At 40.8% G+C, this 72089-nt stretch overlaps 1 protein-coding gene and 1 long non-coding RNA gene across 2 annotated transcripts; both read left to right on the forward strand.

Moving 5' to 3' along the window:
- The first annotated feature begins 2829 nt into the window (after positions 1-2829).
- Positions 2830-45985, forward strand: ZNF326 (zinc finger protein 326). The gene is made up of 10 exons (XM_045027043.1): positions 2830-2977; positions 9097-9226; positions 11354-11759; positions 14515-14710; positions 32811-32925; positions 34481-34628; positions 35812-35911; positions 38633-38763; positions 40196-40291; positions 45245-45985. The coding sequence occupies exons 1-10, from the start codon at positions 2962-2964 to the stop codon at positions 45416-45418; spliced, it is 1512 nt and encodes a 503-aa protein (XP_044882978.1). The 5' UTR covers positions 2830-2961; the 3' UTR covers positions 45419-45985.
- Positions 45986-52395: 6410 nt separating this feature from the next.
- On the forward strand, positions 52396-55227 carry LOC123375865. Its single transcript, XR_006581607.1, has 3 exons — positions 52396-52514; positions 54226-54344; positions 55094-55227. It is a non-coding gene; the product is annotated as an uncharacterized LOC123375865 (long non-coding RNA).
- The last annotated feature ends 16862 nt before the right edge of the window (positions 55228-72089 follow it).

The raw sequence follows: 72089 nt of genomic DNA on the forward strand, positions 1-72089 counted from the left end.
TAGTCAGAACTTTGTGTTTTATATTTAAATTATGCTGGACTTTTAATCTTTTTTTGAATGGACCTCATTCAAAGCTCACTGAAGTCAATGGGAATCTTTCTACTGACTTCAGTGGCCTTTGGATCAGGCTCTATAGGCATATTTTGTATGATGTTGATTGTCTCTGTGGGTTACGTCTATCCTTTTGGAATTGAATTTTCGTATGCTGGATAGGGATCTCATGAATCTCAATAGCAAACAGCAGAGAATTATGTGCTCTTGTCAATGGAGACTAGACTTGAGTGAAGAGGTGCTAGAACAGGGGTAGGCAATCTATGGCACGTGCGCCGAAGGCGGCACGCAAACTGATTTTCAGTGGCACTCACACTGCCCAGGTCCTGCCCACCGGTCTGGTGGGCTCTACATTTTAATTTAAGTTTAAATGAAGCTGCTTAAACATTTTAAAAACCTTATTTACTTTACATACAACAATAGTTTAGTTATATATTATAGACTTATAGAAAGAGACCTTCTAAAAACGTTAATGTATTACTGGCACGCAAAACCTTAAATTGGAGTGAATAAACGAAGACTCGGCACACCACTTCTGAAAGGTTGCCGACCCCTGTGCTAGAAGATAGCAGGGAAATTGGCAGAATAGAACTAGGTGGACATTGCAAATTTAGTTCTATGAATGTTAAGTAGAATTTGCATTTACTGTTTGTGTCCATTTTGTGCTAATTTTCCAGTGTATTCTAGCACATATGTTTGTCAGTGAAATGTTCAGAGACAGTGTCTTTTAAGACAACAATGGAGAATATTTGCAGAAAGTCCATTCGGTCTTGTAGCAAGGCCACTTTACCTCAGGACTGATGAGCCACAGAGGTGCCTTAGTCTCATTTCTGTTCCCTCCAGACTTGTGCAGAACACAGCTCAGCCAGTCCAGAGAATCTGGGCCATTGTCTGGTGTTAAATGGAATACTCCAAACTATAGAATTACGTGGTAAAGGAATGATTGTAATAGGCTGTTGTGTAGTCTGCTTCTACTTCATCAGGTGTTTATGGAGTCCATTTTATGCCCTTCCGATGTGGAAACTAGAAACTTTATTTTAGTTGAATTAGTCCTCAAATACTTTATTCATAGGAAAATGATTTGTGCATCTATTGATTGACAGGAGCTATGCAACCTTTCTGGATTATGCAACCATAAAGCTACCTATACTTAGCAGTTACTTTCTCCTCTTGATGTCTTTTTTGACATTACATAGGCATCTCCGATTGCCCAGTCAGGCTCACTGGAAAAGTGGTGGGGATTCACTGTGTGTGCTCAGTGAATTCTTTAGCATCCTGAAGTGTATGTTGAGTTTCAGGTAGTGATGTTTTAGGTACAAATTTTCAATGAGGTCTTCACATGTGTGTATGATTCTACACATGAAGATCACTGTGCACACAAAAAATATAATGGGTGTGCACAATGTATTTGTGCTTAATTTATCAAAAAGGTTTAATCCTACATATTATTTCTATCCTTTACATACATAAGTAATAGTAATAAGTAATACAAAAATATTTTGCTTGCATAGTTCAAAGGGATATGTGCACAGACTGCATGCTGAATACTTGGCTCTCCCTGAGAATAATGTATCTTTGGCTGAGAACTCTGTGATAGAGCCAAGGTGAAGGTTCCATTTGGAAGAAAATTTTCATCCTCTCTGCACACACCTTTGCAGGGGTGAGAAAGGAGGTTAGATTTTTAGGGGACTGCTCTACAAGAAAAGCTATAGTGTGTGACCTTCTCAGTCCACCATTTCCAAAGATCAAGATCAGGAGTATTCTCAATTGCCTCCATGTAGAGATCAAGGGTAGAAAAGATACTTACAGTTGCTTTAAAACCTAGTTTTTGGTTTAGGACAAAAAAAGGAGCCTGGTCGTGGGTTAGTCTCATCTTCCTCTCTCCTGTAATAGGCTATAGTAACTTGCCGTGGGTTCATAGACAAGTCGGCGTTGAAAAACATTGGGTTCAGTATATGAGATGGAGATATTAGGTAAATAAGCACTCCACTGTCCAAACAGCTCTGCAGTTCTTCAACAGGGGACTGACTTTCTCCCTCCGTTTGAGGGAGTAAGCAAGAGAATCAGTGTATATTGATTTAAATCAGCAAGCAGGAATTTTATTTAAATCAATTTTAATCTTGTTTTGCATTTGTACTGGTTAGTCATTTTCTAAAATGGTTGATCACTGGTTAGTGATCAACTAAATCTAGCCTGTACACTAAATTTGGTACTTCTTTTTGTTAACCAAGAGGATACATTATATATGTATTTATTTAAGGAATTATATAACTTAAGAAATGTAAACATTAAGGATCTGAGGAAATGTAAGTTATGTTAGAAAATGGTGACTGATGCACTTCTTGTTTATTAAATGATTATTTCTATGTGATTAATGTCAAGCTTTATATGGATGGAAATTAAAAGGCACGCACATCCCTATTTTTTTTTATTTTATTAAATACAGCTACCTTCCATGGGCTGGATACCTTAAAAAAACAAAAAGTTAACCACGCCATTGTATTGCATTTAAAAGTGATTTAATAAACAAAGGCCTGCGCTCAGGCTATATGCCAGACTCAAAAATGGCCGCCACCAGAAACCAAGACGGCCGCCGACTAGTCATCCAGTGACCTACATGGCCCTAAAAATCGATGCCCAAAGCAGATATGGCGGCGCCCACTGCTCTTCCCCTCAGCGTTGTCTTTCATTTCTAGGCCCTCTCGGTGGTCTTCACGCCCACAGATCGTCACGTGACGCCACTAACGTGACCAATCGAGGACCGACGTCTGCGTGCGGTCGCTCCCGTGCCCCCCCCCCCACCAGCCTCGTTGTGGTAGAAGGCGCCATTGAGAGACGCTAGAGTCGCGGCTGTCGTGCTCCCGAGGAGGCCTCCGCCGATCCCGGACACAGGGCACCGCCGCCGTTGCCATGGATTACGGGGAAGGTGAGGGCGCCCCCCGGAGCGAGGGGAGAGTCCGGCCGCCGCCTCGGGACCCGCCTCTGTCTCAAAATGGCAGCGTCCGCTTTGTGTCGTACAGCGGGAACGGGCGCCCCCGGCTCCGCCTCCCGGCCTGGGGCAGCGGCGCGGTCTGTGCCCGGGAAGCAGGGAGCGGGCCCCGAGGCGCAGCGGGGTGGGGGGTTCGCGCCGGAGGGGAGTGAGGGGCCCTTGGTGCGAGCTTGTGACTGGAGCAATAGCTGCCTCGTGGCAGCCCAGCACCAGGCATTCACGCTGGCCCACCCGTCCCAGCTGCGGCTCCCCAGACACTCCCTTGCGATGTGGTGTGACTATACACAGCGGCTCAGTTTCAAGTGTGAGCAGCAAATCCAGTCCAAAGCGATCTGCCTGAGAAGCCACTGGTGATAATAACAAGGTTATTCGCTTGAATGGGTATAACGTGCGCTGGCTGTACACATCATCTGGATCTAGATTAATTGTAATCAAAAACCATGGAAAGGAGTTGCGTGTCTGCGTGGACGTATCAATACAAACCTCTGCTCGTTCAGAAAAAAAAGGGGGGATGGGAAATGTTGAGCTATTCAAAGAATGGGATGGAAAATAATGAAAAAAATAGAATGCTATACCTTGGAATACTGTGCTCACTTCTTGTTACTCTATATCACAAATGACATAGTAGAAATAGGGCAGGGTTTGTTGTCATCCCACTTTTACAGGCCTGGAAAAACTTCCATATGAGTAAAGATTGGGATTGTTTAGTTTAGTGATGACTTGAGTAAGAGGGGACTTGAAAGGAATCTGAAATAATAAATGGTTCAGAGAAGGCAAATTATTCTTGTTTTATGAAAAAGGATTTAAAAAATGAGGCCACAGATTTAAGTGTTAAAAGTAATAAATGTTAACATGATGCATAATTAAGGCTTTGTTTAGTCACAGGTATTTTTAGTACAAGTCATGGACAGGTCATGGGCAATAAACAAAATTCATGGCCTGTGACCTGTCCATGACTTGTACTATAAACACCCCTGACTAACTCTTAGGTGGTTCTAGGGGCCTCCTGGGTGCCACGCCTGCTCTGGGGAAAGGGAGGCTGACCTGGAGGGTGCCACGCCTGTTCTGGGGAAAGTGGGGGGGGGGGGGTAGGGGGCGGGGTGGCCCGGGGCACTCTCACTGCTCCTGCTCTGGCATCCCCTGAGGAAAGCAGCTTGGGTCTGCAGGAGCAGCGGCTGGCCCCCGGACTGCTCAAGCAGCTCTGGGATCAGCCACCCTGCAGTTGCAGAAGTCATGGAGGTCCCAGAAAGTCATGGAATCCCTGACTTCCATGACAGACTCGCAGCTTTATGTGTGGAATTCATTTCTACGAGAACTACAAGGATGAGATGATTCAAAAAAGGGTTAGACATCAGTATTCTCATTAATTATATCCACCCTTACATTAGAATGGCTTTAAAAAAAAATGTAGTTCTTCTAAATCCTAATGCTTCAGTACATAAACAATCCACTAAAAGACTGGGAATTTGAAGATGTTCCCCCAATAGGCAGATCGTTTCATAATTGTTCCCTATAGGATTTCTTGTAAGCACCTCTAAATAGCCACTATCTGAAACAGAATACTAGACCCCAGTGTGGCAGTTCCTATGGTATGGTCTTTCAGCCTTTGGCTGAATGTATTCCCAATAAATCCAAAGTTTGATTATCTTTTATAGAAGCCAAAATAACCCGTTTAAAATCTTTCATCTTGATATTAAGTTAAAATGTCCATCTTTAGTAATTTTCAGCTTTCTAGTGGAAAGTGCATTGTCAGTGGAAGAGACTGCAATGAAAAATGCAATTTTTATATGGGCATTTAAAATATTGAAACATTCAGTAAAATCATTAACCAAATGGGATGACTCTAAAACCTGTCTGCTGAAAAACACTGTAAAAGATCTGGTTGGTATTATTTATCATTATTAAAATGAATCCAAAATCAGTTTTCTCTCTGAATGAGGGGTAGTTGTGTATATCATATCATTAAAATGTAAGGTTTCAGAGTAGCAGTCGTGTTAGTCTGTATCCGCAAAAAAAACCAGGAGTACTTGTGGCACCTTAAAGACTAACAAATTTATTTGTTACTAACAAAATAAATTTGTTAGTCTTTAAGGTGCCACAAGTACTCCTGGTTTTTTTTATTAAAATGTAACTTTAAGATGCTTCTAAAATGGCTTCGCTTTGCATTAGTTAAAATAAGAGAACACTTTTTAAAAGTACTAGAAGAAATCAGTTGTGATGCCAGAGACACTGTATAGGATCAGACCTTAATCCTTGCCATGTGCCCTGTAGATTGTTGCATCCAGATTGGTTCAATTCTACCCTACAAGCAATGTGGATTGAAAGTTAAATTGTAAATGTCCAGTAGGTGGCAATAGAGGACACACACTGCATATTAGTACAGTAAATGGACTTTTTCCTTTTCCTCAATTAACTCTGGTTTGAGTTTTTGGCAAATTTCTGTCTGATGGAATTTTTTTAGCCAGTTCTAAGCACTTTTTAAAGGGTGACTGATGACTGCTGTAACTCTTCTAGGACCTATAGCTTGGTCTGAAATTATGAAGGGATAGTAAAAACTTGGAGCGGTTTGTGGAATAAATTACCTAAAACTATAGTAAATTAATGTAAATACATAGACTGCTGTAATCAATTTCATTTTAATCTGGAAAGAAAATGAACTAGGTGCATACATGTTCTAGAACATACCTGAATGTTAACTGTTACACGTTTTAAATATGCTCATGTCTGTACATATAACTCAGTTCCTAAATGTTTTATGTGCACATAAACCCTCATTCCACAAATTCATCTATACGAATGGATGAGGCATTGACTTGAGTGGGGCTCTTTATGCACAGAGGTGTGACTTTCTGGATCTAATTGTGGGACAGGGGCCTTAAAAGGGACATAGTCAACTTTAACACATAATTTTTGCCAGAAAACATTTGACTTATTGTTGCATAACCAAGACTTAAGATTACTATAGGCAATTCTGGTTGTAAAATGGCAAGATATTGAATTTGTCCATCTGAAATGGACAGCAGTTGCTCCAGTAAAAGATTACCTCACCCACCTTGCCTCTCTAATATTCTGGGATCAATACAGCTACAACAACACTGCATACAGGAATTGTCAGTCAAGAGGAGTCCCTTAGCTTAGATTTTTAAACTTTCCTTTTAAAGATAGTTTCTTTAAGGATGGCATTGAAATTATTCACAAAAAGGTTTTTCTTTTGCATTAGCTGTTTCAAATCAGTGTTAGCAAGAACTTTCTTTTTCTGTCCCTGCTTCTTATTCTTTCTTTTGACTTTATTCTTTAGTTATCTGTGCTTGAAAATTATGCTGGTCCTTTTGGTTCTAAATATATTTATAGTACTTCCTAATTTTATGTTGAATGCCTTGAAAGGGCAGGCCCCTGTTAGGGATGACGTTAGTTGGGCACTCACAAACTCTTAAGCTTTTTATTAGCTCAGCAGATTTGTGGGTGTTTATATAAAAAAAATAAATAAAAGGGCCCCAGAAAATAATGCAATAGCAATTTCAAGCTAAAACGTATGTTTAAGTATTTTTTTTAGGTGTTAAGTCAAAAAGGCTAACTTTTCTAAGGAGCTTTAAAGTAAATTAATAATCTGAAAGTAACATCAGCTCAATTTTCAGTGGTATTCTGGAATATTGCTTTATTGCAGGGTTTTCATTAACTTTTAAAAAAAGTTTACTTATAACTTGTGCTGTCCTAGGAGCATTGATTTTTGCCTCAGCTTGGCCCTCCCTCCTTTGTCCCCTATCACATATGTGCATCAGTGTTCCCTCTAATTTTTCCCACCCATGTGCAGAATGGATTTTGTTATGTGCACCAATATGAAGGTGACACATTATCTCCATTTTGGTGCACATAACAAAATTCATGTGGCGGGGTGGGGTCGAGGGGTTCAGAATGTGGGAGGGGGCTCAGGGCTGGGGCAGAGGGTTGGGGTGCGGGGGCAGGTGAGGGATCCGGTTGGGGGTGCGGGCTCTGGGGTGAGGCATCTCTCCCCACTGCAGCACTGAGCGCCTGCACGGTGCTTAATAGGCAGCTGCGGGCCGCACAGCTTAGAGGGCATGTAGTTATGCATTTGCCCCTGTTGTGGTAGGGTTGGGAACAGCCGAAGTGATCTTTATCTGGTCTTGACTCTCCTGAAATCCCCCTCCCCCTCAGCAGGAATGAAAAAGTGCCAACATGAAAAGGTTCAATAAAATGTTGTTTTAATAGTTAAATTACTTCTTGATTTTAAATAAAGTAGGCAAAATGATTTGTGTGTAAATAAAGAACAGGAAATATAAAGTCTGCTGGACAGAAACATTTTAGCAAGCACAGACATACAGACTAGTACTCAAGAATTCAATACCAATAGCTAACAATAGTGGAGGAGCTGCCTTTGAAACTTCTAGCCTTCTAGGAACAGAAAAAGGGACACTAGTGCACCATTCTAGATGCAAGACTAACAATCTCCCCCAAGTAATTCTCTGCGTAACTTCCCATTGCTTTCCCACTACTCATACCTCTCCTGCAGGGGTGAGGGAGGAACTCCATGGATTGTAAAAGGGCATATGCTCCTCCTAGTTGTGGACCACTTCACTGTGCCTCCAACAGGGAGATGCAAGAATAGGAAACCCTTAAAACAGTAACAAAACTGTGCATAAGTAAATTGATGCAGAAGATTTTTATTAAAAGCTTTTTATCTCAAGCTTTTAAGTGCACTCCAGATCCTGAGTTTGGCAGTGGAAATGTATTGACACACAGCTTTCCTTCCAACACCTGTTGTACTTGTGTGTTATCATACCTATCCCACCATTATGGGCACGGTATCCTGGGGCAGTATAATAAATGTTATCACCCAATCAGTGTTAGTGCTTCTGTTGGTGAACCTGCACTAGTGCTAAATCACTGTTGGGAGAATTGCTGAAATATCTGTGTAAACACTGCCTTTGTTTAAATAAACCTTAAAACAGGAAGGAGGGCCTCCTGGGTAGCGCAGGCAGGGAGTGATGGTCAGTCTGTGGGTGATTTGTCAGCTAGCCAGCTGATTATGTTGAAACTGGGACAGAACTTGCATTTCATATCATCAGTTTGGGCACTATGGTAAACATTTTTGTCACCCTACACATTTAATTTTTGAAACCTTATTTGTATGGAATATCCATTTAAAAGAATAGAGTGTTTGACCACACCAGATAAGCACATTAGTTTGATGTTTCTGAAGTTGAAATTGACATTGAATCAGGCAGCAAAATGGGGGAAGTCCACATCACTTTTAGCGCCAATGTTCCAGTCTGTCTGAAGACTCTTCACTGCATCTCTCCACACTTGGAAGATTATGTGACCAAAGGATTAGACATTTCTTAAAGTAAATTTATGTTTTGTGGAAAGCACTGTGAACATAAGAAAAAAAAATATATTTGAGGGAGACTGCAAATGCATGTGTACCCAGGCTGATTAACAATGCCCAGTCATCACAACAAAACTGTCTGCTCACTTCTCTTTGCAGAATCTTTAATGATTATGATGGATGAGAGAACATAGATCACAGAAGTTTTTGGTGATAGCAAGAATTAATTTTGATTTGCAAACAATATGATATGGAGGTCACTCTAACAATCAACATAGAACTTGATCACTTAAAAATTACTCTTATGACAACAGGTTCTTAATCCCAGAGCTGGATAAATTTGTGGTCCACAGGGTTAACATCTTTTTGATTTTGTAAAATGTTTTCCTTAGAATTTTTCAAAGTGGCGGGTGGACCAACCTTTATTGGGTTGTCATTTCCATATTCCAGGTATTTTCTACAGCCAGTAATAATTCCATTTTACCCAGAGTGAACCTAGCTAGTCAAGCTGACTGTCATCCAAGCATTGGTCTTTGACAGGCTGTAGGCAAGCAAGGACACTCTACAATACAATCTTGATCAAAAAGATGAAGAGCTGCATGTCAACTGCATGCTCTACCAAATCTATGGATACCATCATGCAGATCTACTTTACTTGTTTCTCAAAATAAAAGAGAATTTCTAATAAATGCTTCTTTCTTGTTCTTTTAAGAAATGGACCGTGACTATGGACATGGAGCTTATGGTGGCCCAAGATCCATGGACTCTTATCTAAATCAATCTTACGGGATGGAGAGTCATGGAGGAGGTGGTGGTGGAGGAGGAGGAGGAGGTGGTAACAGGTAAAATAATCATTCAGTTGTCTCAAGAGCTTAACAAATCCAGTTAATTTTGAAGTATATCTTTTTCCAACTTAAGTGTTCCTTAGGCATGTTGTGTGATGTATATGGAGTTCCATTCTTCATGTTTAATAAAGACTGTAAAAGTTATGCTATGACATCTTGATAGTCCAAGTCAGTACCTTTGTGGATAATTCTTGCAGTCATAATAACATACTTACTTTTTTTTAACTAAAACCTATGATGCTCTTTTTGTATTTAGTGACTTTCAGCAGTCTGTGGCTGATCAGTAAATTTAGACTGGTTTAATTTAATGTCTCTTAATTTAGCGGTCTATAGGTAAAATGTTTTAATTGGTTCAGTGCTTTAGATTGAATCTAAGAATAGAATCAACATTCCATTTCCAAGGAACATTTAGGATCTATGTTTACCCCTTCAATTCTAATGTAAACTGTGAGAATGTTCACTGGTATTATGATTTAAAGTCATGTCCAGATTATTTCATTGGCAGGTACTAATTACACCAAAATTGCGTATTCTGGGCTATTTTGTAAGATGCATTGGTCTAAAAGTAAAATTTCTGGTGCAGTGTTGCATATTTAATGCTTAAGTGTTCCTGATACTCTTTCAGGCTAAATTTACACATACAGTATATACCAACTGGTTTATTTCAGGTTTTAAAATCCTGTGCAGATTAGTTTCAACTGGGACAAAATAAAGCTGGAAGAAAATGTAATAACTTGTTGGTATCCTCATTTGCACACTTGAATCCTCAACTGGAGGTAGCAGGACTACTGTATAGAAACTGTATGTAGCCATTGCAGTGCCATTGGGCAAGGACAGGTGGGAGAATAGAGAAAATGCCATTGCAGTGTCATTGGGCAAGTAGGGAGAACAGAGAAAAAATACTTTGCAGTTTTGTTAGACTACTAGTTGATCAATATTAGGATTTGCAAATGATAAATGTTATGATCAATTAAAATCTGTGCACAGATCCAGGAATAAGATGTACCTACCATTTAGTAATCTGTATATGATTGAGGTTGACTGGAGACTTGAAACACATTAAAATGTCTGTTGCCATAAAACCTTGCAATTGTGCATGGACTGTTTTTGTAAATAGTGTCATTTTGTGTGTAGTTTTGGGTCTTCTGAGACTAACGTCTTTAAAATGAAGGCGTTCATGTTACCATAGACATGGGAAGCAATTGAGTCCGTTTTATTAGTTTGTATTTCTGTTAGTAAAGGGCTTGCCTTTCCCTATTTCTGTGGAATTGCCCTATTTTAATTCTCTGGGGAGACTAATGAGCTCCCCTTCCCAACATGGTTAGAGATTATAATGATTCCTTGCCCCGCCTCCTCCCTACCCCAAAAAACTAAAAACAAAACAAACCCCAGTGAATAACTAAAGAGTTCTGCTACTTATCACTCTACCTTGAGATTCCCATGGACCATCTCCATGTGTAATGTGTACATATTTGTACAGATTTTCCAAACGCTGAAGTTGCTAGACTTAATGGTCTACAAATAAAAGATGGAGGGGTATTGGTGATCATGATCTCTGTGACTGGAAAATTTTAAAATTTACAAGAATGTCCAAAAATACAAATGAGTACTATATATCACTAGTTTTCTGTTTTTTAAAGTAAAACTATGAGGGGTGTAAAAATCACCTCTGTTGTATGATAAATACTAAATATATTTTGGCCTATTTTCCCAATTGAAAATTAAGCTATTTTAAATGCTGTTTAATTGTTAAAATGTAGGCATGACTTTGAAAAAGAAACAGTTTGAGTACCCTGTGAGCTTCTGCAGGTGATTATTTTCCTGAGACTAGGGCTGGGCTCAAATAATGTTTAGTAAATACTGCTGAGAAATTAAATTGAACAAAGTTCAGACATACTGAACTTTAGAATTGTTTGTACAGAAAATGACTCAGATAACGTTCTATCTGGTCACAGCTTGAATTGCCCAGCCCTAATCAAGATAAAAACAGTAACACAACCGTACAAACCAGTATAGTATACATTGATTTTAGTTGATAAATGTCAACTGATAACTTGTCTTTTGAAATGTATAACACTAGTAAGCTTACTTTTTTTTTTTTTCCCCACTGTGCAACTTTTCCAGGTTTGGACCTTATGAGTCTTACGACTCCGGGTCTTCTCTGGGTGGGCGAGATCTGTACAGATCTGGCTATGGTTATAATGAACCCGAACAAAGCCGCTTCGGAGGTAGTTATGGTGGTCGATTTGACAGCTCCTACCGGAATAGCCTTGACTCTTTCGGAGGTAGAAACCAGGGCGGGTCTAGCTGGGAAGCACCTTACTCACGTTCAAAATTGAGGCCTGGGTTTATGGAGGACAGAGGAAGAGAGAGTTACTCTTCCTACAGCAGTTTTTCTTCACCCCATATGAAGCCTGCACCTGTAGGCTCTCGGGGGAGAGGAACGCCTGCTTATCCTGAAAGTGGATTTGGAAGCAGAAGCTATGATGCTTTTGGAGGACCATCAACAGGCAGAGGCCGAGGCCGAGGAGTAAGTACAGAATCTTTTCAGATTCTTTTCACTAGTCACTCTTTTAAACCCTTTCAAGACCACAGCTTTAAAACTAGTACACTGTTCATCACAGTGTACTTCTGACCAAGCAAACTGTCATGGTCGATCAGCCTGGTAATCCCTTTGAAGTTGATTTATGAAGAAGTACGGAGACCCTCTGTTTTGGAAGTAAAGAGCAATATAAGATTAGTTGAAAAGGTTTTGTTAAATCTCTCCTTTTGTTTGAAAGGTGAAGATAAAAGTACTAGGTTTGGTCTAAAAGGGGTTAAAAGGAGTTGCCTTTTTCCTTGTAAACACTAGCATAATTGCTGGTGAGAAAGTTCTTGGATAATTATAAAAGGTTAACTTGAACCTTTTTGAAGTTTTGAGTAGGTTAAAGGTGCAATGTATATGTAAAAATAAAACGTTAGGCTGTGTATGCCATAAACCAGTTTTTTTTTTCTTCATATGGGCAGGTGAAATTTTAGCTAATTCTTTATTAAACACATGCTTGACCAAACAAGAGGTCTCATTTTTAACTTAGTTCTTACTCTAACTTGTATCTGGGGAAAGGGGCGGAAATGTCAAAGGTAGGTGGCAAGCAGTTCTAGTGGTTTTTCTTAAAGTATTGTTTAAAAGGACGTCATCAGCTTGAAATCTAGTCATCTTAAAAGGAATTAAAATGAGTTTCATATACATCATCTACTTATCCCACTACCTCTGCCAATTTTGTTTTACTTACGCATTTCCCATGTTGCTATGTAAAAGAGCCAGGCAAATAGGAAATAGTGAAACTGACTGCACAAAGTAGAAAAGCTGAAAGATTGGAGAAACATTCTCTACATTTTTCAGTTTGTTTAATCTTAGATGTTATAACAGGGAAAAATATCCAGACAGAATTGATATTTAAGTTGATGGTGTCTCTTTAACGTAATTTTATAATTCCATCTTTGATTTTTTTCATGCAAATAGTTCACCTATTGAACATTTTTTGCCTATACTTTAGAGATAACTTACTATCTTATACAATTTGTAAACATACCATGTTTCTTTATGAAGCAGTTTTGTTATAGTAAACTATATAGCTTATTTGTAGCTTAAAATGTAGATGAGAATAATTTGTATTGAGTCTTTTAAATGACTGTGTGTTTTGGTTTTTTGTTAAAAAGGTTTACTTATCCAGTATTCTTAAGTAATATAGCTGCCATAATCAATTTAGTCCAGAAAACCTACACATAGCTGCTAGCTAATGTCCAACTTAGTAATTGAAAGAGATTCTAATTTTTATATCCCTCTGTTTGTCAAACTGAAAGTGGTGGGGTTTTAAATTCAGATGCCCTCCTTTTAGAACTGTTTCAGAGCTAAAAGTTCTGTCTAAAAATATAGTATAGTACTTTTATCTAAACTTTTTTTCTTAAAAATTAATGTTATCAGTTTTACCCTTCATAAAGGAATTCTTTGAGGACAATATAAAAGCTAAACAACTTACCATATTTAAAATGCATTGCACCTTTAATAGATGATGGAAATATTTGTTTGTAAAAATGTGGATCACCTGGAAAGACTGTTTGTTCAAGTGTGTACTTCACATCAAATTTAAATACATGCAATATGAACACACATGCTAGATACCTTTGTAGTAGTATCTTGATAATTAAATAGATAAATTGGAATTACTTGCGAATTTATGCATGGACTTTTATTTTTTTTAAACTGTAAATATACCTATTTTAAATATGTACTATATTCCAGCCGTGTGTGTTTAAAATGTATTCACTGTTTATGAATATATATTTTTTCATATAGTACGTTACACTAAATGATTCTAAGGTACTCTTAATTTGAGTAATAAAACATTTAGTTTTGTTTTTGTGACAGTACAGGTATTTCTGCTTATCTGATTCATCCATCCAGTCACTTGGACTTTCCTGTCTACCCTCTGTTAATCAAGTAAATGAGCCAATAGGAGATCAGTTTTGTGCTGTTACGCCTTGGTTCCTCCTCTTCAGATTACTCCATTGCCTCCAAAGAGTTGACTGTCACAGATACAACTCTCCAGACTTCTGCACCATTATACAGTCTCTTTCAGAGACAAGACAGAAAGGAATTAAGGGACTTGTCATCTAGCCCAATTCCTTGTCCCTGTTGCTGACCTGTTCAGCTTCTTTTTGCATGGATGTTTTTGCCTCCAAAAGCAATTTTGTAAAGAAGTCCTATATTTACTGGGTTCACTGTCTTAAATTCTCCTGACAGGATAAAGTTGCTAGAGTATGTTGAGTGTTCTCCAGTAGTTAGTCATCTTTTAGGTTGCTATCAAAATAAAAAAATCTTGACGGTCCTCTCTATTTCCTTGTCCCAAACCCACAAAGAAAATTTCTTTTCTGGCTGTCAGCTGAGTTCTAAAGAACTTGGATGGCTTTCTCGCCAGAGAAGAGAACAGAAGTATCAACTAGAGACTCTAAAGAGAAGGAGCTGAGGTGTACTGAGCTATGAATTCTGATAGGCATACTTATAGCCTGGACTAATGGTTCTGAATAAGCAGAAACCCAGTTCATAGGTGCACATTTAATCTATTAGTGAAGCATCAACAAAGACATTAAGCACCTAGTTTTGATGTTTTAATTTAGCAGTGTTTTGTTCTGGAGAGCAGATTTTTATCTGCTTAAATGTATTTATAAATATTTACATGTAGCAATTGTGTTGTTTCTGTTGATTTCATATACTAATACTTTTTCTTGATTTCACAAATTTCCAGCATATGGGAGACTTTGGAGGGATGCATAGACCTGGAATTGTTGTTGACTATCATAACAAACCCAGTTCTGCAGCAGTTGCTGCAAGAGGAATAAAGAGAAAAATTATACAGCAGCCATATAACAAACCTGGTGGGACATTTATCAAGAAACCCAAACTGACAAAACCTATTATGATGAATCAGAATAAACTACCTAGTAAGTAATTAAATGAAAAATATTACTAATGGCATTGTTTAATTTCCTTTTTTTAGACACAGGCATTTATAATGTTTTGCCATTCTTCAGCACTGAAGTTCTCTACTAGGGCTTGATGTTGGCACAAGTCAAAGCTTTATTAACTAGGGGCTTGAAAAACTAGATCAGATCGCCACCTTGGTGTGTAGATATTATGGGCATGTTAGAAATGCATATAGGTAGAAGGTAAATCCATTCAGGTGTATCTTTTTTCCTCCAACAAATTGTTTATTTAAATAAACTTTCTCGCTCTTTTATTGTGAAGATAGCTTATCAAATGAGAATAAGTGTCGTGTTGGTGCAAATATTAAACGTGGGAGTCTGACATTCAGCTTGAACTAGGGCATTCTTTTTAAGTATTGAACCTTACTTTGGGTTTCTTTTTCATGTCTGGCTCTGAGGCTGTAAGAATGGGATTGTGCATATCTTTATCCTTGTTGGGGGGAGGGATAGCTCAGTGGTTTGAGCATTGGCCTGCTAAACCCAGGGTTGTGAGTTCAGCCCCTGAAGAGGCCATTTGGGGATTTAGTTGGGGATTGGTCCTGCATTGAGCAGGGGGTTGGACTAGATGACCTCCTGAGGTCCCTTCTAACCCTGATAGTCTATGATCTATGATTTAAAACATATTCCCAATCCTCTGTGGGGAAAAACTGCAGTGTGATGTGTCAGTGCCTGCTCAGATGCTATGAATTCAGTAAAGATGCATGATAAATGCCATAGTATTTTGTATTGTAGCTGTTGAGACTTGGCAAGTCTTTTTAAAAGTACATTGTTGACTAAGCCAGAGGAATGGAAACTTGATTCCAGTTATAAATTTTTCTACTGTGTTTTAATTCTTGTCAGTTGCCATAACTAATGCTTCAGGGTGCCTTTATTTTATTTTTTATATATATATATATATATATTTTTTTTTTTAATGTACTTGACAAGGATGAAAGCAATTTGCTTCTGCTTCCCTGTAAACCAAGTCCCTCTGGTTCTTTAATACAGTGCTCTATTCCTACCTTGTTAGTAACTCCTGAGCATCCCTTTTGCTCACACCACAAGAAACTTATATACAGTGCAACTGAAAGAGTGGCAGAGGTGATGGATGAGGAGGAAGAGGGAAGGGGGAACAAAGGGAGTGAGGAAGTAATGAAAGTCAGTAAAAGGTAAATGGGAAGGGAGGATGTTTGTGGCTGAGGAAAAAAAGAAATTCATTAATGAAGGAAAAGGCCCCAAACCCCTTCACCCCTTTTCCTGGGGCTTGAGAATAATATGAGTACCAGTCCTTTTGTCTCTAGGACACTGAAAATCAATCAAGTTCTTAAAGGAAGAACTTTATTTAAAGAAAAAGTAAAAGAATCACACCTGCAAAATCAGGATGGAAGGTAACTTTACAGGGTAAAAAAAGATTTAAAACATAAAGGATTCCCCTCTAGACTCAGCTTCAAAGTTACAAAAAATTCCCTCTTAGCATAAGGAAAATTTACACGCTAAAACAAAAGATAATTTTTGTAATCTTAGATGGATCATTTCAGGTATGTTTTCAGGAGATCTTTTATCTGCCTGGTCTCTCTCTCTCCCTCCCTCCCGGGAGGGAACAACAAAGAGAGCCCAAACAGCCCTGGCCCCCAGCCCTCCCTATTTGAAAGTATCTTCTTTCCTTATTGGTCCTTTTGGTCAGGTGCCAACTAGGTTATTTGAGCTTCTTAACCCCTTTACAGGTAAAGTGATTTAGAACAACTTCCCAGGAGGGATTCTATGTTACCCGTATCTCTTTGTTTATGACAAGTAATGACAGAAAGTTGTTACTGGAACTTGAATGAATTGTTTGCTTTCGCAGCACATGAATTTAAGGATCAAAAATCTTAAGTTGTATGCCCAGCAGTCAGTTTTCTTACACCAGAACTTTAAGTCCTAATTGCATATATGTTATTGTATACTTGCTAATTAAGTGTTGTTGATGGATCTGCAATGTTTTCTGTAAATCCTGTTTTCAAACTACACCTGCAAAATAAGTTTAAAAATCGCCTTATAAACTTGAGGTAAAGTTAATATGCACATATTGGAGAAACTTCCGCATGCAAGCCATTGTCTAATATATTGACATTGTAATAATACTGTGAATTGCACAGCTCTAGATGGACAACGGGGTATCACAGATATTTGTCCCCTTGCCTTCCACCTCGGGAGTACTGTAAAACTTTTCCTGGACTAATTGCAGTGAGTGCTTAACCACGATGCATCTTTACCTGGTCCGGACCAATACCATGAGGCGGTATGACAACCCCTCTTGAGGCGGTAAAAACCCCTCAGCACCGGTGCATTCTAATGCATTTACCTATGCATTACCTTATGCATTACCTTGTTGGCCACTCAGCAGTTCCCAATACTGCTATAAACTAACCTTATTGGGGCCTTTCCCCAATACCACTTGCATCTGATCTTGCTGCACAGTCAATAAGTTCAGATGGCGTGAGCCCAACAGAGACAGACGTCCTCACGGACAGTCCTCCTCCGATACCCCAATAGAGATTTCAAAAGGTCTCATATCTCTCAGGTGGCGCCATGGGGTTCGAAGGGGAATGATCCGTAGTAGCCGTCTGTGGGTCCGTGGGCGTTGCCATCCCGGACGAGCCCCCAAATTGTCGGAGAAAAACTCAGTTCTCGCTTTTTGTTTGGGTGCAGCAAAATCAAATACTTTATTATTTCTCCAGTAATTACAATGGAGGGAGAGAGTGCCATAGGACACAGGGTCGCCCCAGTCCTGGACAGGTCTCTCAACTGGTAAACAATTACAGCAAGCCTTTATACCTTTGTTACAGACAATTTCTAGCAATAATACAGACAGTAAAAAGCAACAAATACATTTTGTTTATACATAAGCCTTTCTGCTATCTTATTTGTCTCACCCCTAAAAGACGCCAGCCTGCATATTTGCAAGGTCGTAATAACTTTTTACACAGTTCTTTCTTGCTTCTAGAAGTCTCACGTCATTAGGGTTACAGCTAGGCTAACTCTTGCTAACTGACTGACATGCATTAAAATCCCCTTCAAATCCTTATTACCGTATTTTCCGGCGTATAAAACGACTGGGTGTATAAGATGACCCCCTAATTTTCCAGTTAAAAACATAGGTTTTGGCCTATACTCGCCATATAAGACTACCCCCCCTTCCGAGGCAAATAATTTTAATTAAAATGGTTTTGACTTACCGGTACTTAAAATCCTTCAAAATCCTCCTCATGTTCATCATCTGACATCATAAGTTCATCAATGACATCTTGTGGTATATTTGTAAGACAGTCATCATATGGATCTAATTCCGAATCAGATGGTGTGGCTTCAGCTTCGGCTTCCCCTTCATCTTGCCACAAGAAGTCATCCTCCATACCATCCAAAGAATTTGATATGCCACACTTCTTGAAAGACTTGATTACTGTTTCTGCATCAATATCATTCCAGGCTTTTATGACAAAGTTACACAAAACATCCAATTGTGGCGGACGCATATTTCCTCCTTTTGTGAATGACTTTTCGCCGCTAACCATCCACTCATTCCACTGTTCTCGAATGTGATCTTTAAATGACTTGTTTAGGCACACATCCACTGGCTGTACCAATGATGTCAATCCTGCAGGAATAACTGCCGCATCTGTGTTTATTCTTGCCAGCCTTTTCTTTGTGCTGGTAGTTAAATGAGCCCTGAACATATCCCACACCAGTAGGCTACGTTCTTGACGAAGACCACCTGGTTGCCTACTCCATACATTATCAAGCCATAGCTTTACCCCTTCTTCATCCATCCAGCCTTTTTCATTCACGTGTACAAAAACTCCAACAGGGAACTTGATTTTCGGCATTGTTTTTCTTTTAAAAATAATCATTGGTCTTAGTTTGGCGCCATCAGCTGTACATGCTAGTACCACTGTAAAACTGGACTTCTCATGTCCTGTTGTTTTAATTAACACTGTTTTTGCACCTTTTGGATTAACAGTTTTATTTCCAACCATATCGAAATTCATAGGAGTTTCATCCATATTTCCAATCTGACTTAACGCATAGCCATGTTTCTTGCGCTGTTGTATTACATATCGATGGAAAAGACTTACTTTGCCGTCGAGATCTGCAGGTAATTTTTGTGCAATTCTGGTCTTTTGCCTCAGTACCAGACTATGCCTTTCCAAGAACCTTGTACACCAGGATACAGTGGCCTTAAATCCTTTGCTGTGATCTGGGTTAGATTTGGCCCACTGAAGTGCAAACATACGTATTTTGTTTCGTGTCACTACATAACCATTTTGACGATGCTCATGCACCATGTCTGCTACGTGCTTTTCAAGTTCTGACCAATGTGGGGTGCCTCTTCTTAATGCACACTTACTCCTTGGCATACTCTTTAATGCATCTTCATTTGCTTTCCAGTCTCGGACCATCTTTTCTGTTACTCCATATTGACGTGCAGCAGCACAGTTATTATGTTCCTTGGCAAAGTTTACAACTTTCAGCTTGAAACTGGCTTCAAATTTCCTTCTTCTTGCTGGAGCCATGATGGGGCCGCTGGATGTGCGGTAATACAGTCAGTGATGAGCTGCCAAAATCTTAGGAACCGGTTCCCTACTGGGTCACTGAAACAAACATTGTGGCTGGATTTTTAAATGAACTATGTAATTTTGACCATTAGTAACACTTACAGCTACACAAGCTAACAGATGAGAGTAACCACATTTCATGATTCAAAGCACGGCATGATTTTTTTTTATCACTTGAGAATGTGGGGTTAGGAAGGAATTTCTCATATGCAGAATTGGGGTTGTTGGCATTTAATTTTGGGTTTTTTTGGAGTGGGGGGAAAGAGGGACAGTCACTTTTCTCTTCAGTATCTGATACTGAACACTATTGGAAGAAACTGAATGCTGAATTGCCTGCGCCAATAGATCTGTTCTAAGTTCCTTTGGTATAACTGTCACTGTTTATTTGCAATACAATACACAGTGCCTGAATTCCCTGCATACCAAATATATCTTATTAAGTAATGTTTATTTTGTTTATACAATAACGATGATTTTAGCATGCAGTTTATTTATAAAATGGTTCTGCTGCAACTGCCTTGATTGCAGTGAAAATAGTTAAAACAGTCTCCTCAGCTTTTATGACTGAGGACTCAGGCTTTATTGTAACCCAGGATGCTGAGGTTAGGTCTGCTTATCTAAGTGTGCAGACTCCCCGGGCCGACACCGGGACCGGCGCCACAGGTAAGCCGTCCCTCCCCCTCCCCCACATGCCCGACACTGGAGCCGGCGCCGCAGCCGGCTCCCCGGGCCGACACTGGGACCGGCGCCGCAGGTAAGCCGTCCCGCCCCCTCCCCTTTCCCCTCCCCCTCACGCCCGACACCGGAGCCGGCGCGGCAGCCGGCTCCCCGGGCCGACACCGGGACCGGTGCCGCAGGTAAGCCGTCCCGCCCCCTCACGCCCGACACCGGAGCCGGAGCCTGCGCCGCAGCCGGCTCCCCGGGCCGACACCGGGACCGGCGCCGTAGCTGCGGGGCCGGCTCCCCGGGCCGACACCGGGACCGGCGCCGCAGGTAAGCCGTCCCGCCCCCTCCTCCTCACGCCCGGAGCCGGCGCCGCAGCCGGCTCCCCGGGCCGACACAGGGACCGGCGCAGCAGGTAAGCCGTCCCGCCCCCTCCCCCTCACGCCCGACACTGACACCGGCGCCGCAGCCGGCTCCCCGGGCCGACACCGGGACCGGCGCAGCAGGTAAGCCGTCCCGCCCCCTCCCCCTCACGCCCGACACCGGCGCCGCAGCCGGCTCCCCGGGCCGACACCGGGACCGGCGCAGCAGGTAAGCCGTCCCGCCCCCTCCCCCTCACGCCCGACACCGGCGCCGCAGCCGGCTCCCCGGGCCGACACCGGGACTGGTGCAGCAGGTAAGCCGTCCCGCCCCCTCCCCCTCACGCCCGACACCGACACCGGAGCCGGCTCCCGGGGCCGACACCGGGACCGGCGCAGCAGGTAAGCCGTCCCGCCCCCGCCCCCTCACGCCCGGCTTACCTGCCCCCTCCCCCGCCCCCTCACGCCCGGCTTACCTGCCCACTCCTTTTTTAGGCTTCCCGCGAACATTTGATTCGCGGGAAGCCGGGGAAGGGGAGGAGAAGGAGGACGGAGCGTTCAGGGGAGCGGTGTCATCTATTAAGCCTGCTCGGATTGGCCGAGTCAGAGAGGCGGGCCATTACAACCTTTGCCAATCCGAGCAGGCTTTGTATGCATTAATAGCATACAGCAGTGAGACCCCTCCCAGGATTGGCTCAGCCGAAGCCAATTTATACCCGGCGTATAAGACGACCCCCGATTTTTGGTTTTTTTTTTTAAGTTTAAAAAGTTGTCTTATACGCCGGAAAATACGGTAATTCTTTTCCTGCTTCCACAGTGCTGAGGAAACATTCCTATACGCATTACATAGGAGACAGTGTTGCTTGACTTGTCCAAAGTTGGTGTGACAGAATGGGTCTGTAAAATACACATTCAAGTACCTCAAAGCTGTGCTGTACATTTTAAAGATCTCCTAATTTGCTTTTGGAGCTGCGTAGCCCAGTTGTGCTAAGCTAGCATTTGTGGAGGTGACTTGATTGTAGAAATTTATATTCATCACATTCCTGGATAAGTGGCACTGTAAGAATGATAAAGCTTTTTTTTTTTAAACATACAAAAATCAGTAAGTCTAGTGTTTTGAGAGATACTATATTGACTGCACTAGAAAAGTGAAGTGCACTATTTGAAGAACAGATACAACAGCAACACTGAAAGCTTACACGCGCGTGCACAGACACTGGCCCTGCCATTGTACTTTGACCTTGAAAGACTTTTATCTAGAGGTTGGATAGTCACTCGTTCTCTCTGATCATTCAATTTGTGATCTCCTTTCAGGATCACTAAAAAGTAACAATTGTGATGATAGATATTGTGATGTGAAGACTTATACACCTGGAACTAGTAATCCCCAAATTATACAGGCCACAAAACATCCATCAGGTAACTGGATAGGTTAGTAGTGACAGTCAAGCTATTGACCTTAAGTTATGACCTGTTCATTAACAATTTTCTAAGACCTCCATTTCCCTTAGTTGTTTTATGCCATATTCAAATATTCAGGTATACGTGCCATATTCAAAATGTTGTTATTCCTTTTGTAGGGAAAAGTGTTTTCTTGTTACAAATCCCTATGGGTCTTTCTCCAGCTGAACTGTTTCCAGGGCACAATTTATAAATGTCAGAATGTATTTTAAATTTTAAAATAATTTCCCCCATAGTAGCTTGCTACTTCTTTCCATCCAGATGTTCAGATAGGTTACTGAGCCCACATTTCCTTGTGCCTGTTTGTATTTTTTTCTATTTATTCAGGTTAAAGGCTTGATCCCGGTGATCATATCTGCATAATAAATCTGTCGGTGGTGCTGGCAACAGGATTGCAAAGATAAAGTTGAGCAGCCCTAACCATTTTCACTCTGCTACTGGCATCATTATAGAAGTTCAAGAGAGCAGAGATTCTACTAATTTGAAAGAGATTGAAATGACAGGCAGTCAGGAGATGGAGTTTAAAAAAAACACTGTCATACAAAAATAGGTCTGGAGTATATCTGCCTGAGTCTTTTCTTCCACAGCCCTGTACAGTTACTCTTCTTCCCACCCGCCCCCCCCCATAAAGAGGCTGATTTGATTTTTTTATTAAAGCTAATGTTAAAATTATCTAATACACAAGGAAAGAGTTTCTATACATCTGGGTATAATGCTTAAATTATCCAAAAGTACAAAGTTTGGTTTAAAAGCCATAAAATACATATAGTACATAATCTGCAGTATCCCAAATTAAGGTTAATACATTTAACAGTACAGTTAAAATACTAGCATCCAAATATTCAGGTACATCACTCATAAAAAGTTATACTAAGAGTAGCTTGTGGGAAACAAATATAGCAATGAGTGTAGATTGTCCCTCAATAATTGAGAATTTAGGATAGGTTGTCCCTGAGTAAATATAATCGATCAGAGAAGTATTTCAATTACTTTCCTGACTTCACTTCTCAGCAGCACTCCAGCCCCTCTCTCCTGATGTTGCCGATGTCTGGTGATATGTTCTAAATAGATGTCCCTTGACCACCCGATGGAATCCAACGCCATAAGTTGCCACATCATCCGAAAATAGCGCTGACCGATTCCATATTCTTGCAACACTCGCTCGTTACTGGGGTCCCATGCGCTCGGGGCTCTGACGATCAGAGCGTGTGTTTGAACCTCGTACCCCTAACTCTCGAGACATCGGCCAGAGGGGCATATTTCTCCACCTTTTGAGCTCAGGCATCGCAGAGGGTCGGGATCCTGTTCTCAGAGGGAACTGTGATGTCCACCATGACAGTGTTCTTATGTTCCTCGTTAGTGATGACGATGTCTGGTTGCAGTTGACTGTCCATTCCAGGGATAGCAGAGTTCACGCCAATCTTCCCCACGAGTGGCAGGATGACTTTGACTAGGCGATTTTGGGTGGCATTGTGGCACAGCTGCCAGGCTCTGGAATGGGGCTAGCAGCTACAAAAGTCATGGGATAGCGTCTCATTGGCATAGCTGCACTTTTTGCATTGCTTGTCTTGATTCCTGTGGTGGACAGCTCTGTTCAGCGTGACACAGTTGAGCCGGGCCCTGTGAATGAATCTCCACTCGGCAAATTGGGTGAAACTGCCCCTGGGGAGGAAGTGGTTGCTGGTGTCTCACTTGCATGTCACCTCAAAGGCCTTGCCTGGTCCACCTTCCGTCTCAGGTGTTTCCACATACTGCGAATGGTTGGCATCCTTCAGAGTCATCTCCAGCATTGTTCTAGCTCTCGGAGTGATGATTGTATGCTCCGTATTCTTGACCTGTGGCACCAGGACTCCCAGCTCCTGACGTTCTTCACACCATGTTCTGTGGTAGCTGACTCTTCTCCAGCTGTCACATAACATTGCGAGCATGAGTCCAAAGTGAAACAGTCTTCCCCATCTCGTCCAAATTTGCCTTCCAAGGAGCCGAGTGGCAATGTATTGGTTGGAGGGGGCCCTGGTGATTCGTTTCCAGATGACATCATGCATAACACTCTCCGTGATGTTCCTCGTGTGTCCAGGCATATTAGAAAGTGGAAAGCGTGAGTGATCATTGCAACATCACACAGATCACCCATTTGAGGGATGTTGGCGCCTTCTTGCCTATGCAAGATGTACACCAGTTCATTACTGGCCCTCTGGGGAAGAAACATCCACTTCTTCACTAACTGCCTTATGGTGTTGTCCACCTTGTTGTGAGGTACCTTTGCCTTGGCAGATCCCCTCGGACAAAGCCATGTCCAGAGCATATCTTATTTTTCCCCTGAACTTCGTAGACCAATAGCATATTGAAATGGCGTAATGTACTTCCTAAAGTACTGGAGGACAGTGCTTCTCAGAATGGAGTTTGAGGGCTTGTCTACATTGTGTAGCAATGTGAGCTCTTGGGTATGAATTATGAAGCACACCAATGTGATACACACTAACAGGCCCATGTGGAGCCTATTGGTGCTTTGGGCAGACTTTCAGTATGCACCAACAGGGTCTATATAAGCCAGTTAGTGTGCAGCACATTGGTGCGCTTTAGAATTCACCCTCCCATAGCGCACACTGCTGCACGATATAGACAAGCCGTTCGTCTGCCTGCCCTAAGGTTATGGGGAGGGTGGGAGATACCACTTAATTTTTTGTGTGGCAAAATACAAATAATTGGGACACAATCTAGAGGGTGCTCTAAGCAGGAATTATGAAGTTTTGAAAGTAAAAGGTGTGTAACAACGTAATTGAAAATAAATTACACAGTATGGAGGTTTACTTCAAAATGGTACTTTGCAATTTTCATGACTTTCATTCCAATATTGTGGAATCTGTCTGTTTGGGGTGAAGATAGGAAAAATATTGATGCCTATAAAATGCTGCTTAAATTCAGGGAAATGAATTTTATGTAATACTTTTATACAGTCTGAGTTGGATGTTAATCTTTCCTTTCTTCTGACCACATTTCCTACTTCTCTAATGCTCAAGGCTTTAGACAAAATACTAATAAATGGCAGAGTAGTTTTAGTCAGTGATTTCATTTTCTTTAAATTTCTTCCTCATTTCATGCTTATAGAGCTAAAGACACTTATCAAGGATTCTGCTGCCAAGGTAAATATCCTTAGAATTGGAAAATACAGTTTTGGGACACTCTGGGATGAAGTTTATGAAGTGCACCTTTTAAGAAGAAGAATTTCTTAAATGCTTTTGACTGAAAGACTTTTACCAGTTAAACTGGCTTTATGAAATCAAAATATTTAAAGTAAAAAAAAAAAAATCTGTTTTATGTAAAAATTAAATCTTACATTTTAGCATATTGAAAACTTGTGATTTTGGGCAGTTTGTCCCATTCTGGTTGTAGTACATAGTGTCTGCATATATCCTATTAAAAAACGAGTGTTAATACTAGCTGGCAACTGTACATCTAGTTGGATATGCACAGGCATGCATTTTAAATTTTTTAACAGGTGGCACTTCACAGCAAAAATGAGCATAGTTAAATGAGAAAACAGTCTGGCTGACCTTTAGGATGTGAAATTGTTTGTGCAACATAACTAGCTATTTAACTGAACCTCCAATGTGAGGATGAAACTCTGAAGAATTTACTTGGCTTACTGCCTTGAATAGTATAATTGAAAAGCCAAGTCTGCTGACCCTCAGTCTTGTGACCAGAACACGTTCACTGGAACAAGCTAGCTTTTTAGTAAGCACTAAGTTCTCTGTATGTTAGCAGGTTGAAAAGGTTCCCCCTTGAAAAGTGAGCACATCTGATATGGAAGCCAGCGACTGGAACTTGGAACAAAACGGGGGGGGGGGGGGGTGTTTATATGAACACCCCACGTTTTGTTGTTCCAAGTTTCAGTCGCTGGCTTCCATATCAGATGTGCTCAGTTTACTGGACGCTTTTTCTGCCTACCAGTCTTTTAAATGGATTTGAGGCCTGTTCTACGCTAGAAAATTAGGTCAGCATAACTACGTCGCTCAGGGTTGTGAAAAATGCACAGCCCTGAGTGGCAAAGCTAAGCTGACCTAAGTCCCTGTGTAGACCGTGCTAGGTTGACAGAATAATTCCATCTGCTCCCATCAGCAAAGGTAGTGTCTATGCTGCAGCGGTTCAGCTGTAGCATTTTAAGTGTAGACATAACCCCAGTCAAGTTATGTTCTTTCCATCTTCCATTAGTCAGTAATAAAGGTCTCTTGCCTTGAAATTTGTTCTCAGTGATACTTTTGTAACCAGATTGTTTATGCAGCAAAGAATCCTGTGGCACCTTATAGACTAACAGACGTTTTGGAGCATGAGCTTTCGTGGGTGAATACCCACGAAAGCTCATGCTCCAAAACGTCTGTTAGTGCCACAGGATTCTTTGCTGCTTTTACAGATCCAGACTAACATGGCTACCCCTCTGATACCAGATTGTTTACGGTTAGGTTGTAAAGGTCTAATTGCTTGGAGTTCTATTCTGTTGATTTACAAGATATGATAGAATCCTCTTTGCTTTTTCTTGGCTGTATTTGATCTGCAGGCCTAAAAGGAGTAAAAAGAAGTAAAATAAGCAGATCTGACTTATACATACGTGGAACAGCTCTGAGTAAGGTGGTGCTTTTGCATAGTCACTTCAGTGTCAGAAGCCATGTAACCACGTGTAAATCATACTCAGTAACTAATAGTAAATATCCTTATACACCTTTGATCCACTAGTATATTCAGCATATATATTCTTAATCTGACAGTTTTTCAATTTTGTATTCCCTTGTCAGAAGACGTTTGAAAAGGATGCTTAATTGTCCTAGATCAGGGGTTCTCAGACCTTTTCATACTGAGGATCACGTCTTAAAATAGTGACTTGTGGACACATTTCCCCGCCCCCAGTCCCCTACTCATGAACTTGCATACCAGCTGATAAGGGAATAATATCCCTGTAACAACTATAGCAAATGCTTAAGATGTATAAAAGTAATATTAGGAATAGTATTTAATGCATTGTTAGCTGCTCGAATATGATTTAGCAGCTGGAAATGAGAAGAGAGAACACCACATTGTCATGGCCTGGAAACCACTGGTCCTTGTGAATTCCAGTGATATGTTACCATGTGATGGAAATAATTGTGTTTATTGATTTTTATTTTTAATTTACCCAACTTGGTCACCTGTAAAATTAGGTAGAACCACCAACCAAAGCAATAGTTATATTGCTGATGGAATTTCCCAGATGGGAAAGGGCTGTCACTTTCTTACTGAAAAGATTGAAAGATTGAAAAAGTTTAGATTTGCCATCTTAAATTATGAATATTGGGATTCTAGAGAAGATTAAATTCTAGATTTAAGCATGCTTTACCACTATCGTGAAATTAAGATATTGTATGTAAAATGTGTATACATAATTTTTGTATATAAAATTTAGTTTCCTAATTAGATTAAATTATTTTTTCCAAGAGCTCAGAACTCTTAACAAGCTAGTTTTTAAAGCAGGCAAAATATTCTTGGACCAGTTTGTATTCTCTGTTGCTCTAGTTTGGATAGGGAGCTACCACAGGAACATTGCACATATGGATCCCATGCATACAACCTACTTTCATAAATTTATGCTATCCCTGAAGTACATGGGTAGATTGAGGAGTTAAGTGTCAAATAGTGCAGCATAATGTGTGGTGAGGAGTACAGAATGGAACAAAGAGTAAAAGATGACAGAGAAACTAGAGGATAGAGCAGGCCTGCACAACATGCGGCCCGCGGAGCCTCACTGTGCGGCCCCCGAGGGGATTCTAAATCCCCCGCACACGGCGCTCTGCGGGCAGCCCAGAGCCCTTTGAATCCCGGCCCGCAGCAGGGCCTGGGCTGCCTGCAGGGGCAGGGAGCCCAGAGCCCTTTAAATCCCAGCCGCAGCCAGGAGTCAGAGGGCTCTGCGCTGCCTGCAGGGACAGGGAGCCCAGAGCCCATTAAATCTCAGCCGCGGCCGGGAGTCAGAGGGCTCTGGGCTGCCGGCAGCCGCGGGGAGCCCAGAGCCCTTTAAATCCCAGCCGCGGCCGGGAATCAGATGGCTCTGGGCTGCCGGCAGCCATGGGGAGCCCAGAGCCCTTTAAATCCCAGCCTCAGCCGGGAATCAGAGGGCTCTGGGCTGCCAGCAGCCACGGGGAGCTCAGAGCCCTTTGAATCCCAGCCCGCGGCCGCTGATTGCACCCTCCCCGGACCCCTGCCCCAACTGCCCCCCAGGACCCCCACCCCCTATCTAAGCACCGCTGGTCCTTGTCCCCTGATACCCCTCTCCTGGGACCCCTGCCCCTAACTGCCCCCCCAGGACCCCACCCCCTATCTAAATGCCGCTGCTCCTTGTCCCCCGATTTCCCCCTCCCGAGACCCCTGCCCCTAACTGCCCCTTGGGACCCCAGCCCCTATCTAAGCCTCCCTTCTCCTTGTCCCCAACTGCCCCCTCCTGAGACCCTTCCAACTTCCCCCCAGGACCCCACCCCCTACCTGTCCCCTGATAAACCTCTGGGACTCCCATGCCTATCCTACTGCTGCCTGTCCCCTGACTGCCCCCCTGAACCTCTGCCCCATCCAACCACCCCTGCTCCCTGTCCCTTGACTGCCCCCTGGAAACCCCTACCCCTTCTCCAACCCCCAGCCCCCTTATCGTGCCACTCAGACCAGCGTGTCTGGCTCCGTGCAGCTCCAGACAGTTGCTGTCATGGTCCACCGTGGAGCACCCCCTCTCCCCCCAGCACCAGCCTTCCAGATTTGAACACCTCAAAATTCAGGAGTGCTCAAGCTCAGTTGGGCAGCTTTTACTTCATTTCTCCCAAATCAAATATACTGATCCACTGTAACTTGCTGTAGAAAAAGTAGGATAAAATTGAGCAAGAAATGCTTATTAGGACTGGAATTGCTATTTTCAACAGCCATTGCCTTTTTGTTTGTTTGAAAGGAAGACAGTGATATTGCATTGGCAAATTCTCCATAGAAAGAAAGAGTGGAACAAAATAATAAAGGCACCTCAACTTCTCCTCATTTATGGAGGACAGTCTTATAATATGCATCCAGATATCCTCCAATCACACAAGCTGAAAATTGTTCCACTTTACTGCAGCTCTGTAACCATATGGGAACCAATCCTGTCTGTGTTTTGTGCACATCCAAAATTCCTGCTGAATGACCCGCCCTGGGAGCGAGTTACCAGTGACCCAGGGCTGGGGCGGCAGGAGGTGGGGGGGGGGGGCACTGGTGGGGGGGAGCCCAGGTCTGGGGCAGCAGCAGGGTAGAGGGAGGGCACTGGTGGGGAGGAAAGGGGGAAGCCCAGTGCTGGGGTGGCAGGGTGTGTGTGTGGGTGGGGGGAGAGCCCAGGACTGGGTCAGCAGGAGGGTACAGGGCGGAGCCCAGGGCTGGGAAGGGGAGCAGCCAAATTTTTTTTTGCTTGGGGCAGCAAAAAACCTAGAGCCGGCCCTGCCGGGTTCCCCCAGCCACCGGAGCCCCGGGCCCTTTAATTTGACCCTGAGGGCTCCCAGCCACCTCTTTAGCTGGGAGCCCCTGGTTGATTTAAAATAAAGTATCACCTCCCCACCCCCAACCTTCCTTTTTGGCCCACAGCTGTTTTGTTGGGGCAGCGCTGGGGAAGGAGGGTTTGTTTCCGCAGGGCTAGGCGGCTCTGGGGCGGGGTGTTTCTGCGGGGCCGGGAGGTTTCGGCCCTCAGCTGTTTTCTTTGGAGGAATGTGGCCCTCGCCGCTTTACGAGTTGTGCAGGCCTGGGATACAGCAAGGATGACCAAAAAATAAGAGCAGAGGAGCTGAAACATAAGAGGCGTCAAGGAAGGGAGGCAGGGGAAGTGAAAGGATAGGCATGGATGCAGGGGGAGTGAAAGAAAAGGCAATCCAGCCTTGAAGGAGATACCAGCTGCAAGTCAATGGATGAACTTGGCTATTGAGATAGGTACGAAAATCTTAGTTCCATATTGGAACAGTCATGTCTTAGTGTTTCTCTTGTTGAACTGGCAAATGGGAACTCTTTCTCAAACAATTTTATTTAAATCATAATCTGGATCCCTCAAAGTCTCAGAAAGGTATCTCTCAAACAGTTAAATACAGGGCAGTTTAAATCTCATTCCTGATTATGAAACTGTAATTCACAATGGTTTGAATACTTGTGATATACATTTGTTTGATTTGATTACACATGAAATAATGTTTGATAAATTGGGTTTTAACTAATTCCCCTTAATTCAAGTTAATCACTGTAGTTAATCGCAGATGTTGAGAATAAATTTATTGGACATTTTTACTGGGTTTAACATGATACTTTAAGCTCTTAATTTTTTTTTACATGAGAAATTTGTGGATTTGACTTTATTATGATAATGACACTGAAGCAGGTAATACGGATATGGACGAAGATTTTACAACAGATGCCTGTGATGTTGAGTATAAGGCCTTTGGAGGCAAGTTTGCCTTGTCCGGTAAGACAGAGTACATGTGCCCCTGCACTTGCTTTTGTGTGATTACAGGTTTGACAGGATCAATGTACTTGAATATGTGTTCTGTAATAACACTTGCATAGTGCATTTCATCTTCCAAGTGCTTTACAAACATTGAGGAGAAAATGATTTGAGTATCTCACATGGTGCTAAATATTAGACCTTTCATTAAAGGTTGGAGTGGGGAGCATGGTTGTCTAACTGGAAATCATTCACAATTTTTGATGTTTATATGCTTGTCATCTCATTATGTTTTGATCATATTTGTATGTTATGCTTGTTTTGATTCTTTTGGTATCTTAGACTTAGTGGTCACTTACATTTTATTTGTCTTACCAGTAGGTTATCCTTATATTTTTACTTATTGAATATTGCATTGAATCTTAGGTGGGTTAATTATAAAAATGATGATTAGTTAACTGACAGCTGCCCTTATTAATAAATATTTTTATATAATCTTCTTCCCGAAACAGGTAAATAATTGATTTCTGTTAAACAAATTTTAGCTTATATGTTAACCACAATATTTTCAAACACACAAAGAAGGGATTTCAATGTTGAGGCTGAAACTCTGTCCTAAATCCCCTTTTCTGATATGTCTTGCTATTGTATATATGGTTTGTCTGATAACAAGGAATGCTGAAAAATTGCTTCAAATTGTACAAAGTTTGTTTTCTTGGAATGCTATGGGCATACTTTTCATACTATGTAATGGACTTTTCATTAAACTATAATACACCTTTTGTTTGTGTGGTTACTCTGCTTACAAGACCAACTGAAATCTGCAGAACAGTTTCTGAGACTTTCACTCAATAATTGCATAATACTGCAGATCATTAACTTTAAATAGTAAATTGTAAAGACTGGACTGCTAGTTAACCTATTTTGCAGGTGTGCTTTTCCAATGAGGTCCTATATGAAACATTGCAAATCTCTGGGCCCATCAATAATGCCACTTTAGCAAATGCATGTGAAAATTTATGCAGCTTTTAAATGAATGCAATGTCATGCAGGAAAATGGGAGACTCAAGTTCATATCTGGACTCAGGCTTCCATTCTCCTGGCCTGGAGAGGCTGGGCATGTTAAAGGTATCTACTGATCTTGAGGGTAAGATGCTCAGGCCATTTCACTCCACAAAACTCCATACCAGATGATTTATGCAGCAGTTAAACAAGAAATCCTTTGCTCATCTTCTGGGTTGAAGGTAAGGTGCTGCACTGAAAATTTTAACCCTGGAGCGCGTTATTGGGAAATGTAAAAAAGAATGATACAGGTCGGGGATATTCTCTTTCCTGCTGGAGCAGAGTAGTGTTCAGGTCCTACATGGAAGGTGAAGAGCCTGTTCCACAAAATAAAATACAAAATGTCTTTGGAGGCCAATAGGGAAGCACAACTCTTCTAAAGTAATTGTGAATGTTTTGAACACTTAATACTACTTCTGGTCCCAGCTAGCTTTTTGAAATTCTCTTCACTGAGATGAGTTTGTCATGGGGTTGTGTACACATTTTCTGCTATTGTTTGGTTGGACACACGTTTCAGGGGAAATGACCTTTCTTTAAAGTTGACCTGCAAAAGGAAAAACAAATTATACCTTCTTACTTCTTGTGAACAGTGGCCTGAATGTTTTTTTGTTTTTGTTTTTTGTTAAACACATGTTCATAGGAGTCGTAGAGCAGAAATATAGAACTATTGTGATTGGCAAAAGACTGAAAACTGAGCAGTTAAGAAAGGAAGGGATTTTTAGTCAGACATTTAAAAACTTAGTTACTTGGCAACATATTCTTCCTCAAATGCCTGAGAAACACTTTACAGAATTTCTTTGCTTACGATTCTACTATCCCTGCTAAGAAAATTCATCCTGGTTTTTGCTAGAGGGCTAGAGTAGTGGAGGAAGATTTATTATTTATCTTTAAGCTGTAAGCCAGAAGTTTGTGGGAGAGGATTTAAAAATTGATATTCAGTGCCTATACATCATAATCAAAAAGAGACATTAACAATTATGTTTTTTCCTTGTAGATAATCTTTGTATTTGTTTTCATTGTATAAGCTATCTTCACAACAAAAAGAGTGGCTAGAGACTGATTTCTTTTTAATGATAAATTATGTTTTATGCAACAGCAAATATTGCCATGAAACACTAAAATTGTGGAGTGTTTGAATAATTGCAATTTTCCAGTGTCCCTTCTGGTCACTTACTTGGAAATGCCTTTAGTATCTAAGCAAAATGGGGTTGGGTTGGCTTTAACTCTGAATTTCCTCACTTTGTGAGTTTAATTCAGGCCCTTAACCATTAAACTTGCATTGAAATATTAATGTTTACTGATTTTTTTTTAATTAAATTAAAAATACCCCAAACTTATGCCATTGAATCACTATGACTTGAATTTATTTCACATTTTGGGACTAGAAAAGATGGTTGTTAAAGAGGCAGGGGAAGTCAAGCATTCCACTTTCTACTCTCTGGATTTTGGAGATAAAAAGTGTTTAACTCAATTCACTGTGTGTTAAGGTACCAAACCAGAGGTCAAAAGTGAAGAGGAGGAAAAACGCCGAATTGAGGCAAGAAGAGAGAAACAGAGGCGTAGAAGAGAGAAAAACAGTGAAAAATATGGTGATGGATACAGGTTTGTGCTGTTGGTGTTGTTTTCTATTTAACATATATCATCATTCCCAGTACAGGGATCGGCAACCTTTGGCATGCGGCCGGGATGGTTTGTTTACCTTCAGCGTCCGCAGGTTTGGCCGATTGTGGCTCCCACTGGCCGCGGTTCACCGTCCCAGGCCAATGAGGGCTGCAGGAAGCGATGCGGGCCGAGGGATAGGCTGGTCACTGCTTCCCGCAGTCCCCATTGGCCTGGAGCGGTGAACCACAGCCAGTGGGAGCTGCGATTGGCCAAACGTGTGGATGCTACAGGTAAACTGTCCCGGCCCGCCAGGGGTTTACCCTGATGGGCTGCGTGCCAAAGGTTGTCTATCCCTGCCCTTGTAGCACCTTTTGCTGGGTGCTCTCTATAGAGGAATACATCAAAGGGTGCTAGGTATACAAGTGTTTTTAAAAAAACAATCTCTCTTGTTAGAGAGGAGATTGCTCAAGTAGAGTACTTGAAACATTTTGGAGGTATAATACCATTAATTTTTCTGAAAGTATATTATTGCACACCACTATGATCATGAGATGTTCAAATAATCATCTTTTACAGTGGTACCATCTTCCAGTACTATGCCATATGTTTCTAGTACAATTAGATGAATCTACATGCTGAAAGGGTATTCCTGCTATCCTTCTTAAGCTCCTCAGGATAGGAATTGATCTTATTCTGTGTTTCATTTGTCTCCATTTTAAGCATTACAAAAGCGCCAAATTATCAAGGAGGCCTGGTTTTCACACAAAAATGGAATACTTTAGTAAATAAGAGGAGTATTCAGTTTCAAGTATATTCCACTAAACTGTGCCCCAGGAAAATGGATTCATTAAGATTATACCGGGATCTCAAACTCTCCAGAGTGCAAGGGGAATTTTGATGTAAGATTTCAGCTTTGTAGTAAAAATAAATTGAGATCTCCCTGATGTGATTTTATTCTGAAGTGTGGGTTTTTTTTGGTAGTTTTGTGATTATATAGGATTACGTGTTATATGGGTAGAAGGAAAGAAAAGCTCCCTGACTACATCTGTTCCTCAAACTGTCTCCATTTTCTTGGGTCCTCTTTCCATTCCCTGCTGTTTGTACCTTTCCCCACCAATATGAGATTGACACACCTGATAGTTTCGCTATTGCTAAACACTGACAGAATTTTTGAATATCAGCAATAAAATTAACCAACCTATTTCATGCTACAGTTAAAAAAATGTTGAGTAACAGTTCAGTACATACCTGTTTGAAAATTCAAATAGACATCACTGGCTGCGTTTGCATTCAGCTCACTTTTGGCCCTTACCTTCAGAACCGTAGCACTGCAAATTTAGCTTTCTCTTATGTAAATGTCATTAATAAAAATTATAGAAAAAGTTGGCTTAATTTTCTACACTTAACTAGGGAAAACTTTCCTACTTGTCACAGGTGACTGAATTTATGTCCCCACATAAGCCATGTAGGTAATTCTTGAAAAACACTTTAAAAAAAAAAAAACCACACAAACTTACTGAACAGTAACACCTTTAACATACGTTTCTCCTCCTAGAATGGCATTCACTTGCTCATTTTGTAAATTTCGAACCTTTGAAGAGAAAGACATTGAAGCTCATTTGGAAAGTGCTGCTCACCAGGAAACATTGGATCATATTCAGAAGCAAACCAAATTTGACAAAGTAGTGATGGAGTTTCTGCACGTAAGTCATTACGTTCATAGAAATGTAGGGCTGGAATGGACCCCAAGAGATCATCTAGTACAGCCTCCTGTGCTGAGACATGACCAAGTAAACCCAGACCATCCCTGACAGGTGTTAGTCCAACCTTTTCTTGAAAGCCTCCAGTGACTCTTCTACAACCTAAGGATATTCCAGAATTTAACTACCCTTACAGTTAGAACATTTTTCTTAACATCTAACCTAAATCTCTCTGCTTGCTTTAGAGTAAGCCCATTACTTCTTGTCCTACCTTCAGTGGACATGGAGGACAATTAATTATGGTCCTCTTTATATGTGCACTGACAGTGGTATATAGAGTTCAGTCACAGCATGCAAAGGTAGCACCAGTAAAAATACAGTGTATACAGTGAGGCCTGGCTTAGGTAGAATAGAGTAAGTGCCCTGAACCCCTAGGGTATATACCCTACATGGCTCTCTACATGCCTATGCCGTGCCTCCCATGTCTACACTTCAAGTTTTAGTAGTGTAGTGTCCAGCTGCCTCCCCACTGCCAAAGCCGTTTCCCATGGTGGAGGAGAGGAGGCAGTGGGGAAAGGCTATGACGGGGGGGCAGGGAAAGGTTCTGGTGGGGGGGAGGAAGGGAGCAGAGGAAGCAGTGGTGGTGGGACGGGGAGGGAGCAGGGGAAATAATGGGGAAGGGCTCTGTCCTCTATGATTTCTTGAAGGTAATTGTTAATGGTTCTGAGATTGAATACCCTTGGATGAATTTTGTCAGACCTTACCAACTTGAATACATCTAAATTATCTTGATTTGTAGATTTTGGAGTTTAAATTAAATTGTACCGTTTATTGTCTTCAAAACTTATTTAATTTTTCATTAGATCATTTAACTTAGGAAAAGGGTTGTCCACAGTAAACACTACTGAACAGAAAGGCAAGTTCAGAATTTTTGAAAAGTAGCATCGCTTCACAGCTAGGTAACAAAATAAGCCATTATTGAAGCTAATAGTTTTGAATGTCTTTGTTAGTCACTATGACAGAACATTCCCTTGGAACTAATAATAGTTGATATATACACATCTAATAATCAGGAGTAGAAAGAGCCAAGTAACTTTCAAAATTTAGTACGTTTCTGGTTTGGGGTGTTGTGTAGGTGGAAAAATGTCAGTCATTTAAAATTGATGTTCTGTTTCCTGCATTCTAGGAGTGTATGGTGAATAAATTCAAAAAGACAGCTATGCGCAAACAGCAGACCAACAACCAAACTGAAAATGTCCAAGTTGTTGAAAAAGATGTAATGGAAGGCAAGTAACAGACTCCATATGAAAGTGCATGTTTTGGGAATACCCAGGTCTTTTTTCTTTTCTTTTAATTTAATTTTATTCTCATTTGAACATGCTGATCTGATGTTTGGATTAAAATCAGTTCCTGTGCTCTTTATAAAATCTGCTGGACTCTCTTTAAAAGCTGTTTACTCCAAAGGCAAGTCTCCTCTTAGTTCTACAATTCTGGTCTCCAGTGCATCTGTAGTGTTAAAGGTCTCAAAACCTTCCAAAACTAGGTACTATTACTAAGATTTTGAGTCACATTACATATCACTTATTCCACACCCTTCCTCTTTTGGGATGAGATTCTGTTCTGGGCCTTTAAGAAGTGCAGCACTAAACTCGCAACTCGAGGAGGTGTTGGGGCTAAAATGACTTCTAAGCCACTGTTGTAGCCATTCTGGGGCTGTCCTTGGGGCTAGAGAAGCCCTTGGTGTAACTTAGCCCTAGAGACTGTTCTGAATTACAGTGACCTCCCTGCCTTATGAGCTGCGGTACTGTGTAAGCAGCCCTGCCCCAACACCCCTCTCTGTCCAGGTGGAGCTTCTATGCTGGGTTTTACAAGGGGTCTTCTGGAGGCAGCATTGTGGCTGTTTTCCAGAGTGTGTGCACTGAGAAGAATCCTCCCTCATGCTACTCTGGCCTTTTGTAGAGCATATAGTGGCCAGGATTTTACCCTTGATCTTTGTCTTGTCTTAATTAGCACAGCACTTATCAGATAAGACATCCACTGGATCAAAGATCCACACGCTTCATGTGTAGGGAAGCCCTTAGACCTTTGTTCCAGTGGATGTCATATCTGCTAAATGCGGTATAAATTACAGTGTACTATAACATTTACAATAGTTTAAATTCAACTATTTACAGCAGTTCTAAAAAGTCACCCCCCCTTAAATTCTGTGTGTGTGTGTATGTATGTATGTATGTGTGTATGTGTGTGTGTATGTGTATATATATATATATATATATATATATATATATATATATATATATATATTATATATATATATATATATATGAAAACCTTTTCATGTTAGCTTGTTAACAGAAAACCTTGAATGCAAATATTGTAAGTTTTTAAGTAGAATTTGAGTCCTGCAAGTTTTCCTGTCGGGGGGGGAGAGGGGGGAGAAATTCGTATATCCTTATGTAGGGCAGAGTGGCAATTCATACATCTACTGTAATAGGATCAGTCCTATAGAAAATTCTTTTTTTTTCTTTTCTTTTGTTAACTTCAAAAATATCTAAGTACCCTAAATAAAACTAGATTCTTCTTTGAGTGGTGGTCCCTATGTGTTTTCCACACATGGGTACCTATGCATGCCGTGTACCCGAGTCCAGAAATCCTTAGTAAGCAGTGTCTGGTGGCCTTCACATGCAAAGTTGCTATCCTTGTGCTGCAGACAGAAAGCATAAGAGTCAGTGCAGGCTGACATCTCTCCTGTTCCATCTTACTGCTACATCACCTGACTCAGCCCTGGTCTACAGTGGGGGGGTCATCCTAAGATATGCAGCTTCAGCTACGTGAATAGTGTAGCTGAAGTCGGCGTATCTTAGGTCCATTTACCTGGCCGTGAGGAGCGATTTACGCTGCCGCTCCCCGGTCGACTCCGCTTCTGCCTCTCGCGAGCTGGAGTTCCGGAGTCAACAGAGAGTGTGTTCAGGGATCAATTTATCCACAGTAGATGAGATGTGATAAATTGATCCCCGATAGATTGATCCCTACCCGCCGATCTGGCGGGTAGTGAAGACCTGCCCTCAGAATCCTCTGGGTCCACAGTTTTCCCCAGCTTGTTTCATAGCAGCTTGTAAATATATATTGTAAATAGTTTTAATATTTAGTATAGTTAAAGTTTTGTGATAATATAGCTAGTTTGTCTTAGCTTTTCCCATTTTGGTGTCCCAGGGTTCAAGAATTGCATATCTTGCCCTTGCTCCTTCTCCATGAGCAGTTAGCACCAGTGCTGCCACTGCTGTCTGGGGATGGTGCATATCTCAGCAAAGTGCAGTATTTGAAACTTGTTTCCCCCATGAATATGTGATGCTCATGATGTTCAGCTTGGGAAACACCTCATGGAGAAGGCCATGAGATCTCACTTGTATTCAGGCAAGGGAGACTCCCCTGTATATTGACTTTGACTGATGAGCAGCAATCCTCTGAGGATGAGCTTGAGAGTGGAGCCTAGAGCTGCTAAGCCCAAGGAATTGTCACCAAGGGCTTTGCACAAGAGGGGTACTCTCATAGATACAAGGACAGATCCCCATCCAGGTCTACTCCTAAAAGAAGAGACCTCTCCCTGACTCTGTCTAGGTCAGGTGAGCCTTCGCTCACAATTCTGAAGGGCTCAGGATCACTTAAGACCCCTGGGCAGGTGGTTAAAATGCATAAGAAAAAGGATCTGTCAGGACTGCCTTTGGTTCCGATTTCTAAACATAAAGACTGTCATCCACCAGCTCCATTTAAGAGTGCTAGACCTGAGTCTTTGGTATTTTTGTTTTTTAAATAAAGCAGATCTTTGAAATATTAAAGTGAGTTTGATTTATTTGCCCAGGAGCATCTTTGACTTTCAGTTATGCAACTGTGTCTTACTTTGGCAAATTTAATTAGCATGAACTGAGCTTTGTAAATGTTTGCTTGTGTATAATTGATATAGACAATAGAGCCTCATAATTGTGGTAATGCCTTGTTTTCTTTGCTAGGCGTTACTGCTGATGACCACATGATGAAAGTTGAGACTGTTCACTGCAGTGCTTGCAGTGTGTATGTTCCTGCACTACACAGTTCTGTTCAACAGCACTTAAAATCTCCTGATCACACAAAGGGAAAACAAGTAAGATTTAGTATTTTAGAAATGTGTAATGCTCAGTTCATAATTACTTGTTCTGTGAACTGCTGAAGGTACAGTCTAATCTGAAGAGAAACTAGAACGCAGGTTTCCTTTTTAACTTTAGAATCTTTTGTTTTGATACTGGGTATCTAATGAGGAGCTGTAACGTAAGTTGTCTATTTGACAAGAGGGCTGAGTTTGTGATCTGTAGCTACGGGGTTTTTAGTTGTGATTCAGTGTAAGATTTAGATTTATATTCTGACTAATAAGTATACACTCTGATATGCTAGTTTTTTTTAGTGAAAGTAATGGTTTACAAAGGTTCAACTTTCCAGTACAGTGTATACATTAATAATAAAGTGCTTATGGCTGCCAATAAGGATCAAAAGAAAATCAGTGGTGACATACTTCTCTATTAAATTCCTCTATTAGAAATTGAAACTAGTAAGAAAACTTACTGCACTAAATATTCAGGCGTACTGTTCTTGGTTGAATGCATGAGATAACTGAAAGGAATTGTTGGAACAATAGTTATTTAAATTTATAAATAGGAGTTTAGAACATTGATTTAGGAAATTATTTATAGTGATATTGCATTAATAGTTCATTGGCCTTTCCTGTCTGTAGCAGACTTTAATGTATACCTAGTGCAAGGACTACATTCATATATTTTTGGGTGTTGCTGCTCCCATCATTTCCTCTGCAGGTTTCCTATAGACATATGCATGCCACCTCGCTGTTGTTTAAAGCCAAGGTGTTTCTTCTCATTGTTAAGCACTTTTTTAATCAGAAGGAAAAGTCTGATATAGAAAGAATTAGAACAGTTGAGAAGTAGTAGTGATCCACAGAAACAAAATTTCCATTGCAACTTAAAATGCTGCATTTTTTATTTAACTAATCTAGTAAGGTGAATGGTTGAAAGAGGAACATGATTGGAAAAATGGTGGTAGCTGGTGAGTGGGGCTTGGAGAATAATATAAATCTGCAGTAGTTTGGACATTCCTTGTCCATTATACAGTTACTGAGATTGTGTATTTTTAATAATTATAATAATAAATTACAGAAAATGATTAGCGGCCAATGTAAGTATAAATGTGCATTAAATTCATTCAGAGAAACCAGTTACATGGTTGCAGTTTGTAATGTAGATGAGGGCTTAACTGTCCCTAAACAAGGCTAAAGCCATGGGCCAGTCCACTCACCAACATCCAAATACAGCTGTGTTGTACCCAGTTCCTCTGATTTCATTTATTGTGTAGGTTGGACCTTTGATGCCAAGAGTTAGTGTTTCCTGCTTTGACAAGAAATGTGTAACAGCTCTAATGTAGCAGCTAATGTAGCAGCCCCTAACCAATATATCATGAATTAAATTTGTATCACATGACTGTTTAAATAGATCAGGTTTGTAATAGTTACAATTAAATCCATTTCATAGGCCTACAGAGAACAAATAAAAAGGGAGAGTGTACTGACTGCTACCAGCATCTTGAATAACCCAATAGTGAAGGCACGATATGAGCTGTATGTCAAGGTAAGATATGAATGGAAAAATGATACTGTCATCTCTGATCTTGTTTATGGAGTTACCCTGTTCTCTCTACATCCCCCATTGATGCTAATCTTAGTGCATGTTTTTCTCCTCTGTCTTCTTACAGACACCCCAATCCCTGGAATACCCTCCCATCTTGATTCACTGAGCCACCTCTCTACCCTCTTTTAAGTACCTCACAAAAATTTTGTGATGCCAATAAGTCAGCTATTAACACTTTAAAAAAAATATTCCTATTGTATTCCCATTTTGGGGTGACCTAGTTTGTCCAGTCTTGTCTCCTTTTTAGTTTTTAAGCAGAGACTCATGTTGAGTTTGTAAATTAGGTGCAGTGTGATGCTCTATTAGTAAATAACAGTATGTATGACACCAACTCTTGTAGAGGTTTCAGATTCTGTGACTTTGTATTAAAGCTGCACTAATCCTTTTGCCCAAATATCCTACTTCGTCAGTAACATAAATTCAAATATTCCATTGCACATCTCATAACTGTCATACTAAATTGCTAATATGTCCAGAGACCACTTGATTATTCCACTTCTGTTTGCTGCAGAAGAAAATGACTAGTCTGATATAATTTATTTCAGTGTCCACATAAATCAGCCTTACCGATAGAAGTCGGTGCCACCATAAATTTAGAATTAAAGTACCTTTGCAACCCTTGAGCAGGACATCTGTTGGGGTGCCTGTCAATGCAGTTTCATATATAATGCCTAATTTTCTGGATCAACTAAATATACTCTCCTTTGATATTTAAACTCTAGTGAGAGTAACTATAAGTAGGTGTCAAAATAGCCATCATTTTGTCCCTACAAAGGTGTCAAAATAATACAGATTTTTCAATCTATACTGACAAGAGTAAAGTCTTCAGGAAAAATTACAAGATTGCAATCAATATGCCAAATAACCAACATTTAAAATGTCAAACTGTTCTGATGCTGTGAGATTTAGAATGGATGCATCAGTTGAAACCACGAGCTCCAGCCTCTTGAGTCTTTAATTAAATTCTGCAAATACACAGAACTTGGACTTATAGTTCAATATCCTTAGCAAAACATTTCTAGCATGCCAGCTAAGTCGGGGGGGGGGGTGTGGGGGGGAAATAGAAGTAAATTTGTTTAGGTGACTTGAAAGTATAGAATGCACTTTTAAACTTGGAATTTCTGGTTTTCTTGCACATAAATCTGAAATCTTTTAGCCATAAGTGTCGCTTTGGGCTGCATGTGCAACCGGTGTACTTTTGCACCTCTCACAGGAAGGGTATAAAAGGCAGAGAAGCACCAACTGCCACTCAGTTCCTTCTAACTGCCTGTGGTAGTGAGTTCTTCTCAGGCTCAGGTTGGCCATCCCTGAGCTACATGGCATTGTAAGCAATCTCATCATACCATCCCCTCCATAAGCTTATTGAGCTCAGTCTTGAAGTAAGTTAGGTTTTTTGCCCCTACTGCTCCCCTTGGAAGGCTGTTCCAGAACTTCATTTCTCTGATGGTTAGAAACTTTCATCTAATTTCAAGCTTAAACTTGTTCACGGTCAGTTTATATCCATTTGTTCTTGTGTCCACATTGGACCTTAACTTAAATAACATCTCTCCCTCCCTGGTATATTTATCTCTCTGATGTATTCATAGAGAGCAATCATATCTCACCCACAGCCTTCTTTTCATTAAACGTAACCTGATTTCTGTGGTGGTATTCTGCAAAGATTCAGCTACTAGTTGGTACTCTGTCTCCTCATTGATGTCTAAACATGATCAAGACCAAAATAAATAAAAGAATTTTATAATACATTATTTTGAATTTGTAATTAATTATGTTATGAAATACTTACTGTCTTTGAAGCACTCAGGGCTTTTAGTTAGCTCTGTTAGGGTCCATCTGGCTGCAGATCAGCATATAATCCTTATGTTGACGGTCATTTGATTTTCCCATCACCCTATGTTTTTAAAAGGCCTAATTCATATATTTCCACCAATATTAAGGAACCATTTGCTACTTGGGACTTGAGCGTGGTTCCTATGTCTGATGGACCCTCCATTTGAACTTGTCATCTTCTTTGTATTGCCTCTCTATTTAAAGTGATGTTTTTGGTAGCCATCACCTCAGCACACAAGGTGAGCAAAATTCAGGTTTTGATGGCTGACTCTCCGTATGCTGTTTCATAAGGACAGTTACATTCAGGCTACATCCAAGATTTTTACCAAAAGTAGTTTTGGACTTTCATCTAAATCAGTTTCTTCCCTTACTGGTATTTTTTCTTAAGCCTCATGACTCTCTTCTGTGGAGACTAAACTCCACACATTTAGACATTCTTAGGGATATGCCCTTTTCTCTTTTCACAATGAAGGCTTTTTGTAAATCATCTAGACTTTTTTTGTAGCGTTGGTAATAAGTCTGAGGGGCAGGCTGTATCCTCTCAGACTCTGTAAATAGGTTAGACTGCATTAAAATTTCCTATTCTTTTGAATAAACCACCTGTTTCCCCCTCAAGTTAGGATACACTCTTCTAGGTTACAGTTGATATCTGTGGCTTCTTTCAGAAATTTCTTATTTCTGGAATTTGTAGAACAGCTACTTGAAGTTCTGTTCATACATTTACCAATCATTGCTTCATTGTGACAGGTTCTAGATCAGATGCCAATTTAGGTAGGGCTGTTCTACAGTTGTCATTTAGATAAGACTCTGTCACCCACCTCCTTGAAGGATAACTGCTAGTTCTACAGTCAGATCCATGTGGATAAATGCCTGAAGAAGAGAGGTTACTTATGTTACAGTAACCGGAGTTCTTCAAGATGTTTTTGTTCACATGGATCCCAGGACCCACCTGCCTTCCCCACTGATACAGAGTTCTTACCTGGATTTCTGTATTAGTGAAAGAACTGACTGGAAGTTTGGGCTGCTTTATACGTTTCCTATAAGAACCATCCATGAAGGTACACAGAGTGCATTCACAACCCCAGTGGACACTTCCACGTCTTAGGTGCACGTGTCTGCATTGGGATCCATGCAGACAAAAGCATCTTGAACTCCAGTTACTGTAAGGTAAGTAAACTCTGTTTTCAGGCTCTGTGTGTGTGTATATATCAAAAAAGGGCATAAATCCAGATTCAAGTGTTGCTTTTTTAACCTTAGTGTAACGCGCTCTCACTCACCCCAGAGGAGGGAGGTTCCTAGAGGGCCGCGTTAGCCTGTCTCCAGGCCTGTCTCTGTTTATCTGAGTACTGGGCTTGCCGGGGCTCAGGCGGCCAGCACACAACACACTCTTAAGGGGGCTCAGGCAGCCAGCAAACTACAGTCTTATAGGTAGACTGAGGTCACTTCTCTTCAGGGTGAGACGGCCAGGGGGACACGGGCCCTCCTTACTCCACTGCGTCCCAGCCCAGGGCCCTGGCAGGGCAGAGTTAGCTGCCCCGGGGTCGGCGGGGATCCAGCCGCAACACGCCGACGCTGGGGGTCTGGGCCTTGCAGCCAGCCCTACAGCAGCTGCCCCCGGGCCACTTCCTGCCTCCCCTGGGGTGGGTACCTCCTGCGTCCAGGCGTTGTCCAGCTCCTCGGGGTAAACAGCAGCGGGCACTCCAGGCCAGTCGTTGTCCGTGTCTGGGGCATGGACCGGGCTAGGCGGGGGATCTGCCTCTAGCTGCTCCAGACCCAGCGGGACGACCTTCCCCTCTGCAGGTTTCCCCTTGAATGGGCTGCGGGTCTGGTCTTTTATGCTTCTGGCCCCGCCCTTCTCCTTCCGGCGAGGGGGGCGGGTAACACTCCCTCACTCACCCCAGAGGAGGGAGGCCCGTCCGCCTCACTACACTTAAAAATATTGATGTTATCAAGTTCCAGTCATGTCTGTTGTTGTCCTCCTACGTTGACCTTGAACAACACTGTGGTGCTTGAAAAACATCTTAAAAAATAAACTCCAAACATATATGGCTTTCTTTACACATCATAAGCAAAAAAGGCAGAAGCCCATTATTTTTTTCCTTTTCAGATCACCTTTAAGTAATACTCTTGGAAAACTAGTTGTGCTTTAATTAGTAGCTTGTGCAAAACAGCTGTCTACATTTCATGTAATTCCATTGTTTTTACTGCTTACTGTTAATACATAGTTCTTAAAGGTGTACAGCAAAACAGAAATGTTCTGTATTGAATGTCATTACTAAACAGGGAGAGCATTCAGGAAAAAATTAAGTTTTGACTAATCTATTTAAAATAAACTTCGGTCTTTGAAATCTGCTTGCTACTTCCTGGTTCACTGAGGATAACCAAGAATATGAATTTCAGATCAGACAATTTCAGTGACCATTAAAAGGTTTATAATTCTGGGTTTCACTTGGTTTTAATTTGGCCTTACAGTTCACCTTTTTGAATAGAATAGAATTGTCTTCTTGAGAATGAATAGACTGACTTAGTGTGAATAAGAGAAGGTAGAAGGAAACCAGTTTTTTCAAATTCACCCTTCAATCCTGGGAGCAAAGCTGCTGGAGCTATATGAAGATTTGCTTCTTTGTGACTTTTAAGCATGCTGTTTTATCTATTGAGTTGTTAATGCTGAAGTGATACTGAGGTTTTATTTGCATATCTAACACTTGAGTGCTTTCAGTCTGCAGCAGCTCAAACTAAGTGCCAGTTCTGATTTCATTAGAGCCAAGTATTGAGATCATGATTTCTAACATCTAGAGATTTGTGCTTCCGTTTCTCACTTTATACTCATGTGCTGTCTGTTTAAAATATAAAAATTAGATGTAGTCCATCATGAACCTCGAAAATCCATTTTTTGATCTCCGTGTGTTGCCCCAGAAATAGTGTAACAAATTTTGGCATTATTTCAACAGTTTTTTCTCTTACATGACTTGACGGCGCATGTTTTTGCTAAATAAAATTAAGGTTTCATTTTTAATGTCTTAGATTTCAAAATATTTAAACAGTTTAATTTCTCTATTTTAGGGTGAAAATCCTTTTGAAATTACTGACCAATCTCAGGATCAGCAGGCAGGGGAAGAAGAAGAAGAAGACAAGGCTGATGAGCCTGCTGAAGAGGAAGAGGAGGAAGAGGAGGAGGAGGAGGAAGAAACAGAAGAACAAACTGACTTCACCCTTGACCAAACTGAAGATAACTAAATGCATGAAAATGAAAAAATTCAAATTGAAAAACGCCTTTTTATTTCTGTTCTGAAGTGGCTAAATGTAAGACTTTGTAATAGTTTCACAGATGAGACTTGTGTAACATCCCCACCCTATGCATGCATTCCATTATGCGGAGAACTTGTTTATATAACGTCTGTGTTTCCCATTTGTTTAAAATGACATTAAGATGATTTTAGTTGAGCTTTTATAGCAACCAAACTGTTAGAGCTGATTAAAACATTTTGTGTTGTATATTTTTTTAAGCTTTCTTTTTCCTTTTTTGGTGTTGAAAATTGGCTATATTATTAGTGTTTGTTCTAATCACTTGAGGAAGGTAGTTTGAGGGTAAATATTCCAAGTGCTGTGTGACACAATACATTATGCAGCTCATAATATTTACCCCTTAGGGCTACGATGCATAAACTTAAAAATTGTGCTGTGAGTGTGGCTATTTTTTGGACTGTATTGCACACTGTATAGTAGTGTACATGTTATAAACATGCCTTGCAGCTTTTTGTGATAAAATGTACCAGTTTATAGCAATAAAATGTTTTAGAAACATGGGTGTTCTTATTTTGTGTAGTTAAATACAAACAAAAAATAATTTTCTCAGTAGTTGTGGGGAAATGTCTGTAAGTAAAAATTCAAATATAAATCCCACTAACTCAATTTGCAAACCTACTATTCCATTTGCAGTTCAATGATTGACATGGCACCCTTTATTTGATGCTTCACAGTTTCAGTCCCCACCTATCAATATGCATTCCAGGCTTCCATCTGGTTTGTATGTATACGTGGGGAGCGTGTGCGTGTTTGTGCACACTCTGCATACAGTTCTATCCAGTTGAGGTGAAAGTCCTGTGCTAGCCTGCTGTGGAATATCTGTCCTTGTGGACCTTTGTGACATGCATTAACATTTAATATGCTTTGATCTAGTCCTCTTTTGAACTGGATTAATCAAAACACATTAACAAACTGTTAATTTGTAGCTATTTCACTGCCATTTTTATATTGCAGACAGGGTTGAGAATAAAGGAGTTTAGGGGGAAGAGGGAGGAAACTAGTGGTGGTGGAAACTAAGAGATAATTTATGTGATATAGACCAGGTTGGAGTTTCTAGACCACTGATATAATCTGGAGTGAAAAGATGAGCAGGGGTTGGCTGAAAGAGAATGTTACTTCTTGCGAAATATAAGGTAGGTGGTCTATGAAACTAAAACATATTTAAGACGTGATCATTGACACTGTGACGCTGTGCTCCATATTCTTTTTGAAAATTTGCTTATATAGATATGACATAACATACTTTATCCAAGACGGGTCTTGTAAGGTATCATTGGACATGGTACGCTGCCTTCGACTTGAAGGACGTGTACTTTCACGTGTCCATAATTCTGTGCCACAGATGGATCCTCCAATTCGTGGTCAGCAACATGGCCCTCCCCTTCAGCCTCTCGGCAGCCCCTCGGGTGTTTGCCAAGTGCATGGCTGTTGTGGCAGCCTTCCTGTGGAAGCAGCAGGTGCAAGTATTTCCATACCTAGACAACTAGCTAATCAAGGGCTGCTCCCAGGCCCAAGTGGAGGACCAAATGAGCCTGTGGACAACGTTCCACAGGCTTGGCCTCATTCTGAATGTAGCAAAGTCAACCATAACCCCCACTCAAAGAATAGAGTTCATCTGAGCCCTCCTGGATTCCAGTCAGGCCAGAACATTCCTCCCGGAATCTAGCTTCCTCGCCATGAACTCCATCATAGAGGATCTCAGAAGATTTCTTACCTCTACAGCACGGAATTGCCCGAGACTACTCAGGAATATGGCTGCTTGCACGTATGTGGTATAGCATGCCAGGCTGTGGATCAGGCCTCTGCAGACTTGGCTAGCCCGGGTGTACAGGCCGAACCAGGACCACCTAGACAGGTCACACTCACTCCTCAGGTCCTCGAGTCCCTCCGGTGGTGGCTCGACTTGCAAGCAGTATGTGCGAGAATACCCTTTTCCAGACCTCAGCCATTGCTGTCCCTAGTCACAGATGCATTGTTAATGGGATGGGGGGCGCATCTAGGAAAACTCAGGACTCGAGGTCTTTGGTCCCAGGGAGAACTTTCGCTGCACATCAATGTCAGGGAGCTGTCTGCGGTGCGCCTCGTTTGCCAGACCCTCCAAACCCATCTACAGGGGAGATGTGTATTGGTATTGACAGACAATACCACAGCAATGTTCTATATAAACAGACAGGGTGGTGCTCTCTCCTCTCCCATGGGTCAGGAAGCCCTCAAGCTGTGGGACTTCTGCATCACCCACTCAATATATTTGAACATATTGTATCTTCCGGGCTTGCAGAACAAATTGGCCGATCACCTCAGCAAGTCTTTTCATGGCCATGAGTGGTATCTCTGCCCTGATGTCGCGATCAACATTTTCCAAAGATGGGGATTTCCCCAGATAGACTTGTTCAGGACACATGGCAACAAGAAGTGTCAGCAATTCTGCTCCTTCCTGAATCATAACCCAGGCTTGCGCACGGATGCCTTTCTCCTTCCTTGGAAGGGGTGCCTGCTGTATGCATTTCTGCCTTTCCCGCTCATCCTCAAGGTCCAACGAGAGGACGCATCAATAATCTTGATAGCACCAGCGTGGCCACATCAGCTGCTAGACCTGTCAGTCTGCTAGATGCCTATAACTCTGCCCATAGTTCCAGACTTGATCACACAGGACCACGGTCGCTTCCAGCATCCCAATCTAGAGTCTCTTCGCCTCCATGGCATGGAAACTCCATGGCTAAACCCATTAGAGCTTGCATGCTCAGACTGGGTTAGGGAGGTTCTCCTTGGCAGCAGAAAGCCATCTACTTGGGCCACTTATCTGGCTAAGTGGAAAAGGTTTTCAGTTTGGTTTCTGCTGAAGGGCACTCCTCCGTTGCAGTCATTGATTCCCTTCACCCTGAACTATTTACTTCAACTGGATGGTCAGTATTCGCTAACCCCATGGTTGGCTGCTTCCTCAAAGAGCTAGATAGACTGTACCCGCAAGTAAGGCAGCCGATTCCTCCATGGAATCTCAAGGCTGATGGGCCCGCCCTTTGAGCCCCTAGCAACATGCCCTCTCTTTGACCTTCCTTGGAAGGTGGCATTCCTAGTGGCTATAACGTCAGTGAGGAGGGTGTCTGAGCTCAAGGCCTTGATGTACGAGGCCCCTTACACTGGGTTTTATAAAGACAAGGTGCAGTTGTGGCCGCACTCAGCTTTCCTCCCGTAGGTGCTCTTGCAGTTTTGAGTGAACCAGGACGTTTTTCTTCCAGTCTTCTTTCCTAAGCCACATGCTAATAACCGGGAATGGATGCTCCATTTCCTAGACATCAGATGAGCATTAGCTTTGACGATTGAACAGATAAAGCTGTTTCGGAAATCAACACAGCTTTTTATTGCAATTACTGAGCAGATGAAGGAGCTCTTGGTGTCCTCCCAAAGGATCTCTTCATGGATCACAGCATGTATCAGAGTGTGCGGTGACCTAGCAAAGATACCAGCCCCAGTATTAATGGCACACTCCACAAGAGCGCAAGCTTTGTCTGCAGCATTCCTGGCGTAGGTTCCTATTCAAGACATCTGCAGATGTGGTCGTCTATTCACACCTTTACGTCGCACTACACCATTACACAGCAGGCTAGAGATGATGTCGCATTTGTCAGAGCAGTGCTACAGTCTGCGACTTAGTAAATTCTGATCCCCTCCTAGGGACTGCTTGGGAATCACCTACTTGGAATCAACATGAGCAATCACTTGAAGAAAAAACAGCTATCTACCATGTGTTGCTCATGTCCATTCCAAGACCGACCCGCCTCCCCTTTGTCAAAGTATCCAGCAAGAAGGAACTGAAGAGGTGGTGGATTGTCAGGGAGTTATGTACACCGTCATTAAGGCACGACTTCAGGGGGTTCCACAGCTGAACCGGCAGGTACCGCAAGGGGAAAAAACCTTCCAGCAACTGTGCCTGCAGCGCGCACACACCTACTTGTAACAAATATGAGCAACACATCTCAAAGAACAGCAGTTACGAAAGGTAGGTAACCGTTTTGGGGGGGTTTTTTGCTTGCAAGCCATTGGCCCTGCTTAAGTGGGATCAACAGGCAATCAAAGAATAATTTGGCCCCTGGTAAAAGGCTCCAACAATCATCTTTAGCAGCAGTGGTGGAAACTAACAGGAACTGTGGCAGCATGTCAAAACCTATTCCTCAGATAGTTGACGAGAAAACTGAGGAATTGTGCTGCTGATAGATTTCTGTAAGTATCTTCTGCCATATACTTTGCACATGTATTCTTGGCCTGCTTCAGAAAGGTCAAGAAGCTGCTCCTGTTATAGGGCAAGGATTCATAAGCCCTTCTAAACAAACTCTAAATATCTTTCTCCTTAGTTGCCACTTCCACTACAGACTCTAAGAATCTCTTTGCATCTTTGAACTTAGTGGCAATCAATGAAGTACCTGGGCGACAAGTGGGGGGCAGTATATGTAAAACATCTACGAGGCACATTACGTGGCAGCCTCAATCCAACTTCAGAAAGCTCAACAATGTCATTGCAGATGTAATGCAAAGAAAGAAAAGTAGGCTCTGCCACATGCCCTTCCATGAAAAACAGGATTCCTTTTTGTATCTGTTTCATCTGATTCAATCAAATGGGTCTTCCATCATCCTGAGAAAAAGTACGGCGGTAGGAACCTCAGAGACAGAATGTGACTTCAGGCTCCCCTACTCCAGACAATGCAAATTGTTGGTACGATTACACACTTACCCAAGAGTGCCAATCTGAAATTGGCTTACTTTAGTCCTAGAATCTCAACAAAAATAAACCCGACTCCTCTAGGGAGTTTGGGATGGAGATGCTGACACCACCCTAGAATATACCACAAGTACTTACAAAGCTATCAGGAAGGCATGTATGCATTTCACTATCAGAAAGCCACAGGAAGCTCTTCAGATTTACTTTCATGTTCTCTGTCAAAGCTCAGCCATTCACAACTGTCCTGGTCACAGTCAGACCAAGGAGTATACCAGCCCCTTGGAGTCATTTCTAAATGACATATCTGAGATGTCAACTATCGGGAGACGCCAGCCAAAGAACTATGAGCACTTCTGAAACACGGCTTTACCATCAGTTCCCAAAAGGGCAATTGTACTGCCTCAAACAGTTCACATGGTGGGAGTTAAATCAGTTAAGAAAGAGAAATAAATCAACTGAGTTTTGTCAAATTGGTCTAGCAAAAGTCAATCATCACTATGATGATATCCCAGAACCAACATCAAGGATCGTGGGAGTCTTCTGGTGATGAGGGAAAGCTGCATCATGTACTACTATGGACAGTGGGTACATCAGGACATTTTAAAGGGTCATTCACAGCAAGTTGCTTGGGGAACGATACATGTAAGACAGAATTAGTTTACAGATAGACAGTTCTCTACCCTATTTGTGGTAGTGGTCATCCTGATGGCTCCTGAGAGAGGCTTCAGAGGCTTCAGATCCTGTTTTCAGAGAGACCCTATCACAATGCCTGCCTCAGTAAACAGGGACAATGTTCACAAACTGCTTAAAAAGAACAGCAGCATCAGCCTCTTGGAGGTAAGAGGCTGACGTCTGGCAAAGAGATACAACCATGCCTGTAGAGGTGACCACTACTGTGTGATGCACCATAATAACCTACCTCCCACTGGACAAGGAGGCACAAAGGGAACTAGGAACCAAGCTACACCAGAACTTACAACTTAGTTCCCTTTGTGCCTCCTTGCCTCAGCTGAAAGACAAAATACCCAGGACAGTGGTCATCAGGCCACTTGGGTCTTCCAATTGACAGTATCTAAGACTGGAAAACTACAGGCTGATTAGTTTGCATTAGAAACAATGGCAAGACAGATTTGCAGCTTTAGAGGGACAAGAGAAGCAGGCAGGGTGGACATGTTGCAGTGTGAATTAAGATGCTTTCTTTATTTTCTCCAATACTTTCCTGGTTTAGGGCAATTTACAAGATTGTGTTGGGAGTGGGCAAGAATTATTAGTTTAAATGTGACCCTATGCGCATCCCCATATGCACACACCTAGTCCAAGCAATTCAACTTCCTATTAGACACAAGCCTAAGAAACTGATCTCTCACAGTATAGCACCTGAATAGCAAGAGACGACTGCCCTGGGTACAGGGAGATACGTGAAGGATAGCTGGTGCTCACTGAATGTGTAGCTATTCAATATTTTTATCTTCATTAATTGTGTGGCCCAATGCTTTATTTACTGTTCTCCATCAACACATTGTGCTAAATGCAGCATTGTTAATTTCCTAATCAGCTTTTCTATGGCACTCATCACTAATGTATCTGAGTGCTTCCCAAACATTCATGAATTTATTTTTACACCACCACTGTCCCATGAGGTGTTGGCATTATCGCCATTTACAGATGGAACCTGATTTTTCAAAGTACTTGCCATTTTGATAGCAAACGTTCAGAACAGTTCCCACTGACTCCAGTTGCAGTTGAGTGCTCAGCACTTCTATGAATCAGACCCTAGGGTCTCAAATTGGGCACCCAAAAAAATGAACACACAGTGACCACCCATGAAAAGTTTGGTTTAAGTGACTTGTGAAGCATCACCCAGGGACTCTGACAAAGATAGGGGTGGAAACCAGTTTTCCAAGGTAGCATTCAGCTGCCTAAACCATGAGACCACCCTGTCTTTTTCTGCAATTCCTTGTCTCATTCACCACACACCGAACGTCTGCAACAAATGAAGCAAGAGGGTCCTTGTGATGGGGGTGTCCACCCCAGATAAGGCATGAAGGGGTTAAGGTGGCTAGGTGGGCCAACTAACTGCCAAGACTGCAGCTGGAGGAAGAGCCAGGGAGTCAATTAGACGAGGCTCAGCTGAACAGGACTATGAGAGGCTCTATAAAGCCCAGGAGGAGCTGAGAGCAGCTGAGGCTTCATGGTTTAGTAGTGGGAGAAGGGAGGTGTGTTGGGGGCTACAAAGGCAAGTAGCCTACAGTTACTCCCTGTGAGGTGGGAGTGTGGGGCTGGCAAACCCAGGGAAGTGGGGAGAGCCAGAAGGTAAGGAAGGGCTCAGGAAGATTCAATTCTGCTTCAAATATCAGTCTATTCTTCCAATATTTTTGAGAAGCCAATATGCAAAAATTTGCTGAGCAAGCCTTAGAAATTGTCTTATTACTGCATATTCTTTGTAAGTGACCCTGGGATATGAGTAACACAGCCTCTCTTCAGATAGGTTTGCTCCACCTAAATGTAGTCTTGCACACTGCAGTTGTTAAAACTCTAGGGAAAACCTTTTGTCAGAAAAGATTCCATACCAGTCAGAAGCAGAGTCTCTTTTCCTCCCTGTGTCCTCTGTAGTGAGTAGGGTCTAAAATCTGCAACAGCCTTTGAATTTTTGTGGCATGCTGGTGTAACAGACTTGAAATTCTGCAGCAGATTCATTTAAATAAAAATGGAGATTTGTCATGAATTAAATATGAAAATGAATGAATAATTTATATTATACATAGTGGTATAGTAGCTCCTGTTTATTCTGATAATTCATTTTTTTTGTCATTTTCAGTTTTCAGTGTTGTACAGGCTTTTCTTCTGACCATGCATAATTGTATTGTAGAAGATGGAGGGGAAATTGGAGATTTTGGAAGCTGACTTGGACAGTCTGGGATTTTTTTATGTGGGGTTGTAGGATAACCACATTAGGTGAATGTTTCTCTTGAAACAGAAATAAAATGTTTCATATTAATGTTTTAATTGTCATTAGACTTGAGATTATGGAGATTGATGGGACTGTTCATACCTCTGAGCATTTGTTTCAGACTGTCTGCAGACTTGGGAAGACAACACAGTGTTGGTTTGCATTATTGTTTTCAAGGTTACCTTCACAACCCTGTAGACCGTAAACTTTTTAAAATAAAAGCTTAGCTTGGTACTGGAGCACAATTCTTTGGCAACAGGTAGATTCTATGACCGAAAAGGATTGTTTTTTGCTTGGTCATTGTTGGTCAGGGGAGTTAGGTAAAGCAGATGGACTCTTAAGTTATAAGAATTGTAATAAATTTCGGCCTCGAGTGCCTAAAATTCTAGGCATCTCAAGTCATATGCAGTAACATAAATAAAAGTAGTTCTATTTTTAGAAGAGCTGAGCACCTACACCTCAAGATGGTCCAGTTTAAATAAGATTTTGAATGTTTTAGTCAAGTGCATATAGAGCATGGGGTACATTTCTTCATATATAAATAATAAAAATATAACAAATTGGTCTAATGCCTAAAACCAAAAAGAGTCTTATCTCCCTCCACACAAGCACTCTCCCCTCTCACTCTCCTGTCTATTCAACTTACCCCCACAAAAAGCCTGAGCAAACTGATAAATGTCTGTAGTGGGACTTGTAGGTCAGGTCACCAAATCGGCTTGGTAGAAAAAGGAAAAAAATCATTCTACAGTCGAAGTCCTCTTCCCTGTGAACAGCCTGCCCCCAGTTCTTTCTGGTTTAAGCCAGAGGACTGTTTGCTTGGGCACCTCAGCTGGTCACAGTAACCCTTCAAGGGGCTTTTACAGTATACAAGTACACTAAAATTCTGGGATAGTTTCCCCACTTCAGTTCACAGTCCCTTAGTATTAAGATTTTCATTGCACTGCAACTTGATTTTTCATGCCAAGCACATCTCTCTCATTCTGGGGGCTCTTCGTTCCAACGCCAGGAAAGAACGATTTGTCCTCCTTGGTCATGTAACTTCTCATACCTTTTGATTTCTTTTTTTATTCATAGTCTTCTCTGTGGTGTTAATCAAGACCGGAAAAGATTCTGCGGAACTTTAGAGGCACTTGACAAAGCTAGGGGGATGGAGAATACAATGACAGATAAAATTCAGGGTGGATACATGCAAGGTAATGTGCATTAGAATGAATAATTTGAGCTACTTGTACAGCTTCCTGGGTTCTAAATGAACTAAAACAACTTAGGAAAAGATTTGGGTATCGCTGTGGGCAGATGAATGAAACATCTGCTCAATGTGCAGCGATGGCCAATAAAGTAAACAAGGTTATGATGCAGTAAGCAATGGGATGAAAAATTACACTGAAAATACGGTACCATTATGTATATAATGGTAAGCCCTCACTTGGATTTGTAGGCTGGAGACCTGATCAATCCCCCCACCCCGCCCCCCAGACCAGCCTTATGTGAAACTCAGGGAGTTCATCACCAAAACTGAAAAAAGAATGTTCTGCTGTGGATAAAGCACCCCCCTTCCTCCCCCACACCCCTCAGGAATGTCTCTAATGAGAGTTATAACCACCAAGGTTGTAAAGTAGACACACCCAGATGCTGGGACATTAGGGAGGATACAGCGAGAGAGACTCAATAAATGGTAAAATAAGCTCTACCCAGTGTTTTTATGCTGACCATCAGCATAAACAGACAAGGTCATAACTAAGTTACAATTTGGGCATGAATGGTAAAATGAAAAAAAACGAGTAGGAAGGAGGACACATCAGTGCCAGTGTGTAATTGGCTAACATTTTTGTTGTTTAGGAGTGTGGGATAATGTGATAGGTTTAGTAAATTTGAAGGAGGGAAGATTGTTTTTCATTTACATTATATAGGTAAAACAATGCTCTTTGGGAACCATTTCCAGACTGCAGTTCAACATCAAGCTGCTGGAACTCTGACCCTCTGCATGACCGTGATGTCCAGAGGCATCGCCGGGAACCTCCAGATGAGTGGATCGTGACTGGCCATTGAGTGAAATTTGTCTGTATATTGGGAGTGGTGAGCATAAGAGATTTGCTTGGTATATATATTCTGTGTGTGTTGCTAATAAGTAGAAGTTTAGAGCACAACTGTGTAAGGCTCTTTCACTGGGAAAAGGTTCCACAGACCCATAGTGCCCTATGCTCCGAGGGAAAGGGTGGGTACTTAAATTGACTAGGTTTCTTCCTGAGCCCTGGGGGTAAGGATAGGTGCTTTACTCCCTGAGCCCTCAGCTGGGATATCAGTTGGTGGCTCCTCCATGGAGCTATGAGCACAGGCATGTACGTGGCGCAGTTCAGCCCTGGTCCTGACGCCAGCCCCTTTTGTGGCGTGAGGGAGATCCTGGTGCACATATACCAGGAGTGTGCCAGGTTTCAGCTCCTATTCCGGATCCTCCTGGATATCCTTTAACATTTTTGGCTGCACTTCCCCCCCGAACTTCTTCTATGTGCACACCCTATCTGTGGCCCCACAAAGTTACGGGACCTCCTCGTCAACCTCCTCCTAGCACTGGCGTCCGCTGGCTCCCTTGACACCTTTGAGGAGCAGTAGGTGCTGTCCAGGGTTCTGTAGGGGATAAAGAGCAGAGGTTTCCTACTTTTGATCCTTTGACCTTCACACTTGTCCCTGTTTTTTCTGTTGTCCCAAGTAATTATTTGAGTTCCAGGTCCAATGGATCCTCCCCATAGGCTGTGGGAGGGACCTTTACCAGACAAGCCTGCCCACTTTCTGGAACCCCACGTGAAGGGAAAGGGTTGGGGGTGCCTAAATTGATTAGGTCACGCCTTCAGCCGTTAGTAGGGTATAAACAGGCTGCCCTAGATTTTAGCAGGTGACAGATTACTCTAAATTCATAGATTCTTAAATCCAGAAGGAACCACTATGATTATGTAGTCTGACCTCCTGCATGACACAGCTATAGAATTTCATGTAGTGATTCCTGTGTTCTATTCCTGACTCAACCATAGGCTCCTAGGGGTGTTATGAAGTTAACTCAATGTTTATGAAGTGCATTAAAATCCCTGGAAGGAAAGCACTATACAATTGCACATTATTAAGTTTTACAACAGAATTCACTATGGGGAAAATGTAGTCCCCTCTTTGGCTGTGGACACCCCTTTGGTTGTAGAAGTGGCATGATTCTGCTGCCTAAAAAGGGGGAGGGGTTGGATTTGAGGATGCATCTCTTTCAAGGTGTCCTGGTCTATGCTAGCTCCCTGTGTGATAGTGCACAGAGAGTGGGCCTGGGGAGGGCAGGGCTGGAGGTTCCATCTCTGCTCAGATCCTCTTGCCCTTCCCTCCAAAGGCTTACTGAGGCTACTTGAGTCATTGGGTTAGGGTAGCCTCCATGGCCTGTGAAAGGATTCCTTCCTGGCACATCCATCAAGTGTGTGGTACTTCTGAGCAGACTTCCATGCCTGTGTGGAGCCCCATTGATTTCAGTGGGACTCTGCATGAGTGTAAGGGTTAGTTTGTGCTGATCAGGCTTCAGCACTGGATCTTAGCCTTTACCAATGAAAAAAACTGTGCAGCTGTCCATCAGGATCTATAGAGCATCCCCATACTGCATCTGATTGGCTGAATTCCAGATTAGTGTAACAAATTATTGTCTTTTATTTTTGAACTGCTAACTTTAATGTAGGAGTTCAATCCCTTAATGTGCATGTCCAGGTTCTTTAGTAGCACGTTTATAAAATTTTTTGAATGAGGAACCTAATGTTGCCCATCAAATCCTAATGCCCCTTTATCAGGCTGTCCATTTTGTATAAGTGAAGTTAAATTAATATGTGAATAATCTTTTGTGTGCAGCAATTTTAATTAAACTATATTCTAACACTCTTTATTATTATTTTACTTATTATTTTATTATTATTCTGAGGCTAAAAGCCTCAGTAGAATGTGCTGTAGTAACATGCAGCAGCCCTAATGCTAGAGGTCTCAACTCACCCTTTACCAAAGGGTTAATGTGTTTCCATCACTGGGGATTTGAATTGCTTGTCAGTGCTGAGGTCACTGTCACTGTTAAATGACAGATGTCTTCCTGAAAATCCCTTGCATCTTTCCTTGTGATGTAAAGTTCAGTGACTGCAATAACAGGGTGTTGTTCTTTAATAACTGTTAAATTTATTCTTTAGAGATTTTACAAAAATGTCCTATTGCTTCTGGAGAGCTCCCTTGACACCAAACTCTGCATTTTCTTTTTGCATAATGCCTACAGATTTAGAGTCACTGTACTCCCTGTTGTATAGCTTCTCTATCCCTGGTTCAGTGCTGCTGAAATACTCGTAAATCTCCTTTCTTCTAGTGTCTTTGTGCAGCAGCTGGGGTATGACAATAAGGTCCCTGATCTATAATTCCAGACAGCCCCTGAGGGTGAACAGGTTGACCAATCCTGAGCCTCTACGTCAGTTAAAGTGATGAAGCCTGGAGAACTCTGTATCCCCAGGAGGTAGTCATCTAATGCTTCCTATTTGTATTCTACATGAAACTCTTCTTCATGCTGGACTGTTGTTCACTCAGAGAATTGTCCAGTGTGCAAGGTATAAACTCCCACTAGCGATTGAATACATCTAAATAAAAGCATGCCTAAAGTGTGACATAATGTAACTCTAAGTGAAAAGGAATGCACTAAATCTAAACACCATTTAAGCCTGCATACACTGTTCAAACTGTAGAATGGTTAATAAACTCAGTATCTGCATTTAGATATGGCATTAGTACATTCAAAGAGAGTATCTCTGAAATTTCTACCTATAGGAATTTCTTTTTATTGAATTTGATTCAAAAATACAAAATTGGCTGTTCAAACTAACTGAGCTGTTTTCAAAGTACTAATGTGAAATATCACCATGTAGCTCCTTATGGAATGTGGTAAAGAGCCCAATTTGAAAAACTAGCTTTTATTTTATTATTTTTGGATTTGTTTCATGGAAATATGATTATATAGGTGTTTATTTCACAACACCCAAAAGCATGCCAAATGCTTCAGAGTGCAGATAGAAAAGCAAGGATCCTGCCCCAAAGACTGTGCAATCATTGTAATCTCTAACTGTATTAATGCTCATGGGGGGGGGGGGAATGGGAGGAGTGGTGGTGTGACTTTCATAGCTGTATAATGTGTCTTAAGTGTCTTGTGTACTTTAATTAAAGTATATTTTAAAAGGTTCGTGGAGACAAATGGACATATCTAGAGACAAACATTCAGCTTTTCATAAATGTTACACATCTACTGTAAACTTTAGGATGAAACAACATGTAAAGAGTGCGATATATTCTTAAATGTTAAAAATATAGTGTTTATGTATTTGCCTTTTAAAAAAAAATCAAGGGGGTACTCTTATGTTACTAACCTGTAACTGCACTTGGCTCAACTATGCAGAGTTAGTGCAGATTCATTTCTTGGAGTTTTGGGAGTCACGTTAGATGTTAGCTTAATTTTATTGCAGATGGCAATTTAAAAACAATTAAAAATGTTCAGTTCTAGGGATTTAATATTTGCCAGAAAAATGTTGTAATATATTTTTAGTTAAATGAAGAGCAAAACATTTGTACAAGAAGAATGGCATGAGTGAAATCCTGGCTGCAATGAAGTCAATGGCAAAATGCCTATGGATTTCTGTGGGGCTGGGATTTCACCCTGTGTGTTTAAAATACCGATAAGGTGCCTAGCAACTTTCACCACAAAAAGTCTACAAAAAGTAAGAATAGAATGACCGATACTTTAGGAATTCATTTACACACATACTGTAAGAAGGCTAATCCACAATTATCAAGGCATTATCAGATTCCGCCTTAAAATTGTTTACTACTTCATGTCATTTCATTTTACTAGGCTACATATTTTTAAAAATTAGTTATTAACTTTTACATTTTATACACTACTATGTATGAGACAGATCCAACTCTTCCTTAAAGTCACTGGGCGGCCTGGCTGTCAGAACAAACAGGCACAGTTAAATCCAGGCTCCAGAGAACAAAGAAAAGGAAATCCAAATAGGCATCTTTGCCTTGTATTTCAGTCTCCCATATTAAAGATGGCTATGTTCATAACCATCAGTCTGTCCTCTTTCACAAAGAGTGTTGAGGTGGGGGAGGAGAGAAAATCCTGTATAAAAGTTAGAAAAGGAATCCATGTCCCCTGCAACCTGTGTTATTATTTTAAACAGAACATTATATTGCTCACATTTAATTTGGAAAGTGCATAAAATCCATCCCTAGTAAAATAAATATTGTACTGCAGCAAACTGAAACAATGTATAATATTTATTAAGAAAAAGGATATAGTGAGTCATAGAATTCAGCATGTTCTGAAAGAAAAGCAAGAGCTACATAGTTACTATCCTACAGTAACTGATATCATACAGTTACTATCATAGTACCACAAGTTACCTATTTTTAAGCTTTTTTTAGTTTTGTTCACTGTGTGCTCTTGTGCAAAGCAGAAAACAACTGTTCTACTCTTTCTACTAGAAAAATAGTAACCTTCATGCACTTGTGTAAGGAAAGAAGAAAGCACGGTGGATAAAAATCAATAATTTAAAAAAATCAGATTTTTAAACTTCGGATTTTTTAAATTTAAATTTAATACAGGTTTATTTTTAAAAAAATCTATTTACAAGTAAATTTGAAATTGACAACCCATGTTAAAGCCTAAACATAATCTATTAAAATCATTTAAACTAAACACAAAAATATTAAATGGTATATATTTGCTAGCAAGCTTTAAAGAAAGTCAAACCACTGAATTAGTTAAAAACAGTGGCTAAGCACCTAGGACCAGAGTGTATTGATGCTGAATCAGCTTTAGACAGCAGCAGCCTCTTCTGCAGGTACAAAGAGAATATTTTTTTCACTTCAGTTTATTCAACTAGTTCAGTTCAATTACTAGTTCATTCAAAGTTAAGAAACCATTTGAGAGATGGAAAAACTGGAAAGCTTGTTTTTGCTCCACCAAACGATGAATTAAAACTAGTCATGAAAGGATGAGCTCTACTAGTTCTAAAATCTTGAAGGACATTGTGACCAGAGATAATCAATTTAATTTATTAGCTGCAGATAATACTTCCTTTGTTTAATTAATCAGTTTTAAATGCAAAACATGTTTTGATAAACTATGTTAAACTTTTTTTCTGTTTCCAGCACATTTAAGGTAGCTTTATTTATAAAATAAATACATACATAAAATGCTGTTTTTGTTCATTTTTAATGGAATTTGAATTTCTATCCAAATTGAGCTTGACACTAATCACAAGTAAATTAATCATCAACTAGTAAAGCATGATTCACTATTTCTGAACTTAATACAAAATATAAAAATTGAGACTCTCAATAAATGTAAGTTAAGCTATATAATTGTTTAAATACACGTATATAAATACAGTGTATTCTCCTGGTTTCCAAAAAGAAGCATAGCATTTGTGTAAAGGCTATATTTAGTTGTAAATCAATGTTTTAATAGTTATCAATCACTGAGAACTGATTGATTAGATTCTGATAAGTTTATTTTCACTGACTGAGGCTATATTTTTTACATTGGAAAGTTCTTTCAGGCAGGGTCCATGAGTTTGTGTTTCTTGCACAGCACCAAGCACAGTAGTGGTGCTTAAATAATAAATTACCTAACTGCAGCATCTTGTCATGAAATTATTTGCCTACCATTCTTTTATATAAAATGTCTGAAATTCACTGGGATTTGGTAAGCACAAATGATGACTGCAATCAGCCAAGACTTTAAAAAGACAATAATAAGTATCTTGGTTGCTTCCCCACCCCAGATCAACATCTCATTTAGACTATCTGATGCCAAAAAGGCAACTGAGATATTATACATGCCTCCACCCCAAACAATGATGGTAGTTTAATATTCCACAAATACTCCTTTATATCTGGTTACTTTCCTTCTGTAATCTCTTGTTTTTCTGTTTCTTTCTTCCAGGGCAGATTGATTTAAATCAAAATGATTTAAAACATGGATTTTAATCATGATTTAAACCTTAATTTAAATAATTGATTTTAATTGCATCTTGCATTTGTACTTTAGTCATTTTCCTAAAGAAATATTAATTATTTATTCCATCATGCTCTCTAGAGATTCTTTTTAGCACCACATCCATGGCTATTTGATCCCAGAATATTAGACCTGGCTGAAAAATGCAAAAAAAAAAACCAAAAAAAAAACAAAACGATTTTGCCAATAACATTAAACTGTTTCTATTTTGCATTGTTTTAAATGCACCAATTTTCATCTGTTTTGTAAAAATTTCTGTAATATTTTTACCAGAGTTTGTAAACCAAACTTGAAGTAATTTTAAAATGTTTAATTTTTTTTCATTTACCAAGAACCTGGTTTTTAATAAGAAAATGTGGTTTACAGTAAACAAAATTCAACAATGACTTTGAAAACTATTTCAATATAAAACATTGATTAAAGATATTGTAGAAAATGTCAAGGTGTGTGTGTGTGTGTGTGTGTGTGTTTTCCAGATTTAAAATTGTGCCTAGTGTTTATTTGGGTACTGAGTATCATACACTTAATTCCACTACCTGTGCCATGAAAAGGTCACTTCATTTCTCTAGGATTCTTTCTTCTTGCCCAGGTAGCACAAGTAGAATTGGTGAAGGCTGGATTCCTTCCCTTTCATAGGATTTATTTTCCTCCTTTTTCTGCTGCATCCAGGGCTCTTTACATGTCTTAAGTGCATGAAAAGTGCTATAATGGTACCTCCAAGTTATTGCTTTCATTCTGCTTCCTCACAGGTATTCAGTTGCTTTTTTCCACATGTTTTCAAGTTAAGCAATTTGGGCAGCAGCTTTTCCATAAATGCTGTGGGGTCCAGATTTTCCTTCTCTGCTGGAGTGCCCAGAATGCATACGTTCTGGGAACACACCTGGCTTTCTAATCATTCTTCCTGTCTCTCAAGTAAAGCATTACTTTTAACCAGAGGTTAATACTTTGAGTTTGATGATATTATACTCAGTTAAGATTGGTTTGCTTTGTTTTTTCCTTTATTTTTCCATTATGTTCTGTTTTGGTTTTTTTTCTATTTTTTTCCACTGTGGTCAATCTACCATCCGTAGCCTCTGATTTCCCCTCTAATGAAGTCATAGGGTATGTATACACCAATGGTGCAAGTAGATTTTTAACTCTTATCAGTACGGTACTGTCGCCCCCCCTCCCAACCCCTTCCAATAAATGTTCCGTGACTAGAGCCCTGTGCGGATACAAACTTATACCTATGGATGTGGATATCTGCGGATAGAAATTGGTATCCCCTGAATCACAGGGCTCTCCCAGGAACCACAGTGGTGAAAGGAGCAGAACTTGCAGGCACCATGCGCCGGCAGCTCCTCTGGCATGGCTGTACTGCCCCTCCCCCACCCCCAGCCCTTCCATGCAGCTGTGTCTCCTGGCTGGGGTCTGTACAGCCCCGCCAGAGGACAGGGCTGGGGTTGGTACAGCCCCGCCAGAGGACAGGGCTGGGGTTGGTACAGCCGTGCCAGAGGAGCTGCCGGTGCAGGATTCTGGCTCCTGGGAGCAGTGGCCCCAAGTTCTGTTCCTTTCGCTGCTGTGGTTCCTGGGAGAGCCCTGTGGTTCAACGGATACCGATTTCTATCCACAGATATCCACATCCATGGGTATACATTTCTATACATGCAGGGCTCTACAATTCATTCTTGAAAATGTGTCTTTCCGGTACAGCGTCTTAATGGTACGGCGTACCTGACCGTACTGGCTTACGTGCACCACTAGTATTCACTGCAATGTAAGCCTGGGCTCAGACTCAGGCTCACTCCCCTCTTCCATCTACACACAATTCTCTCTGACTTGGGCCCAGGCCCTGCAGGAGGGAGAGGGATTGAGCTGGGTCCTGTGGGGGCTTGGGATCAAACATCATCGTTTTGCAAAGGGGGCCTGATTGGGCCCTGGGCCCCCATACTTGGGCCCTGAGAGTCCACCAACACTATCCCACAATCCCATGGGCCAGTATTCTTTTGTTACTCTTGGGATAAAGAGGACAATCAACCCCAAGGAAGCAGAAGGAACCCTGACTGACTGCTGAGCTACAAACAGAGTGAACCATGTCTTGCATTAGCTATGGCCACCAACAAAAAGTAGTCCTTTGCCAAGTGTGCCACTTCCTTGTTAGGGGAGCACAGCCAGATTTTGGTGAATCTGTGGGATGAGGCGAGCAAGAAATTTGATTTTAGCAAGAAGTCTAGGAATGACCATGCGTACCAGGAAATAGAAAAGAAGCTGGTAGCATTGGGGATTCACCAGGCTGCTGCCTGGTGCAGAGAGAGGATTAAGTGGCTCAAGACCGACTACTGGAAAGCCAGGGAAAAGAACCACACCTCTGGGAACTTGCTGTCACACTGCACTTTTTATGAGAAGTTGGACCGAGTACTGGGTACTGTCCCAAGCACTGAGCCACCAGCACTTCATGACAGCCTGGCCAGCCGGGGGCCTAACCTTCTCATCCACAAATCCAGTATAGGAGTAGAGGGAGCCAGCAGGTGCTTGATGAGGCTACTGAAATGACTCTACTACTGAAACCAGTCCCTGAGGAAGCTTTGCTGCTGGAGCAGCTGCAGCACATCATGGGTCCCTACTCGGAGGAGCTTTCTGATGCAGTTAGAAACGGAAGAGGCAGAAGTTGCCATGGAGCCTGGCAAGTTTTTGGCTCCTTGTTTGTTGTTAATTTAATAATGGGAGGGATTTCCAGTTTATGAACCAATGCAAAAGTTATTACCAGCTGTGTGTAACAGCACGTATCCATTAATGGTGAATTACATGCCAGGGGCTTAGTGTCCCGCTGCTGACCCACCACCAGCATTACATGGAATTTTAATAGAAACCTCACACATTCTTGCTACCATATACTGGGGTGTTAAAAATATGACCCTTATGTTAACTTCTCTGTTACTATTCTGCTTTGTACGAGCTTGTAAACAGTGAACTGTACTGGGGTGGGGGTCAGGGTGGAATGTAGTCCTTTTACAAATGTAGTTCACTGAAGCTAAATGTAGTCAATGGGTGATGAAATCACTTGCCGGAAACACAGCCAAGAGTTTGAATGCAATCCAGAAATCTGCCTGGATGGGAATAGTGGCTAAGGAGTTATTTGCAAAAGTCTATATTAGAGTGTGTGTGGGTGTGTGTGCATGCATAACAGGTTGTATTAGAAGCCAGGGGAGCCAGTAATCCATGCGGATGCTAACACAGCATTCTACTGATTGCCCTGTGAATTTTGACCCAGTCCTGGGTGCTGATGTCTGCAAACTTTTCCCGAAACCGGAGTTCCAGATAGGTAGACACATTTTGGGGAAGGGTGTATTTTTGGGGGCCACTTCAGTATGCGACGAGCCCACTCCACTCATAGATGTGCTATTCAGTCACCATAAATCTGAAAACTTCTGTGGCATACCTGGCTGACTTGGCACTGGCAGCTTGGGATAAAATATCCATTTTCTATTCTGGAATCCCAAGGATTATGTCCTCCAAAAAGTGGAATGCCTGAAATGCTAGAGAGGGTTTATGTAGTAAACCATGGTTCACACCCTCCCACAAGAGCTTATGTGGTCTGCAATTTCTAAACAAAACCGACTGTGGTTTTTAACTTGCCATTTCTGTGCACTTTTTTCACTGTAATTTAACCCAGTTGTATCCTTGGAGCTTTTATGATCTGAAACATTCCTCTCTCAATATATTGAAATTCAGTTTTACAAAGTATTCTTTTCTGGCCTTGAGATTCCACAAGGGCTCATGCACTGAACCATCTGTGAATTATTGAGACAATAACACACTGTTTGCAGGTTCCTCAACCTCAACTGGCCATTGTACCTTAGCAGCTTGGGCACACTTCAGCAGAAACATGGGCCTCTGTACTGTCGTGGATTGGTTGAAAAGGAAATGTTTCCATGGTGAATTTATGGTTGACATTTTGAACAGGACCAACAAGCAAGGTCCTCTTATCTGATGGCCATGGGCAACTGAACGGTAACTTGCAGAAGAGAGAAAATGAGTTTGACATTTTTGCTTGTTTAATGGGTTTGCTTAACAAAAGATTTGTTTCTTCTTGTTTTTAACCTTAGTAATACTATGAATGTTGTTTGGGCTTCTCTGATTTTGATGGACTCATTGGGGATCTAGGAGTTGTATATTAGAATCTTCCAGAGCTTTTGTTTGAAGCGATGGTGTAGATGCGCTGCTGAAGAGTCAAAGACATCTTTTCTCCTATGCTTTTTAATTAAATATGCATTATAAAAAACCAGCCAACAAACCATAGTTTTAATGAGGCAGAGTAAAACTCAGTTCCCATCTAATTAAAAAGGTTTGTCTTGTTCAGGTTACATGTAATAACATAATGATCATACCAGTTCTTCAGGTAGGATGACCAGATGTCCCTATTTTATAGAGACAATACTGATATTTGGGGCTTTTTTATATATAGGTGTCTATTATCTCCCACCCCCGTCCCGATTATTCACACTTGCTGTCTGGTTACTCTATCTCCAGGCATAGACTAGACTTGAATTTCTAATGGAAAAATAAAGAAAACCACCATATCTTATTGGTAGGTGGACGTTAGAGACTTTCAGGCCTTCTTTATCATATCAAAAAGAAACAGGAAGGGGCTTGGGCCTAATTCTTTTTTTTTATTATTATCTGCAGTTCATCTTTTAACAAACAAACAAAAACACTATGATCTACAATAAAAAGGGCAACATGCCTAAAGAAATCTATCCTGTCCTCCCAGCATACAGCAAGCACAAAGCTAAATAGATATTGGACAGGAAATAGCTTTTCCCTGAAGGAAGTCATATTGTTGGCTCGTTGGCTTAACCAACTGAAGTTACTGTCCAGGGCAATGACTACCACATGAACGCAAGCAGATGGACTGTTTCCTCTGACTAGGGTGACAGATAGTAACTATGAAAAATCAGGACAGAGTGTGGGGGTAATAGGCGCCTATATAAGAAAAAGCCCCAAATATCAGGACTGTCCCTATAAAATTGGGACACCCTACCTCTGACTAGATGTGAACAGTCACACTGCGCATTATAGCTCGTTGAAGTCAGTCTGTGTATGCTGGACAAGGAGACCCCAAGCTTAAGTGGGAATAGAATGAATATAATTTTATTGGAGCTCCACATGAAGACAAACCATGTAATCTGCAGCTAAATCTTGCCTCCTTCAGCATTCTTTTTAATGTTTGATGGAAGTCCAGTGACTCAGTGAGCACTTTCAATTCTTTATCTGCTGTCTAAGTAGTCTGAAAATTGACAGGTAGAGGGCAGCAAAGCCACATTTTTAAATAAAGTTTAAACCCTTTATCCATCAAAGGGGATTTTGTTTCTTATTAAACTAATGAAGCCTCTGTCAGTTTGATGAATGGCTGGCTCACTTTTTTACTGATTAAAAATTAACAAAATAAAAACTTCAATCAGGAAAACATCATCTTCATAAAAACACAAGAAACTTAAAACACCAATCTCATGGTGTGATTAAACTGGTTGTCAAGTAGCAGTGACACACACACACAAATCCATTCACAAAGCCAATTAGAGGGCAGCCTTTCAACTTCAATGGTGAGAAACTTGTACTGTTCTACACCATTATCTATAATTGCTACATACTGAATGCTATATAATGGAAATAAAGTTATGAAATCATATTTGCTGCGTAAATATCTCCCACTTTGTTTAAAAAAGAAAGAAGGAAAGAAAGCATTGCCTGCGGGTAGAGTTTTATTTTTGGATAAATGCCCTATTTTTGCTTTATTTATCTAGTAGTGTGAAATTATTCAGATTGTTCAGTGAGGACATTCTATTCCCCAGTCATCTCTTAAGTGTAGTTATGAAATAGTGGCACCAAGTTTAAAAACAGTTACTCTTCCAGCATCTGTGCCTAAATTGTAAACATTCCGCAAGAGGAACTGAAAAAGTGTTAAAGCAAAGCACAAGTGTAAGTGGAAGCTAATTCTTATGATTTTATCCAAAAGGGAATATTCCTTGCAGTATTATAGCCATTAATAATGAATGTTAATCATTAATGCAGAGAGTAGAATTTGCTTCATTAAATACATTAGAACATTTATTTTTCTAACAGAGTGATTGTAATGCTTTATTATTTAACTGGTTGTGCTTGCTTGTACTAGTACCAGAGTATTGTATACAACTAATACCTAGAAAACTTGAATGCATATCCCAGTATAGCTAGTGAAGAACAACATTGTAATTTGGAGATATCAGTGTGTTAATGTGGGTTTGAATTCTTGCACAAATATGGTTAAAGATTATTACTCTGCTTAAACATATGGTCCAAATCCTGTGCCAACTTTTGCATCATGCAGATCCACTGAAAACAATAAGATTGCCTTGGGTGATAGTGCATATAACTGTAAAACTTCATATTATATATTATGAAGATCTGAGATTAGGAGTGAATGTTCAGCTACATCATCTGCATGCTGTACGTGCTCAAAAAACAAACCTCAGTACTGTATGAACATTTCCCCCAAGTATTCTTTATGTAGTTATTTGCTTTTTTTGGTTCATGATGATTTAATTAAATGCAGAAAAAAGCTTAAATAATGTAAAAGTTCAGTGTCAAACTGACAAAGCCCAGAAATTCAAACTTAAGGATGACAGTTTGTTTTCAAGAGGTGATGAAATATAATGTACCAGTTAGAATTAGGGAGAAACTTTAAGCCCCACTTTCATTTCTTTGGTTTTTGTTGGCTTGTGTCACAAGATTAAAAGTATTTAAAACATATTGAGCCACATTTGGCCTCAGATACTTGCTGGTGGCTTCCCCTACAACCAATAGCAGTCCCCTGTGAGTGCAGTTGAGAGCAGGCTTCAGCCCCACATTTTTTTGTTAATCTTCGTGGTGTTTTTTTATTAATCCATTTACTCATGAGACATGAATGACTCTTGGGTAAATACATTCTGTATTTAAACTTGCTGCAATACCCCAGAGCTTCCCTGTCCCCCATTATTGATCTGAAAAACCTCACTTATTCTGGGTAAGGCTGTAACCCCAACATGCATCAAATACATTGAAAAATCTCCAATTTGTCCAAAACCATGTTTATCCTTGTTACTTTAATCTCCATCTCATTTGGATAAATGAGGTTTAAACTGTATTTGACCAATTTTTTAAAGCTCATCATACATGGGAACAGTTTGAAATGAGTGCTCCTACTTTTATCAAATAAATGCACATTTATAAAAGGTATATTATACCCAATGATCTCAGCTGGCTGTGAGCTAAGTATTAGCATATTTATTTTAAAAGGAATATTAATTTTATATTTAGATGAGAAGATATTTGGAAAACACACATTAGTTGTACAAAAATTTGTAGGAAATGTAGTTACCCTGTACAAATTGAAGCCATTTAAAAAAATTTAAAGTCTTGAGTATCTGAAAAATATCCATTGAAACTGGATTATATTGCAGTATGAAATAATGAGTTTCCCAAACAGAAATCTTAAAACTCATAATAGCATGAAACAGCACCCAAATCAGGTAGCCTATTTTAATTTATGGTTGGTTGCCATTTGGGGGAAATGGCCAACTTATTTATATAGATTTGTAAATAAAAATAAAATTAAACTAACCTAAACGATATATAAGTAGGGAGGGAAAACAGGCTTTTGAGCTTCAATTCTTTAAATGAAGGCTTGTCCTGAGATAAAATTCTTATGATCAGTTTACATTGCCTAAAATATGTTAATCTGAAACACCGATACAACCTTAACTTTTGTGTCACAAAGGCATGGCTACCATAACGGGTAAAATCTTGCATTTTTCATTGGTAGGCTAAGTCTATAGTGCTGCTGGTGAAAAACAGATTGACATTTGGTCATTATTTCTTATCAAGGGTGTTTTACTTGTAATGCTATTTGACAGCTATATTCTAGGTCTGACAGCATTGAACCATCTTAATTCCCACTGAACTACTCTAAATACGTGGTATTGCAATCAGTTTAACAACCCCTGGAGGCAATAAAATCTCTCCTTTGAACACACTCAAGGGGAAGAAATCTAAGATTTATAAAGGGCAGCAAGTATTCAAGAAAGGGGCAAAGTTTATGTGTGAGCCTATAATTGATGTTTTCTTTGTTGGAAAAGAAAGCTTGAGGATGCTTTAAGAATTAATCTTTAACAAGTTCTAATCTACGCTAACAAGATCTGTTTGAGATGAGTGAAAGAGATATGTGATACTGAGAATTTTGTCAGTTCCAGCCTACTAAGAAACTTCAAAAGTACCATAGTTTAGGAACACACAAATTAGATAAGGAAACTTCACAATTAGAAACAAAATCTGCAGCATCTCCCTGCTGCAGGTAGGTGAATACAAAAACTGCTGTCAAAGTTAGGGTGACCAGATGTCCCGATTTTATAGGGACAGTCCTGATTTTTGGGTCTTTTTCTTATACAGGCTCCAATTACTCCCCACCCCCATCCTGATTTTTCACACTGGCTGTCTGGTCACCCTAGTCAAAGTTGTCTGCTCTGTTATTTATCCAGGTGACCATTCCCATTGCTTCCCGCTATATGTATGTAAGCAAACAGATAGGAACAGGTTTGTAGGCTGGTCTTCCTCTGCTCTTGCAATATGTAATTTGGTACATAAGGCAATAGCAGAACGAGGAAGCATGGTGATAAATTTATATTCCAAAGGAGTCCAAGTTCTTTAAAACATAATATATTAGACTTCCCCAATCTGTGAAATAGGATTAAAGATAGTAACTTTTTAACAGCAAACATGAACATGCATGGTTTAGAGGTGGCAAAGAAAGATGTCTTGTGTAATTGAAACTGGGAAGGATTCTTAACATCCTTTTACTCAGTTTTATGTCCAAAAAAACACCTTCAGGAGCACGATGAATCCCTTAAAACTAGGGTTGTCGATTAATTGCAGTTAACTCATGCGATTAACTAAAAAAAAAATCACGATTAAAAAAAATCAATTGTGATTAATCATACTGTTAAACAATAGAATACCAATTGAAATTTATTAAATATTTTTGGATGTTTTTCTACATTTTCAAATATATAGATTTCAATTTACAACATAGAATACAAAGTGTACAGTTCTCACTTTATATGATTGTTGTTACAAATATTTGCACTGTAAAAATGCTAAAATAAGGAGAGAGTATTTTTCAATTCACCTCAGACAAGTACTGTAGTTCAATCTCTTTATCATGAAAATGCAACTTACAAATGTAGGGTTTTTTTGGTTACATAACTGAACTCAAAAGCAAAACAATGTAAAACTTTAGAGCCTACAAGTCCACTCAGTCCTATTTCTTGTTCAGACAATCACTAAGTGAAACAGGTTTGTTTACATTTATGGGAGATAATGCTGCCCACTTCTTAATTAGAATGTCACCTGAAAGTGAGAACAGGCATTCGCATGGAATTGTTGTAGCTGGCATTGCAAGATATTTATGTGCCAGATATGCTAAAGATTCATATGCCTCTTCATGGTTCGGCCATCATTGCAGAGGACATGCTTCCATGATGCTCGTTAAAAAAATATGTTAATTAAATTTGCGACTGAACTCCTTGGGGGACAGTTGTATGTCTCTTATTCTGTTTCCCCCTCATTCTGCCATATATTTCATGTTATAGCAGTTTCGGATGATGACCCAGCACATGTTCGTTTTAAGAACACTTTCACTGCAAATTTGACAAGATGCAAAGAAGATACCAATGTGAAATTTCTGGACCCAAGATATAAGAATCTGAAGTGCCTTCCAAAATCTGAGAGGTTTGAGGTGTGGAGAATGCTTTCAGAAGTCTTACAGAAGGCTACAGGCCCCTGAACCACCAAAAAAAGTTTTTTAAATTTTTTTTAAAAAAATCAACCTTCTGCTGGTGGCATCTGACTCAGAGGATGAAAATGATCATGCATCAGTCTGCACCGCTTTGAATCATTATCAAGCAGAGCCTGTCATCAGCATGGATGCATGTCCTCTGGAATGGTGGTTGAAACATCAAGGGACATATGAATGCTCAGGATTCTGCCCACCTAGAAAAATATGCAGGCATAAAATGTTATGCAAAAATATGAACTCTGCTATTTTATAGTGATCATGTTATTTAATAAATTACCGTATAACTGATGTCCTATCAACTTTCTATTATTATACAAGAAACCACACTTTGCGTGAACAGAGACAGATTGTCATACAAGAAGAGGTTTTCAGAGGAAAACCCTTCTGAGCTCCCACCCACAAGTGGAGGTGGCTTAAAGACTCACTTTTTAAGATGAGAAGTGTTCATGCTCCTGATTACCAGCTGAAAGCTCCACACGGGAAGTCATGTACCTTTAGTACAGAGTGGGAGGAGAGTTAAGGATTGTTTACAGATGTGGAAAAGCTTGGGATAAAATTCTGTATCCCTAAGTAGGGCAGAGAAAGTAACAGAAACATTCATATAATCATACCTCATCTTGAATTGCCTTCATGAGTTCAAGGACTCTGAATATCATGAAAAATACCAATGTTCCATGAAATTAGAGCAAGGGTGCCATTTATCAAATTATTAGGGCTGCAGATTTGTCATGGCATTTTTGTTTATCAAAAAAATCACAGAGCAATCACTATACAATTAGTAAAAGTCATGGGTTTAGGGAGCAATGGTGTGTAAAGTTATGGGTGGGGTGCATGGCAGGGGAGGGGAGTTTGGGACCTGCCCCCAAGGGATGGGAGGTTCTTGGAGGGGTGTTATAGAATGAGACCACCCTGCACCTCCCTCCCTCCACCCCAGCAGCAGCTCCTGTCCTGCAGGGCTGACTTGGCTCCCCACTTCAGCCCATTGACTCTCATCACAACATTGATGGGGCCATGCCCCCTTCCTGG

The sequence above is a fragment of the Mauremys mutica genome, chromosome 8, assembly GCF_020497125.1.
Source record: "Mauremys mutica isolate MM-2020 ecotype Southern chromosome 8, ASM2049712v1, whole genome shotgun sequence".
Lineage (NCBI taxonomy): Eukaryota > Metazoa > Chordata > Testudines > Geoemydidae > Mauremys > Mauremys mutica.

Coding starts and splice junctions, on each gene's coding strand:
- ZNF326 (XM_045027043.1), top strand. Junction 14,711..32,810: donor GAATCAGAATAAACTACCTA/GTAAGTAATTAA, acceptor CTGTGTGTTAAG/GTACCAAACCAGAGGTCAAA. Junction 34,629..35,811: donor TAGTGATGGAGTTTCTGCAC/GTAAGTCATTAC, acceptor CCTGCATTCTAG/GAGTGTATGGTGAATAAATT.